This window comes from Hyperoodon ampullatus (genome assembly GCF_949752795.1).
Source record: "Hyperoodon ampullatus genome assembly, chromosome: 1".
Taxonomy (NCBI): Eukaryota; Metazoa; Chordata; class Mammalia; order Artiodactyla; family Ziphiidae; genus Hyperoodon; species Hyperoodon ampullatus.
In genome coordinates, this window is record NC_136914.1 from 75,024,697 (window position 1) to 75,096,785 (window position 72,089).

Consider the following 72,089-nt stretch of genomic DNA (forward strand, 5'->3'; position numbering starts at 1 on the left):
GAGGAAATTTAATAAGTCAGTGCTTGAGGCTTCTAAGCCTCTTAATTTACCCTTATTTGTTACAACAGTCTTATGAGATAATTAATTTAATAATCTCTAATGTACTGATAAAGAAATGGAGGTTTCTACTACTAAAAGCCATCTATATATTCAATGCAATCCCTATCAAGATTCCAATGCCATTTTTTTACAGCAGTAGAAAAAGCACTCTTAAAATTTATATGTAACCATTAAAGACCCTTAATAATCAAAAATATCCTGAGAAAGAAGAACAAAGCAGGAGGCATCATACTTCCTGATTTCAAACAATATATGAAGCTATGGTCATCAAAAGAGTATGGTACTGACATAAAAATGGACAAACAGACCAGTGGAGCAGAATCAAGAGATTCTGAAATAAATAATTCCAGAAATAAACCCAAACACATAAGATCAACTAATATTTGATGAGAGAGCCAAGAATACTAAATGAAGAAAAGACAGTTTTTTCAATAAGTGGTCTGGGATACTTGAATGTTCACATGTAGAAGAATGGACCTATATCTTAAATTTGTCACAAAAATTGACTGAAAATGGATTAAAGACTTAAATGTAAGACCTGAAACCATAAAACTCCTAGAAGAAAAGATAGGAATAAAGTTCCTTGATATGGGTCTTAGTAAGGACATTTTTTGTATATAACACCTAAAGAACAAGCAACAATATAAAAAATAAACAAGTGAAACTACATCAAACTAAAAAGCTTCTGCACAGAAAAAGAAACCAGCAACAAAGTAAAAAGACAACCTATGGAATAGGAAAACATATTTGCAAACCATACATCTGATAAGGGGTTAACATCCAAAATATATAAACAGTTCAAACAATAACAGAAAAAAAGGCCAAATAACCCAACTAAAAAATGGGCAAAGGACCTGAATAGATGCTTCTCCAAAGAAGATATATGAAAGATCAACATGTACTTGGAAAGATGCTCATGATCACCAGTCATTAGGAAAATGCAAATTAAAATTACAATGAGATATCACCTCATGCCTCTTAGAATGACCATCATCAAAAAGAGAAGAAATAACAAATAATGGCATGGATGTGGAGAAAAGGGAACACTTGTGCACTGTTGGTGGAATGGTAAATTGGTACTGCCATTATGGAAAACAGTAAGGAGGATCCTCAAAAAATTAATAATAGAACTACCATATGATCCAGCAATTCTACATTGGGTATTTATCCAAAGGAAATAAAAATACTAACTTGAAAAGACATCTGCAACCCCATGTTCATAGCATCATTATTCACTATTCATTAATAGCTAAGATACAGAAACGAGTGTCCATTGATGGATGATGGATAAGCAAGTTGTGAGATATACATATATATATATATATATATATATATATATATATACATACACACACACACACACACACACATACAATGGGAGATATTATTCAGCCATAAAAAAACAAGGAAATCCTACCATTTGTGACAACATGAATAAACCTTGAAGACATTATGCTAAGTGAATAAGTCAGACTTATGTGGAATCTAAAAATAAAACAAAAACAAACTTATAGAAAAAGAGATCAGACTGTGGTTACCAGAGGTTAAGAGTGGGGGTAGGGGAAACTGGAGGAAGGTGGTCAAATGTACAAACTTCCAATTATAAGATAAATAAGTACTAGGGATGTAACATAAAACATAATGACTGGGCTTCCCTGGTGGCGCAGTGGTTGAGAGTCCGCCTGCCGATGCAGGGGACACGGGTTCGTGCCCCGATCCCGGAAGATCCCACATGCCGCGGAGCGGCTGGGCCCGCGAGCCATGGCCGCGGAGCCTGTGTGTCCGGAGCCTGTGCTCCGCAACGGGAGAGGCCACAGCAGTGAGAGGCCCGCGTACAGCAAAAAAAAAAAAAAAAAAAAAAAAAAAAAAACATAATGACTATAACTGGCACTGATGTATGATGTATAGGAAAGTTGTTGAAAGTAAATCCGAAGAGTTCTCATCACAAGAGGATCTTTTTTTTTCTTTTTTCTCCTTTTCTTTTTGTTGTATCTATATGAGAAGATGGATGTTAGCTGTACCTATTTTGGTGATCATTTCATAATATGTGTAAATTAAACTGTCATGCTGTATGCCTTAAACTTATACAATGATATATGTTAATAATTAAACTTATACAGTGATATAAGTTAACTACTTCTCAATAAAACTGGGAAATATAAAGTATATCAGCTAAAATTTAAAAAAAAAGAGAAGTTTAAAGATATTTTGTAATTAATTCCAGATCATATGATATGTTAGACTAAGGATCAGGACTGGAATTCAGGTAGTTCAACTCCACTTTTGACGTTTTAAAACAATGATAACCTCTCTCCTCAAAGCAGAGATTTTCATCTATCCCTGTTCTTATTTTCTTAAAAAGGTGGAAGATGATCCAGTAGTGAAGAAATTGTACTTGATAGACTCTAAATGTGGCCAACTCATTAAAATTCAGGGACAGAATAGAGACACTTCACCTATGCATGAAGAAACCTGCAAAGGTATCATTGGTTCATTTTACCTTCCTTATGGCAGAGACAAATTAAAATTGAGTTTTTCTGATAGCGTCTCAACTGTTCAACACAGTGCTGAGAGTCTGAACATGCAAATGGACAATGGCTAGACCATATATAAAAATAGTGTGTTGACCCACAACCTACAGCAACCTGCCCAAGAAACCATACCTTTATCTATAATAAGCAACCCAGGAAGGCAGAATGCTATCTCTAGTGACAAACCAGGAAGCTAAACAATAACTCCTGTAACAATCATCCATAAATGGCTAAGACTTGATTAATAACTGAAAGGTTCCTAAATTTTTGTCCCTGCTTCCAACTTGAGACCAATCACAAAGAAACAAATATGTACCCCCTAAACAATTACATAGCATGCCCCCCTTCTTGTTGTCCACCTACAGCTTCCTATGTCAACAGGCTTCAGTCAGGGCATACCTGAGGTCTTCCTCTTTTTCCACTATAAAGATTTCCCACTCCTCTGCCTTCCTTTGAATCTGCCAAAACCCAAGTGAAGGTGGCTGACTCCCTTGCTACAGTAAGCTCAGAATAAATGGCCTTTGTTTTTCTCATTCGGTTGATTGTCTTATCTTTCTACAGTGCTCAATGGTGTAGGGATACAAAACAAGTCAAAGATATGTCCCTGGCTTTGAAATGCTTATAATCTACTTGGGAAGAGAAAATGTGTCTATGAAAAAAATTTAGAAAAAATATGAATCTACATTTAGGTAAAAAGATAGACTACCATTTTAAAAGAATTTAGGGGGTGTTATGATGTTTTAATCAAGTTTGAGCAATACATAGGCCTGAAATTAAATCCCAGCTATGTGCCATATGACCTCTATAACTTGTAGGTGTTTGCTCAGACCCTAAGCTTCAGTTTTCTCCTTTCTCAAATGAAAATATATTTATATCAAAGATAATACTTATAATTATCTATTATAATCATTTAATACATTAATGTCTTCTTTTTTACTTTTTTGTTATTGTATTTAAAATTTAAAGAGGAAATATGGAAATTATTTCATGGATAAAGTGCAGTATGAATGGGATCACTTTTTGGACTAGTGAAGAGGAAAATGGGTATTCCAGGTAGAGAACAATATAAAAGCACTATTCATGAACATGTTTTGCTTTGTTGTTAAAATAAGGGCACCAACACCTTGGGTGTACAAAACAATGATGCATAAATAAATTTAAATAGTTTAGATATACTATATTAAATTTTCATATACTTAGGTTCTTGGACACTACCAGACCAATTAAATAAGGCTCTCTAAAGATGGGGCTAAGATTTTTAAATTTTTTAAAAGCTCCCCCAGATGATTTCAGTGTGTAGCCAGCTTAAGAACCACTGGGCTGCAGGATGGATGAAAAGGATGCTTTCTAACAAGTGACATTTTGTTTGTCAATGAGCTTAAACTATAAAGAAAACTGAAACACATGAAGGGCTTGAAGTCTAATTTTCAGTTTCAGAAGGGCAAGGCCCTGTGCTTTTTTGTCCTAAGTTCAGCTTTTCATTTATTCATTCACTTCCAGAGACATATTGAGAATCTATAGCATCAACCTCACTCCTCTAACAATGAACTTCTCGTTCCTCACTCATATCACTTCTGTCTTGTCTTGTCCAATACATAAAATTCTTGGTCAGAGATAGATCACAAGAAAAAAGCAATCATTACAAATTTTAAAATTATTTATTCTAGTTCTGTGGAAAATGCCATTGGTATATATATATATATATATTTTTTTTTTCGGTATGCAGGCCACTCACTGTTGTGGCCTCTCCCGTCGCGGAGCACAGGCTCCGGATGTGCAGGCTCAGCAGCCATGACTTATGGGCCTAGCTGCTCCGCGGCATGTGGGATCTTCCCGGATCGGGGAACGAACCCGTGTCCCCTGCATCAGCAGGTGGACTCTCAACCACTGTGACACCAGGGAAGCCCACCACTGGTATTTTGATAGGGGTTGCATTGAATCAATCCATAGATTTCCTTGGGTAGTAGAGTCATTTTAAAAATATTGATTCTTCCAATCGAAGAGCATGGTACATTTTTCCATCCATTTGTGTTGTCTTCTATTTATTTCCTCAGCATCTTATAGTTTTCTGAATATAGGCCTTTACCATCTTAGGTAGGTTTATTCCTAGGTATTTTATTATTTTTATTCGATGGTAAATGAGATTGTTTCCTTAATTTCCCTTTCTGATAGTTCATTGTTAGTGTATAGAAATGCAACTGATTTCTGTATATTAATTTTATATCCTGCAACTTTACCAAATTCATTGATGAGCTCTAGTAGTTTTCTGGTGGTGTCTTTAGGATTGTCTATGAATAATACCATGTCATATGCAAACAGTGACAATTTTAAATCTTCCTTTCCAATTTGGATTCCTTTTATTTATTTTTCTTTTCTGATTGCTGTGGCTGGGACTTCCAAAACTACGTTGACTAAAAGTAACAAAAGTGGCTTCCTTGTCTTGTTCTGATCTTAGAACAAATGTTTTCAGCTTTTCACCATTGAGTATGACGTTAGCTGTGGGTTTGTCATATATGGCCTTTATTATGTTGAAGTATGTCCTCTCGATGCCCCCTTTCTGGAGAGTTTTTATCATAAATGGATGTTGAATTTTATCAAAAGCCATTTCTGTATGAATTCAGATGATCATATTGCTTTTATTCTTCAATTTGTGGATATGGTGTATCACATTGTTTGATTTGTGGGTATTGAAAAATCCTTGCATCCCTGGGATAAATCCCAGTTGACCATCTCTTATATGCAGAGATGCAGTGCATCTCTTTAATGCATTGTTAGATTGGGTTTGCCAATATTTTCTTTTTTTTTTTTAATTATTATTTTATTTTTTTTATTAGTTTCTGCTTTATAACAAAGTGAATCAGTCATACATATATATATCTGTTCCCACATCCCTTCCCTCATGCATCTCCCTCCCTCCCACCCTCCCCATCCCACCCCTCCAGGTGGTCACAAAGCACCGAGCTGATCTCCCTGTGCTCTGCGGCTGCTTCCCACTATCTATCTACCTTACGTTTGGTAGTGTATATATGTCCATGCCTCTCTTTCGCTTTGTCACAGCTTACACTTCCCCCTCCCCATATCCTCAAGTCCATTCTCAAGTAGGTCTGTGTCTTTATTCCCGTTTTACCCCTAGGTTCTTCATGACATTTTTTTTTTTAATTCCATATATATGTGTTAGCATACGGTATTTGTCTTTCTCTTTCTGACTTACTTCACTCTGTATGACAGACTCTAGGTCTATCCACCTCATTACAAATAGCTCAGTTTCGTTTCTTTTTATGGCTGAGTAATATTCCATTGTATATATGTGCCACATCTTCTTTATCCATTCATCCGATGATGGACACTTAGGTTGTTTCCAGCTCCGGGCTATTGTGAATAGAGCTGCAATGAACATTTTGGTACATGTCTCTTTTTGAATTATGGTTTTCTTAGGGTATATGCCTAGTAGTGGGATTGCTGGGTCATATGGTAGTTCTATTTTTAGTTTTTTAAGGAACCTCCATACTGTTCTCCATAGTGGCTGTAACAATTCACATTCCCACCAGCAGTGCAAGAGTGTTCCCTTTTCTCCACACCCTCTCCAGCATTTATTGTTTCTAGATTTCTTGATGATGGCCATTCTGACTGGTGTGAGATGATATCTCATTGTAGTTTTGATTTGCATTTCAATAATGATTAATGATGTTGAGCATTCTTTCATGTGTTTGTTGGTAGTCTGTATATCTTCTTTGGAGAAATGCCTATTTAAGTCTTCTGCCCATTTTTGGATTGGGTTGTTTGTTTTTTTGCTATTGAGCTGCATGAGCTGTTTATAAATTTTGGAGATTAATCCTTTGTCAGTTGCTTCATTTGCAAATATTTTCTCCCATTCTGAGGGTTGTCTTTTGGTCTTGTTTATGGTTTCCTTTGCTGTGCAAAAGCTTTGAAGTTTCATTAGGTCCCATTTGTTTATCTTTGTTTTTAGTTCCATTTCTCTAGGAGGTGGGTCCAAAAGGATCTTGCTGTGATTTATGTCATAGAGTGTTCTACCTATGTTTTCCTCTAAGAGTTTGATAGTTTCTGGCCTTACATTTAGGTCTTTAATCCATTTTGAGCTTATTTTTGTGTATGGTGTTAGGGAATGATCTAATCTCAAACTTTTACATGTCCCTGTCCAGTTTTCCCAGCACCACTTATTGAAGAGGCTGTCCTTTCTCCACTGTACATTCCTGCCTCCTTTATCAAAAATAAGTTGGCCATATGTGCGTGGGTTTATCTCTGGGCTTTCTATCCTGATCCACTGATCTATCTTTCTGTTTTTATGCCAGTACCACACTGTCTTAATTACTGTAGCTTTGTAGTATAGTCTGAAGTCAGGGAGCCTGATTCCTCCAGCTCCGTTTTTCGTTCTCAAGATTGCTTTGGCTATTCAGGGTCTTTTGTTTTTCCAAACAAATTTTGAAATTTTTTGTTCTAGTTCTGTGAAAAATGCCAGTGGTAGTTTGATAGGGATTGCATTGAATCTGTAGATTGCTTTGGGTAGTAGAGTCATTTTCATAATATTGATTCTTCCAACCCAGGAGCATGGTATATCTCTCCATCTATTTGTATCATCTTTAATTTCTTTCATCAGTGTCTTATAATTTTCTGCATACAGGTCTTTTGTCTCCTTAGGTAGGTTTATTCCTAGATATTTTATTCTTTTTGTTGCAATGGTAAATGGGAGTGTTTTCTTGATTTCATTTTCAGATTTTTCATCATTAGTGTACAGGAATGCCAGAGATTTCTGTACATTAATTTTGTATCCTGCTACTTTACCAAATTCATTGATTAGCTCTAGTAGTTTTTCGGTAGCATCTTTAGGATTCTCTATGTATAGTATCATGTCATCTGCAAACAGTGACAGCTTTACTTCTTCTTTTCCAATTTGGATTCCTTTTATTTCCTTTTCTTCTCTGATTGCTGTGGCTAAAACTTCCAAAACTATGTTGAATAAGAGTGGTGAGAGTGGGCAGCCTTGTCTTGTTCCTGATCTTAGTGGAAATGGTTTCAGTTTTTCACCATTGAGGACAATGTTGGCTGTGGGTTTGTCATATATGGCCTTTATTATGTTGAAGTATGTCCTCTCGATGCCCCCTTTCTGGAGAGTTTTTATCATAAATGGATGTTGAATTTTGTCAAAAGCCATTTCTGTATCTATTCAGATGATCATATTGCTTTTATTCTTCAATTTGTGGATGTGGTGTATCACATTGTTTGATTTGTGGGTATTGAAAAATCCTTGCATCCCTGGGATAAATCCCAGTTGACCATCTCTTATATGCAGAGATGCAGTGCATCTCTTTAATGCATTGTTGGATTGGGTTTGCCAATATTTTCTTAAAGAGTTTTGCATCTAAATTCATCAGTGATATTGGCCAGTAATTTTCTTTCTTTTTTTTGTGATATATTTTTCTGATTTTGGTATCAGGGTGATGTTCGTCTTATTCAAAGATGAGGGGAAGACAGAAAGGCAGAGAGAGAGAGAAAGAGAGGAGAGGAAGAGAATGAAAATGTGTGGGGTGCCATAAATAATTAGCTTCAATGACACATTTGAAAGTATAAGAATACAAAAACAATATGAAACTTTGACGAATCTTTCTTATATGTTGAAGACTCTTCAATTACTGAATAAAAATCATTGCATTAAGGAAAAAAATCAGATTACACAGTAGAAACACAAGCAAAGGTTTGGTAATTTTTGTGGCTGATTTGTAATGACTAGAAAAAATAATTCATTTTATAACATAAAATATAGTTTTTCATACAGTAAGTCCCCTACATATGAACATTCAAGTTGTGAACTTTCAAATATGCAAACGTGTATTTGCACGTCCAATCACATAAATTAGTTCAAGTGTCTGGCGTACATTATCACATGCATGAATCCTCTACAAGTGGTTGTGCTTTTGTGTATTTTACTGTACAGTACTGTATAGAGTACAGTAGTACAGTATCTTTATTTAAATCCCAGGATGTCTGGAAGCAAGCATAAAAGCAGCGGTGATGTAGCTTATACTACTGTACTTCTCAAGGTACTGTACTGTAAGATTAAAAATGTTTCTTTAATTTTTGTCTGTTTTTTAAAATGTGTGATTTGTGTGAAAAGTATTATAAATCTATAACAGTACAGTACTGTATAGTCGATTGTGTTAGTTGGGTACCTAGGCTAACTTTGTTGGACTTACAAACAGATTGGACTTATGAATGTGCTCTCAGAATGGAATTCCTTCGTATGTAGGGGCCTTACTGTACTTTCTTCCTTCTTTTAATATTTATGTCAGAGCATGTATTTGTAGTCCAGTAATTATAATAACAAACAGAAGGGGAAAAAAGGAAAAGACATATCTGCTATATAATAAAGCTAATTAAAAAGAAAGAAGATGAATATCTTTTTTAATTAACATCAACTTTCTCCATAAAGTAAGATTATTTAACTTTCTCAAAGTACAGGTAAGTTCACTATTACTGCCTTTGCATGTATATTTATACTTATCCCTTTTTTGCAAAGGTCAATGTTATTATTTCTACTCAAATTTCACTTCTGTGAAAACAGAAAATTTTAATTTATTATCAAACAAAATTGTACAGAGACTGTAAGTTGATTACTCCACTCTCCCCTTCTTTATTAGAAATATAAAATTAATTTTATTCAAGGTAGCATCATGTCCAAGTAAAAGACTGAATCTCCTGTTTTCCTCCCAACTAGACATGGTCATGGAGATATATGGAGAAGTTGTTGCTTGGTACCCCAAGGAAGATTCCTTAAAATAAGGATACATGATATATGATATGGGCTTTTTTAATTCCTTTCTCACTGATATCCCCCTAGGGATAGGAAAGCTGGACTCCCATCAATCATTTGGTCTATAAGACAACATTAAGACTGAAGCCACTCTAGAATGAAGAGGGTGTAGATACAGATAATGTGGAGTGACAATATCAGTCCCAGACTACATACACTGTAACTTCATTAATAGAGGCAGACATATATTATTATCTTGTTTAAGCCACTGTTACTTCCAGTGTATCATTTAGACATTCATAAATGACACAAAATTTTTAAGAGGGATGTAAGTGTGCTGAATGCAAGATTTATTCCTGGAGATTGGTTCAAGATGGTGGAGTAGAAGGACATGTGCTCACTCCCTTTTGTGAGAGCACTGGAATAACAACTAACTGCTGAACAATCATTGACAGGAAGACACTGAAACTCACCAAAAAAGATACCCTACACACAAAGACAAAGGAGAAACCACAGTGATATGGTAGGAGGGGTGCAATCACAACAAAATCAAATCCCACAACTGCTAGGTGGGTGACTCAAAAAATGGAGAAGAATTACACCAAAGAAGTCCACCCACTGGAGAGAAAGTTCTGAGCTCCACATCAGGCTTCCCGACCTGGGGGTCCGGCAACAGAAGGAGGAGTTTCCAGATAATCAGACTTTGAATGCTAGTGGGATTTGATTGCAGGACTTCGACAGGACTGGGGGAAACAGAGACTCCACTCTTGGAAGGAACACACAAAGTAGTGTGTACATCAGGACCCAGGGGGAAGAAGTAATGACCCCTAGGATACTGAGCTAGACCTACCTGCTAGTGTTGGAGGGTCTCCTGCATAGCTGGGGGGCAGCTGTAGCTCACCACAGGGACAAGGACACTGGCAGCAGAAGTTGTGAGGAGTACTCATTGGCATGAGCCTCCTTGGAGTCCACCAAGCCCCACCAAAGAGCTTGTAGGCTCCAGTGCTGAGTCACTCAGGCTAAACAACCAACAGGGAGGGAACTCAGCCCCACCCATCAGCAAACCAGCAGATTAAAGTTTTACTGAGCTCTGCCCACCAGAGCAACACCCAGCTCTACCCACAACCAGTCCCTCCCATCAGAAAGATTGCACAAGCCTCTTAGAGAGCCTCACCCACCAGAGAGCAGAAAGCAGAAGCAAGAAGAACTACAATCCTGCAGCCGTGGAATTAAAACCACATTCACAGAAAGATAGACAAATGAAAAGGCAGAGGACTATGTACCAGATGAAGGAACAAGATAAAACCCCAGAAAAACAACTAACTGAAGTGGAAATAGGCAACCTTCCAGAAAAAGAATTCAGAATAATGATAGTGAAGATGATAAAGGGCCTTGGAAAAGAATGTAGGCAAAGATCAAGAAGATGCAAGAAATGTTTAACAAAGATCTAGCAGAATTAAAGAACAAAACTTAGAAGAATTAAAGAACAAACAAACAGAGATGAACGATACAATAACGCAAATGAAAAATACAGCAGAGAAATCAATAGCAGAATAACTGAGGCAGAAGAATGGGTAAGTGACCTGGAAGACAGAATGGTGGAATTCACTGCTGCAGAACAGAATAAAGAAAACAGAATGAAAAGCAATGAAGACAGACTAAGAAACTTCTGGGACCACATTAAACGCACCAACATTCACATTTTAGGAGTCCCAGAAGGAGAAGAGAGAAAGGACCCGAGGAAATATTTGAAGAGATTATAGTGGAAAACTTCCCTAAGAGGGGAAAGGAAATAGCCACCCAAGTCCAGGAAGTGTAGAGAGTCCCAGGCAGGATAAACCAGAGGAGAAACATGCTGAGAAACCTAGTAATCAAACTGACAAAAATTAAAGACAAAGAAAAACTATTAAAAGCAACAAGGGAAAAACAATAAATAATATACAAGGGAACTCCCATAAGGTTAACAGCTGATTTTTCAGCAGAAATTCTACAAGACAGAAGGGAGTGGCAGGACATAATTAAAGTGATGAAGGAGAAAAACCTGCAACCAAGATTACTCTACCCAGCAAGGATCTCATTCAGATTTGATGGAGAAATAAAAAAACTTTACAGACAAGCAAAGCTAAGAGAATTTAGCACCAACAAACTAGCTCTACAACAAATGCTAAAGGAACTGCTCTAAGTGGGAAACAAAAGAGAAGAAACGGACCTACAAAAAAAAAACACCAAACAATTAAGAAAATGGTAATAGGAACATACATATCGATAATTACCTTAAATGTGAATAGATTAAATGCTCTAACCAAAAGACACAGACTGGCTGCAAAACAAGACCCATATATATTCTGTCTACAAGAGACCTACTTCAGACCTAGGGACACATACAGACTGAAAGTGAGGGGATGGAAAAAGATATTCCATGCAAATGGAAATCAAAAGAAAGCTGGAGTAGCAATTCTTATATGAAACAAAATAGACTTTTAAACAAAGACGATTACAAGAAGCAAAGAAGGACACTACATAACAATCAAGGGATCAATCCAAAAAGATGTAACAATCATAAATATATATGCACCCAACATAGGAGCACCTCAATATGAATGGCAAATGCTCACAGCTTCAAAAGAGGAAATTGACAATAACACAGTAATAGTGGGGGACATTAACACCTCACTTTCAACAAAGGACAGATCATCCTGACAGAAAATTAATAAGGAAACACAAGCTTTAAATGACACAACAGACCAGATAGATTTAATTGATATTTATAGGACATTCCATCCAAAAACAGCAGAATACACTTTCTTCTCAAGTGCTCACAAAACATTCTCCAAGATAGATCACATCTTGGGTAACAAATCAAGCCTCAGTAAATTTAAGAAAATTGAAATCATATCAAGCACAACATTATGTGATTAGAAATAAATTACAGGGAAAAAATGGAAAAAACACAAACACATGGAGGCTAAACAATATGTCACTAAATAACCAAGGCATCACTGAAGAAATCAAAGAGGAAATCAAAAAATACCTAGAGACAAATGACAAAGAAAACATGATGATCCAAAACATATGGGTTGCAGCAAAAGCACTTCTAAGACGGAACTTTATAGCAATACAATCCTACTTCAAGAAACAGGAAAAATCCCAAATAAACAATCTAAACTTACACCTAAAGGAACTAGAGAAAGAAGAACGAACAAAACCCAAAGTTAATAGAAGGAAAGAAATCATAAAGTTCAGAGCAGAAATAAAAGAAATAGAAACAAAGAAAACAATAGCAAAGATCAATCAAACTAAAAGCTGGTTCATTGAGAAGGTAAAATTGATAAAACATTAGCAAGACTCATCAAGAAAAAGAGGGAGGGCTTCCCTGTTGGCGCAGTGGTTGAGAGTCCGCCTGCCGATGCAGGGGACATGGGTTCGTGCACCGGAGCAGGAAGATCCCACAGGCCGCAAAGTGGCTGGGCCCGTGAGCCATGGCCACTGAGCCTGCGCATCCGAAGCCTGTGCTCCACAATGGGAGAGGCCACAACAGTGAGAGGCCCACATACTGAAAAAGAAAAAAAAGAGGGAGAGAACTCAAAACAATAAAATTAGAAATGAAAAAGAAGAGGTTACAACAGACACTGCAGAAATACAAATCATTATAAGAGACTACAACAAGCAAATCTATGCCAATAAAATGGACAACCTGGAAGAAATGGACAAATTCTTAGAAAGGTATAACCTTTCAAGACTGAACAAGGAAGAAACAGAAAATATGAACAGACCAATCACAAGTAATGAATGGGAACTGTAATTAAAAATCTTCCAACAAACAAAAGTCCTGGACCAGATGGACTCACAGGTGAGTTCTATCAAACATTTAGAGAAGAGCTAACACCCATCCTTCTCAAACTCTTCCAAAACATTGTAGAGGAAGGAACATTCCCAAACTTATTCTACAAGGTCACTATCATTCTGAAACCAAAACAAGACAAAGATACTACAAAAAAAAAAAAAAAAAAAAAAAGAAAGAAAGAAAATTACAGACCAATATCACTGATGAATATAGATGCAAAAATCCTCAACAAAGTACTAGCAAACAGAATCCAACAGCACATTAAAAGGATCATACACCATGATCAAGTGGGATTTATCCCAGGGATGCAAGGATTCTTTAATATATGCAAATCAAACAATGTGATACACCATATTAACATACTGAAGAATAAAAAACATATGATCATCTCAATAGAGGCAGAAAAAGCTTTTGACAAAATTCAACACCCATTTATGATAAAAACTCTCCAGAAAGTAGGCACAGAGAGAACAAACCTCAATATAATAAAAGCCATATATCACAAACCTACAGCTAACATAATACTCGATGGTGAAAAACTGAAAGCATTTCCTCTAAGAAAAGGAATAACACAAAGATGTCCACTCTTACCACTCTTATTCAACATAGTTTTGGAAGTCCTAGCAATGGCAATTAGAGAAGAAAAATATATAAAAGGAATCCAAATTGGAAAAGAAGAAGTAAAATTGTCACTATTTGCAGATGACATGATACTATACATAGATAATCCTAAAGATGCCACCAGAAGACTACTAGAGTTAATCAATGAATTTGGTAAAGTTGCAAGATACAAAATTAATGCACAGAAATCTCTTGCATTCCTATACACAAACATCGAAATATCAGAAAGAGAAACTAAGGAAACAATTCCATTCAACAGTGTAACAAAAAGTATAAAATACCTAGGAATAAACCTACCTAAGGAGGTAAAAATCCTATACTCAGAAAACTATAAGACACTGATGAAAGATATCAAAGATGACACAAACAGATGGAGAGATATACCATGTTCTTGGATTGGAAGAATCAATATTGTGAAAATGATAATACTACCAAAGCAATCTACAGATTCAATGCAATCACTGTCAAATTACCAATGGCATTTTTTACAGAACTAGAACAAAAAATCTTAAAATTTGTATGGAGACACAAAAGACCCCGAATAGCCAAAGCAATCTTGAGGGTAAAAAACGGAGCTAGAGGAATCAGACTCCCTGACTTCAGACTATACTATAAAACTACAGTAATCAAGACAATATGGTACTGGTGCAAAAACAGAAATATAGATCAATGGAACAGGATAGAAAGTCCAGACATAAACCCACACACCTATGATCAACTAATCTATGACAAAGGAGGAAAGGATATACAATGGAGAAAAGATAGTCTCTTCAATAAGTGGTGCTGGGAAAACTGGACAGCTACATGTAAAAGAATGAAATTAGAACACTTCCTAACATCATACACAAAAATAAACTCAAAATGGATTAAAGACCTCAATATAAGACTGGACACTATAAAACTCTTAGAGGAAAACATAGGAAGAACACTCTTTGACATAAATCACAACAAGATCTTTTTTGACCCACCTCCTAGAGTAATGGAAATAAAATCAAAAATAAACAAATGGGACCTAATGAAACTTAAAAGCTTTTGCACAGCTAAGGAAACTATAAGCCAGACGAAAAGATAACCATCAGAATGGGAGAAAATATTTGCAAATGAATCAATGAGCAAAGGATTAATCTGCAAAATATATACACAGCTCATGCAGCTCAATATTAAAAAAACAAACAACCCAATTAAAAAATGGGCAGAAGACCTAAATAGACATTTCTCCAAAGAAGACATACAGATGGCCAAGAGGCACATGAAAAGCTCCTCAACATCACTAATTATTAGAGAAATACAAATAAAAACTACAATGAGGTATCACCTTGCACCAGTTAGAATGGGCATCATAAGAAAATCTACAAACAGCAAATGTCGGAGAGGGTATGGGGAAAAGGGAACACCCTTGCACTCTTAGTGGGAATGTAAATTGATAGAGCCACTATGGAGAACAGTATGGAGGTTACTTAAAAAATTAAAAGTACGGGCTTCCCTGGTGGCGCAGTCCGCCTGCCAATGCAGGGGACATGGGTTCTTGCCCCGTTCCGGGAAGATCCACATGCCACAGAGCAGCTAGGCCCGTGAGCCATGGCTGCTGAGCCTGCACGTCCGGAGCCTGCACTCTGCAACGGGAGTGGCCACAACAGTGAGAGGCCTGCATACCACACACACACAAAAAAAACCTAAAAATAGAATTACCATATCACCCAGAAATCCCACTACTGGGCTATACCCAGAGAAAACCATAGTTCAAAAAGACACTTGCACCCCAATGTTCATTGCAGTACTATTTACAATAGCCAGGTCACAGAAGCAACCTAAATGCCTAACAGATGAATGGATAAAGATGTGGTAAATATATACAATGGAATATTACTCAGCCATATAAAGGAACGAAACTGGGTCATTTGTAGAGACGTGGATGGACTTAGAGACTGTCACACAGAGTGAAGTAAGTCAGAAAGAGAAAGACAAATATCGTATACTAATGCATATATGTGGAATCTATAAAAATGGTACAGATGAACCTGTTTGCAAGGCAGAAATACAGACACAGATGTAGAGAACAAATGTATGGACACCAAGGGGTAAAAGCAGGGGCGGGTGAGGGTGGTGGTGGGATGAATTGGGAGATTGGGATTGAGATATATACATTAATATATATATATAAAATAGATAACTAATAAGAACCTGCTGTATAAAAAAATAAAATAAAAAGTTTATAAATGAGAGAATTCCTATCCTTAAACAATTTAGAAACTAAATTTATAAACAATAAGGGAAGAGAAAACAATGTAGCAGGGATGATGGGTTGAATACAGGTATATCAATGTATTGCTTTTTATCTAAGACTCATACACCTCTGCATCCTTTAAAATATTTTGTTATGAAAAAGTTCAAATGTATATAATAGATATAAAGAAAATATATACATATATCTTCTAGATTTAACCTTTAATAATATATTGATGTATAAGATCAATTACCAAAATTTGACATTTTCTTCATAGTATTCTTGTATCTGTCTCTAAGAATAAAAATATTTTCTTACATAACCACAATAATATCACACCAAGAATTTTAATAATTTCATAGCACTGTCAATTACTCTGTACTTATATAAATTTTCCCAGGTGTTCCCAAATTTCTTTTTTATACTGAGAAGCACTCTTAATATCGAAGTTGAGGATGAACTGAGTGTCATGAGGAAAAAGTTGTGATACAAAAGAACACACAGAGAAGAATAAAGAGAGTGATTGGGGAATGGGAATGGAAGATGAATAAAGGAGTATGTTTATATGAAATCTGGAAAGTGAGCAAAGCACTGGAGAGTTTTAGGAAATGTAGATTGTATCTACAGCAGTCTGTTGGATATAAATTTTATAAGCCAAGAGAGATAAAAAGAGTAGCTGGAAATAAGATTTTTTAATACAGGGAGAGCAAAATAATCCGCTCAGAAGGCATTTACCCAAGCAAACTGCTTGGGTAACTTATGCTAGTCTCTATGTGTAATTTATAAATATTCTGATTTTTCAACTATATTTTGTATTTTTGCCATTTATTCTAGGATCAGAAGTGTGTTAAAAATAATTTGCCACAAAATGAATGAAATGGATTCAGCATAAGACAAGCAATAGTACAAATGCAATGGTAAATGACACTCACACCACTCCTGCCTTGTGTTGACAGTGGAAAACAGGAGTGAATAAACCTGCCCAAAATAGGCAGCTGACACTCAGATTCAACCGATCATTTACTGTGGAAATGGATAATCAAAGCACAACTTTTGGTTTTTGAAGTGAAGGCAGAAACCTTGATTTTGTTAAATGCAAGATCTTATGATTATTAAAGGCTGGCAATCAACACTCAGTTTAAAACTGGTGCAGGCAAATACTGTGTGTATCAAACAAAACAAGCAACTGTGTGGGCAGAACTGGCCCCTCTGCTATAGCTTGTTGAATCTCATCCAAGAAAGTTGAGGAAGCAACACTTCTAACTGGGTGCAAATTTGTAAGACACTCTTAGAAAGTGTTAGTAAGTCAACTTAATTTACATATGTTCCTTAATTTGCTTAGTTTCCTTCCTGCTTCACTTCCTCCTACCTGAATAAGACAGGCACTGTCCTGAATGACAGATCCCTAAGTATACAAGATGACAATGTAACTGATTCAATGATGCCCTGAACAAAGACGTGTCTGGTGGTGAGCCTCCTTTAGAAAAAAGGAAATCTGATTAATTCTTCAAGTTAGACCTCTATTCCAGAAAAGAATGAGCCAAATTTTCATAGTTAACTAATCAGGGAATATCTCATTCCTAATCTTTGCCAGAAGAGTCAGATACAATCTAATCACATTACTACAGAATAGCACCTAGATTTAGACATTTTCACTGTAGCATTTTTACTAAGGATTAAATCTAATCCTGAGAGGAAAAGTATAATCTGCTTTAAATTTTGTATTTATCTTATACATATTAATATTTATCTACAAGAATTACAAAATTTGATGTCATGCAAAATCATTGGATTATGAAAAATTTAGATAAGCACGCCTACCGTCTTTGTACTTTATTATGTTTGCTATACAATTCATCATAGTTTTCCTCACAATACATCTTATTATTATTATTGCTTCTGCACTATATATCAACAAGACAGTGGTCTCTTTGATAGACAGCAGGACTAAATTCTATTCAGCTTTATCCCATCCTATCACAGAATACTGTAACATCCCAGAGACTCAGAGAATGCTTATTTAATTGATATGTTTTTTTAAAAAAGACTGAATTTAGATAAATTTTTTAAATTGAATCTGGCTTTAAAAATCATGGGATAACATCTCAGAGACTCAATAAATGCTTGCTTAATTCAAGTAGCTTAAAAAGTAAGATTGGATTTAAGAAAATCTCAAAAAAGTTGAACTGTATTTAAAAATCATGAGTTAACACAAATATTTCAATATAACTTAATTTATAAATGTCCTAGCATGTGGCTTATCTTTTTATTCTCTTAATATTGTCTTTTACAGAGCAGACATTATTTTAATGTTATTTAAGTTCATCTTATCAATTATTTTTTTCAGGGGTCAGGACTTTTGTGTTGTATCTAAAAAGTCACTGCTATATACAAGGTCATCTAGGTTGTATCCTATGTTATCTTCCAGGAGTGTTACAGTTTTATGTTTTACAGTTGGGTCTACAATCCATTTTGAGTTAATTTTTGTAAAGGTATAAGGTCTGTATCTAGATTCATTTGGACATGTGGATATTCAGTTGTTCCAGCACCATTTTTTAAAAAGACTGTCTTTTCTCCATCATAATGAGCCAAAGACCTTAAATGAACCCTCAACAAAGAAGATATACAAATGGCAAGTTAGCATATGAAAAGATGTTCCACATCATGTCACCAGGGAAATACAAATTAAAACTATGAGATACCACTACACTGCTATTAGAATGACCAAAATTCATAACACTGATGACACGAAGTACTTGTGAGGATGTGGAGCAAAAGAAACTCTCATTCATTACTGGTGGAAATGCAAAATGGCACGACTTTGCAAGAACTTTTAATGTAGTTTTTACAAAACTAAGCATACTCTTACCATAGGATCCAGCAATCACATCACACTTCATGGCATTTACCTAAAGGTGCTGAAAACTTATGTCCACACGAAACCTGCACATGGATGTATATATCAGTCTTATCCATAACTGACAAAACATGGAAACAACCAAGATGTACTTCAGTAAGTGAATGGATAAACTGTGGACAATGGACTGTTATTCAGTGCTAAAAAGAAATGGTCTACTAAGCCATGAAAATACATTAAATACATATTATTAAGTGAAAGAAACTAATCTAAAAACGGTAAATATTGTATGATTCCAACTATATGATATCCTGCAAAACTATGGAGATAGTAAAAAGATCAGTGATTGCCAGGGATTAGTGAAAAGGGAGAAATGAATAGGTGGAGCACAAAGAATTTTAAACTTCTCTGTATGATATTATAATGGTGGACACATATTATAAATTTGCCCACACCCTTAAAATGTACAACACCAAAAGCGAGCCCTAATGTAAACTACAGACTTTAGATGATTATGATGTGTCAAGATAGGTTCATCTATTGTAACAAATGTACAACTGGTAGGACATGATGATAATGGATAAGCTATACACATGTGGAAGTAAGGGGTATATGGGAAATATCTGCACCTTCCTCTCAATTTTGCTGTAGACCTAAAACTGCCCCAAAAACAGAAGTCTTTAATTTTTAAAAAAGAAAAATAACAAAATTTTTAATATAAGTAAGTGGGTTCTGTTTGGGCAATACCATGAGAATATTATCCTACCTTTGATATTTGATCTAGCACTATGTGTAAAGATCAAGCACATGGAGAATAAAAGGAGAATAGATCATTGGATTTATTATTTGCAGAAAATATATATTTAATGTCGTGAAAATTTTATAAAATTCATTTATAATTGCTACACTGTTTCTTGGAGAAAGTGTGCCATGAAGAACAACATCCCAGGAGATGTAGTCTTCATACAACTAAAAAATTATTGATATCATGCTACATATATTATCATAAAACACAGTACCAGCATTGTCAGTTTCCAATTTGAGGTTTAGTACTGGAAGGCACTGGTATGTGATCAGCAAGATGAAGCAAAGCATAGGAAAAGGAGAGATAATGTAACGGGTGAAATTTATGAATTATAAAACTAGTAATATATGCATATAAATAAAAGTTTTTGAGTACAATTAGGGTAGTGGTAAAAAAAAAAAAAAAGAAATGAAAAACAGAATCCTTCATCTAGGCTTCCTGGGCTTGTATGAATCCCCAGTGAAGAAACACTAGGTTAGAAGAAAGAATTTTGGACAGGATGAATAGGAGCAAAGCCCCAAACCACAAATTTGGGACAGAAGCCTGGAAGTAGCTATGCAGAGTGAAACTGGGAAAAGTCCTCATCTTAAAAACAAATTTGTGAATCTGAATTATGTAGCAAATCAGTGTACAATGGGCCCTCCATTATACACAGGTTCCTCATCAATGAATTTAAACCACTGTGCAGCAAAAATATTAAAAAAAAAAATCCAGAAACCTTCAAAAAGCGAAACTTAAATTTGAGGTGCACTGGCAATTATTTACATTACATTTGCACTGTATTTACAACTATTTATGTAACATTTGCATTGTATTAGGTATTATAAGTAATATAGAGATGATTTAAAGCATACAGGAGGATGTGCATAGGTAATATGCAAATACTATGCCATTTTACATAAGAGACTTGAGTATCCATGAATTTCGGTATCCAGAGGGGTCCTGGAACGAATTCCCCTCAGATACAGAGGGACAACTGTATGTATTCTTTTCATAAGTATTCACTTAATGCCCATTATGTGTCAGACCTTTTAATACATGCTGAAGATCTAACATGAAGACAAAAATCCATGCCATCAAAAAACTCACAATTTGGGATGGTCTATTTGTCAGGATCAAGCTAAGTTCAGCTCAATAACAGAGAGACAGGAATTAAAATATGTATATTCAGGTGATTAGAGCAATGGGCCAAGGTTCAATGTCCAAGAAGACACTCAGGCACCAAGACCAGAGTGCAGAATGAAGAATTCAACAAAAATTATTGCACATACAAGAATTATCAGAATAGGTGCAGGTTCTACAGGAAGCTGAATCATAGGAATTATGCCACTAGGGTCAAAAGCCTTTGTTCCTAGGGTCAGATTCCCTAAACTCATGGCTAAAAGTTTAGAATTCATCCAAAATAATTGTACTCCCATTCAGAGGGGTCTTTCTACATTATCGTTGGTAGTTGGTTACTTATCTCTGCTTTAACAGGTCCAATTGCAGAGAGGACACCAGTTATTTTTAAAATGTTTATCTAAGGAAGCTATTGCTTTTTATATCTTAATCTTGTAAATAGCTTCCTTATTGAATTCTTCTGTTGTTTTCAAGGGGTTTTCAACTGACTTTCTCATGTTTTCCAGGTATAAATCCATATCATCTGCAAAGTTAGATACTTTCCTTCCAATGTTTATAGCAATAATGTGTTTCTCTTAACTAATTGCATTGTCAAATTCTTCCAGAAAGTGTACATAAACAGTGGCAATATTGGGCATCATTAACAGTAATGACCTAGCATTTCACATTTAAGCATAATTGTGGCTTTCAGTGTGTGCGTGTGTGTGTGTGCATATGTATTCCAAAAAGCTTTTTTAATAGAAATGGATATTATTTTTTGTCAACTGCTTTCTAAGCATCTATAGAGATTTTTAATGTCATTTCTCCTTTGATCAATCTTGTTGATAAACTGAAAATAGCAAAATTTGAATAATAAATTCTACATTTTATTACTAGAATCAATCTCACATGATAATTTCTTCCTTTTAATGTGTTTCGAGTACTTTCACATTTTTCAAAAGTAAGGTTAGTGTATGGTATTTTTTCATTTGCATATTATTGTGGAATTTGATACAATGATACAATACGTGCTTTGTAAAAATGATTTGTAATTTTCCCTCTTCTCAATGCTGAAACAGTTTAAGTAGTAGCAGCATTTTATATTTCTGAAAGATTTGAAGGGGTTGACATGGGGGCACAGAGCTCTGTGCACCTGGCATCATAATTTTCTTCCAGAATATTTGGTCAGTTTACTACCCCAGTATTTCTGGAGTCCATTCTTACAATTACATTTGGTATAAATTATTTAATTTTCTCTAGTTCTTTTTTTTACAGAGTTTAGAGTTTATTTTTTCATGTACAATTTAATACCACTTTCCTCCTTATTTTTTCTTAATAGGCTTAGCTGTCTTTTATTTTCAAAAAACCAATAATATTTAAAATGTGATCATTGTTTTTCAATTCACTAACATTTGTTTTTAACTTCACTGTGTTCTTTCTTCAGGTCCTTTGGTTTGTTTTGTTGATCATTTTTCTAACCCTTTTAAATGATTAGATAATTCAATTAAATAAATTATTTCCTTTTACTAATCTAAATATTTCAGCTATAAATATCCCTCTGAGGGCTGTTTTACTTAATTTTCAAAGTTTTAATTATGATATGTTTATTATTATTTACAAAGTATATGGCAAGTTAGGATCAATTTTTCTTTTTTGCCACAAAATAATCATTTAGGATAGTTTATGTTTTTTAATGTTCATTTTTCTGATGTTCTTGTTTTCCAGGTTTCTGTTAAAGATTCAGTTATTAAAACTTCTAATCTATTGAAGTTTTATAAAGTTCCACGAGCCCTTGAAAAGAAAGTTCACTCCTTCTTTCAGGATGTGAATTCAATATATGTCTTTTGGATTTATTCATTAAATACATCATTTATATCTTTTTTTGTTTTGGTATGTATACATATAACTGATTCACTTTACTGTACACCTGAAACTAACACAACATTGTAAATCAACTATACTCTAATAAATTTTTTTTTTTTTTTTTTTTTTCGGTATGCGGGCCTCTCACTGTTGTGACCTCTCCCGTTGTGGAACACAGGCTCCAGACGCACAGGCTCAGCGGCCGTGGCTCACGGGCCTAGCCGCTCCACGGCATGTGGGATCTTCCCGGACCAGGGCACGAACCCGTGTCCCCTGCATCGGCAGGCGGACTCTCAACCACTGTGCCACCAGGGAAGCTCCAATAAAAATTTTTAAAAAAAGAAAAATGACTTGGTTCTAGCTTTGTGACCCTTGATACAACTCTTAACACAACACAACACTCTGGGCTTCTGCTTCCTCACCAGTTCAATGGAGGCATGTGGAGGACCCCCCAGCTTACACTCTTTGATGCTGTCACTGGCTACCAAGCTGGTTTTTATCACAGTTTCTGAGAAGCTACCCAAACTTTTTGAGGTTTCCTTATCCATAAGAAAGAAAATAAAATTGGGAGAAGCCATTTGAGCAGTGAAAAGAAAAGGAACTGTGGATTTAGGCAGACAGAAAGTCTCAATTCTTAGCCCTTGTGACCTAAAGCAGGTTACTTGACCTCTCTGAGTCTTATTTTCTTGACTTGCAAAATGGAGATAACAATGTCTCTTGTAAGGATTGTAGAAGGATCTAGCTCATGCCACCTTACAGTAGGTGCAAAATAAATATCATTTTCCTTCTTTGTTCCTATATCACTTTCAGCAAATGTGAGAGAGATGTGAATATCCTGAAATGTCTGTTAAAAACAATAAATTCTTTAAAAGAATATCAGAGGTTTTAACATCAGATAGATATATTAACCTACATTTCCCTCTTCTAACATAAGAGGGCCTACATTCTGATCAACACTGCCCATCTCTGAGGTTATCAGAGATGTTCCAAAATACTGAGGTTAAGAGGCTACAGGGAGCAAAGGGCACCAAGCACAGGAAGCACTGTTCAAAGAGGGAAAAGACGTGGTCCTGACCATGGTCCTGCCAGGCAACATCTCAGATGGGCTCTGCGACAGCATCAGAAGGCCTGAGGAAACAGTTTGGGCCACAGGCCAGCAGGCAGGAGAAGTCCCCAGACCGTGAGGCTTTACCATGACGGAGCAGCGAGCTCCCTAATCTCAAGGCAGCTCAACATCATACCTGAGACCTGGCCCCAAGGCAGCGCAGGAGTAAGAGGCACTGCTTCGAGCAGCAGCTTCAGCTCTAAGTTAACCACAGGAAGAAAGGCTCTTACCACATGTAAACATTTACAGGTTTCCACAGCTACCTCTAGGGGACTGTCATCTGAGGGGAACAGGGCGTGCCCAGCGTGAGCTCAGGCAGGGACCCCCTGCACACTGGGGAGAAGATGCTGCACTGCCACCGGTCTCAGCCAGCAGGCTGCTCATGTCCCCAGCCTTCCCCTGTGCCAGGTCCAGAACACATGACCCCAGCTCAGGCTCTCGTGCTCCAGAAGCTGGTGTAGACAGCAGTGGGTTTCCTGGACAAAGGAGACTCATCATTCATAACTGACCCCTCTGCTCCTGGGGAGGAGAATGTATTTTAAACTTGCAAGAGTCATAATTCTATGTTCCACATGCTGTCAGCTTTGCCTTCTACAGACACAGGGCCTCTCCCCTTTGAGGGGGACCCCTCTGGCTGTGGGGGTATGCCCTCTCTATTGGCAGAAATGTGGAGGGCAGGCAAACAACAGGCTTACGATTTGGATTGTGTCCTGCACATAAACACCTGGGAGAGCAGAGCCAGGACTGTGGCAGTGGGGAGTGTATGCCGCAGGAGGTGGTGATGAGACAGCGTGGCTATACAAAAGGATTCTGGGTGTGCCAACTCTAGTAGAGCCAGTAGGCATGTGCTCCATAGGTGAGATGCAAGCACAGGCTGGCAGTGGACACAGGACTCCTTCCCGATTCAGGACAGCAGGGGCCACTGCCCGAGGCGGGACTCCTCCAGGGCGCAGAGCAGGTTTTGCTGCAGGACTGGCTCAGCTTTGCTGGTTCCAAGGACTCAGTTCAGCCGTCTTCCACCCTCAGACAGACTGGGACAGGTTGGGGACCTTGATGTTGAGCTCGCCAATGTTGATATTCCGAGGCATCTCTGGAAGGTTGATGTTTTTCACGGCAGACACGGCCCGGGCGGGCGCTGCTGAAAGGCCACCCTTGGATTTCTCCAGCCTGTTCTGAGCTTCAATCTGAGCCACGATTTAATTCATGTTTGTTTCCAATACCATCCCACCCACCACCACCTCCTGAAGAATGTAGTGCACCTTATCCATATAGAAGGTCAAATCCAATTCACAAACATTTTCGAAATACATATCCAGAGTCTCCACAAAAACCTGGATGAGGTCCAAGATCCCAAGTTCACTCTCTGATGAATCCACACAAAATACAAAATAGAGGGTAGCATAATGCTGATAAATCAGTTTGTAGTCAGAGCCACCAATCAAACTTCCACCCTCCAAGAAGTTACAGATGTTTCATCCCGCTTGAGAACTAGATGGAAGGTCTCTCAAATAATCTGCTGTTGAATTTCTTCTGGGAAATGCTGGTAGAAGCGGACCAGCCGGGGCTTCCTGTGGTTACTGAAAACCAGAATTGCCTGAATCACCTTTGCCCGCCATGATCCTTTCACCGGCTACTTCCAGAGAGCATCTCCCATTTATGTCTCTTATAGTCTTTTTTTTGTCTACTTTAACTCTATGTTTCTCTTTAAAACATTTTTATTAATTATTGTAAATTTATTTTGTATTTACATGTAAATTACTATGTAAATTAGAACCTTATTGAGAATCACACCCTTATTATGAGGAATTTAGCACAAATTATACTTCCTTTATCTTTCCTCAATATGCATTTTATTTTTCTTTGGCTAGCACTGGACATCCCCAACTCCTTCAACTCTGCCTTATATGAAAATTTCCAGTCTTACAGTTCTGAATATTTTTCTCTATGTACAGTCTTACGGTAATGCTCTTCTAAGATATGATGTTAAAAATAAGGTAGAATTCCATATTATCTGACCAATATGGATTATCGTAGAATGTAGTCTCTCTCAGTTTAGCCACCATGCATTTACCAAGTCAAGCTAAGATTGCATATCGGTGGCCCAATCTCCTAGGTGGCTCCCACTGAGCATGAATTCAGCAGGAATTCTGTTGGGAAAGGCAATATCACATGCAGTTTTTGGGTTTCTACTTGGCCACATAAGAATGGGCCTTGAGGCAGGAACACTTGTTTACCAAGAGATGAAGAAACCTCACAGCTTGTGCTGAATTTATCACATTGTGTGGGAATAGCTTTTGCTGTTCAGACTCAATGTGTATTTCTTTGTTTTGCTTAAGCATGTGCCTCATATGGCACCTGGCCAACCCACTACTATATCTGTCCCTTGCCAGGAGGGGACAGGATTTTTTGCTGTAGCAGAAGAGGGATTCCTGTGTCCACTGCTGGGAGGGACCTGCTGGCAATGGGGTACTGACACCCACTAATGAAGTTAATCTTGCTCTGCCTCATCTCTAGGTGAGTAAATCATTGTTCCATCCAATGCTTGACTGCATTGTGTTTTCTCTGGCAACTCTGATATCAAAATGCAGTGGACAGAAGTGTTCAGACTTCTACTCCTGATAAAAAGCCACAGATGCCACTTGCTTGACAGTTTAATTAACACCCATTACCTTATAGTGCTGGTTCTGTTGACTTTCTTGTGTACATTTCCTTATATGTACTAAATATTCTAAAAGTATTCATTGAACAAAAGAATATGTAAATGAACACAGGAGGTAAAAATTACAAAATGTACATGATTGAGATTTTCTACAAAGGACAGTCTTTATTAATTTTATGTTTGAGGAAAAAAATTTCATCAACATTTACTTCAATTAAGTCAATAAATGTCATTCTTGAAAGTTCTGTTTTTATAATTGCAGTCACTTACTATAATTATGCAACACTTGCTTTGAGAAAGGACAAGTAGTTTTGAACTGTGTAGCAAATGACACCTTATGTAATGTAAGCAATTTATAACTGGGTAACTTTAATAGTCTACGAGCTATAATAAATACTTTAAGTAATGTTTTACCAGTATGGAATAATTGTCTGATTAGCAATGCACCACTACAAAATGACAAGAGCTTTATAAAAAAGAAGTATGTGCTCTACAAATTGTAGGATAAATTCTGGAGGTTAGAGGACAGGAAAAGTGATATTATTAATATAGAACTTCTACTAAATAATCCATTAAAATTGTTTTAAGTATACTTGAAAGTCCTCAGTATGTGGTACTATTATTTTAAAATGTTGATCAAAACACATAGATTTTATTTTTAATTCAGTTGTAAGGATTACAATAAAAATATGTATATAATCTCCTTTCACTGTTTTTTTGGGAGCATGTATCTTTAAACCAAAAGTGATTATCACAATGTATTTTCTTGAATTACGAATATATATTATTAATCTTAGGTGGCCACTGAAAGGAGGAACCCAAGGATGAAAAGTACTACAACAATTTGTTTTATATCTGCTACTGTGATTTATTATCAAGGAGTCTGTCATTTTCTGAAGTTTCAATATTTGTTATTTTAACTGTCTCACTCCTCCAAAAATAAAGCAGATCAGGGATTGAGTTTTCATCACTACTCTACCCTTGGTAAGCAGAAGAACACTTGACACATAGAAGCACTCAAAAAATATTGTGACATGTAAGTATGAATGTGTAATCACGTAAGGTGATTATTTTATTCTTGGTAACTTAGCTGAATACTTGTTCAGAGATACCTTAGGGAATCATTTTGGCCAAGATGCTTGGAGAACTCCTACCTGAAAAGATGATCTTTGAGTAAATCAGAATAAAGAGAAGGAATTAGCAATACAAAGATATGAATCAACAGAATTCCAAGTAAGGAGATGAAAAAGCACTGACTTTGTAATTAACTGTGTACTATTTTCCCAGTATTTGTATTTGCCAAAGACAAATATAAAATTAATTTTATAACATGGTTCCCAACAAAAAGGAAATTACATACAGCTTTGTAAGGAGATGGAGTACCATGTGAATAAAGCAGACTTGTTTTTAAAATTCGCAGATATATGTGATCTATTCTAAATGTGCTAAGTATAGTTATCATCTTAATAAAGTTATCCTCTAATCCTAGTTTCCAATAATTGCTCATGAATGGGTACAGAATAATATCAAATTATTTTTCTGAGTATTTTGAAATAATTATATCATTTTTATTAGTAGTAGTATATTAACATACTGAACTGTATTGATGGATTTTCAAATAGAAAACCATTCTGGAATTCCTAAAATACTACCTCCTTGGTTCTTGATGTAACAGCCTCTTTAAACCACTGAGTTTTATTGGATGATATTTGTTTAGGATTTTTGCTTCTACATTCATGAATAAGACGGATTTGTATTTTTATTACCATGAACTTGTCAAGTTTTGATATCAAAATGATGTTGATTTCATAAAGAATTGAGAAATATCTTTTCTCCTCTTCTTATTTAATTATTAGAGCTTTTGTAAATAAAGAGAGATGCTAGTCCCTCCTTAAATATTTGTTAGAATTCATCAGTGAACCAATCTGGGCCTAGAGTTACAGAAAGTCACTAATTTTAATATTAAATATATATCAACAATTCTAATGTTTTATCTTATGTGAGCTTCTGGTAAATTTATTTTTCTAGAACGTATACAGTTAGTTTTCCAAAATTATTGACCTAACATTCATAATAACCCCCATATTTCTAAATTTCTCTAAAATTAGAGATATATTTAGTAACATTTTCCCATTTATGATATTGGTTACTTATTAGTTACTCTCTTCCTTGATCATTCTTGCCAGAGGTTCCAGGCATTTGTCAATTGTATTGGTCTTTACAAAGAACTAAGGCAGAAGGTGCCTTAATCACCTCTATCATAGGTTGATTTTCAATTTTAATAACACCTGTTCATTTCTGCATTGTTTTCTATCTTTTGTTATTTTTAGGTATGATTTGTTGATTTTTTTCTAACTTTATTTATCCTAGTCTTGGATAATTAATGTTCAGTCCTCTTTTTAAAGTAGGCATTATCGCTCTAAATTTCCTATTAGTGAAATATAACTGCATTGCCCAACTTTCGATATGTCAAATTTACTCACTTCCATTGTGATGTTTGCTTTAAATCTAAAAGTTATGAGGGTAGGAACTTCAAGATGGCGGAAGAGTAAGACGTGGAGGTCACCTTCCTCCCCACAAATACATCAGAAATACATCTACATGTGGAAAAACTACTACAGAACACCTACTGAACACTGGCAGAAGACCTCAGACCTCCCAAAAGGCAAGAAACTCCTCATGTACCTGGGTGGGGCAAAAGAAAAAAGAAAAAGCAGAGACAAAAGAATAGGGACGGGGGCTTACCTGGTGGCGCAGTGGTTGTGAATCTGCCTGCTAATGCAGTGGACAGGGGTTCGAGCCCTGGTCTAGGAGGATCCCACATGCCGCAGAGTAACTAGTCCCGTGAGCCACAACTTCTGAGCCTGCAGGTCTGGAACCTGTGCTCCACAACAAGAGAGGCTGTGATAGTGAGAGGCCCTCAACTGCGATGAAGAGTGGCCCCCACTTGCCACAACTAGAGAAAGCCCTCACATAGAAACAAAGACCCAACACAGCAAAAATAAATAAATTAATTAATTAACTCCTACCCCCCACACCTTCTTTAAAAAAAAAAAAAAAAAAGAATAGGGATGGGGCCTGCACCAGTGGGAGGGAGCTGTGAAGGAGGAAAGGTTTCCACACACTAGGAAGCCCCTTCGTGGGCAGAGACTGCGGGTGGTGGAAGGGGGAGCTTCGGAGCCATGGAGGAGAGCACAGCCACAGGGGTGCGGAGGGCAAATTGGAGAGATTCCCTCACAGAGGGTCGGTGCCAACCAGCACTCACCAGCTTGAGAGGCTTGTCTGCTCACCCGCTGAGATGGGTGGGGGCTGGGAGCTGAGACTTGGGCTTTGGTCGGATCACAGGGAGAGGACTGGGGTTGGTGGCATGAACACAGCCTGAAGGGGCTAGTGCACCAGAGCTAGCCGGGAGGGAGTCCGGGAAAAGGTCTGGACCTGCTGAAGAGGCAAGAGACATTTTCTTGCCTCTTTGTTTCCTGGTGCGCGAAAGGGGATTAAGAGCTCCACTTAAAGGAGCTCCAGAGACAGGCACAGGCTGCGGCTATCAGTGCAGACCCCAGAGATGGGCATGGGACACTAAGGCTGCTGCTTCAGTCACCAAGAAACCTGTGTGAAACCACAGGTCACTCTCCACAATGCCCCTCCTAGGAGCCTGTGCAGCCCACCATTTCCAGGGTCCTGTGATCCAGGGACAAATCCCCAGGAGAACGCATGGCGTGCCTCAGGCTGGTGCAACGTCATGCCAGCCTCTGCCGCCGCACGCTCTCCCCGAATTCTGTACCCCTCCCTCCCCCCGGCCTGAGGGAGCCAGAGCCCTGAATCAGCTGCTCCTTTAGCCCCATTCTGTCTGAGCAAAGAACAGATGCCCTTACACAACCCACAAGCAGAGGTGGGGCCAAATCCAAGGCTGAACCCCGGGAGTAGTACGAACAAAGAAGAGAAAGGGAAATCTCTCCCAGCAGCCTCAGGAGCAGCAGATTAAATCTCCACAAACAACTTGATGTACCCTGCATCTCTGGAGTACCTGAATAGACAACGAATGATCCAAATTGAGGAGATGGACATTGGGAGCAACGATATATATATATTTTTTTCCTTTTTCTCTTTTTGTGAGTGTGTATGTGTATGTTTCTGTGTGTGATTTTGTCTGTATAGCTTTGCTTTTACCATTTGTCCTATGGTTCTGTCTGTCCGTTTTTGTATTTTTTATACATAAAAATATTTTTTTCTTAATAATTATTTTTTATTTTAATAACTATTTTATTTTACTTTATTTTATTTTATCTTCTTTTTTCTTTCTTTCTGTTTTTTCTCCCTTGGATTCAGAGCCATGTGGAGGACAGGCTCTTGGTGCTCCAGCCAGGCATCAGGCCTGTGCCACTGAGGTGGGAGAGCCAAGTTCAGGACACTGGTACACAAGAGACCTCCCAATTCCATGTAATATCAAACGGTGAAAAACTCCGAGAGACGTCCATCTCAATGCCAAAACCCAGCTCCACTCAATGACCAGGAAGCTACAGTGAAGGACACCCAATGCCAAACAACTAGCAAGACAGGAACACAAACCCATCCATTAGCACAGAGGCTGCCTAAAACCATAATAATGCCACAGACCCCCTAAAACACACCGCCAGGTGTGGACGTGCCCACGAGAAACACAAGATCCAGCCTCATCCACCAGAAAACAGGCACTAGTCCCCTCTACCAGGAAACCTACACAACACACTGAACCAACCTTAGTCACTGGGGACAGACACTGAAAACAACAGAAAATACGAACCTGCAGCCTGTGAAAACGAGACCCAAATGCAGTAAGTTAAGCAAAATGAGAAGACAGAGAAACACACAGCAGAGAAACACACAGCAGATAAAGGAGCAAGGCAAAAAACTACTAGACCTAACAAATGAAGAGGAAATAGGCAGTCTACCTGAAAAATAATTCAGAATAATGATAGAAAAGATGATCCAAAGCTTGGAAATAGAATGGAGAAAATACAAGAAACTCTTAACAAGGACCTAGAACAACTAAAGAGCAAGCCAACAGTGATGAACAACACAATAAATGAAATTAAAAATTCTCTACAAGAGATCAATAGCAGAATAACTGAGGCAGAAGGATGGATAAGTGACCAGGAAGATAAAACAGTGGAAATAACTACTTCAGAGAAGAATAAAGAAAAAAAGAATGAAAAGAACTGAGGACAGTCTCAGAGACCTCTGGGACAACATTAAACACATCAACATTCAAATCATAGGGTTCCCAGGAGAAGAAGAGAAAAAGAAAGGGACTGAGAAAATATTTGAAGAGATTATAGTTGAAAACCTCCCTAATATGGGAAAGGAGATAGTTAATCAAGTCTAGGAAGCACAGAGAGTCCCATACAGGATAGTCCAAGGAGAAACACGCCAAGACACATATTAATCAAACTATCAGAAATTAAATACAAAGGAAAAAATATTAAAAGCAGCAAGGGAAAAACAACAAATAACACATAAGGGAATCCCCATCAGGTTAACAGCTGATCTCTCAGCAGAAACTCTGCAAGCCAGAAGGGAGTGGCAGGACATATTTAAAGTGATGAAGGAGAAAAACCTGCAACCAAGGTTACTCTACACAGGAAGGATCTCATTCAGATTTGACAGAGAAATTAAAAGCTTTACAGTCAAGCAAAAGCTAAGAGAATTCAGCACCACCAAACCAGCTTTACAACAAATGCTAAAGGAGCTTCTCTAGGCAGGAACACATGAGAAGGAAAAGACCTACAATAATAAACACACAACAATTAAGAAAATGGTAATAGGAACATACATATCGATAATTACCTTAAATATAAATGGATTAAATGCTCCAACCAAAAGACATAGATTGGCTGAATGGATAGAAAAACAAAACCTGTATATGTGCTGTCTACACGAGACCCATTTCAGACGTAGGGACACATACAGATTGAAAGTGAGGGGACGGAAAAAGATACTCCACGCAAATGGAAATCAAAGAAAGCTGGAGTAGCAATTCTCATATCAGACAAAATAGACTTTAAAACAAAGACTATTACAAGGGACAAAGAAGGACATTACATAATGATCAAGGGATCAGTGCAAGAACAAGATATAACAATTGTAAATACTTATGCACCCAACATAGGAGTACCTCAATACATAAGGCAAATACTAAGAGCCATAAAAGGGGAAATCGACAGGAACACAATCATAGTAGGGGACTTTAACACCCCACGTTCACCAATGGACAGATCATCCAAAATGAAAATAAATAAGGAAACACAAGCTTTAAATGATACATTAAACAAGATGGACTTAACTGATATTTATTGGACATTCCATCCAAAAACAACAGAATACACATTCTTCTCAAGTGCTCATGGAACATTCTCCAGGACAGCTCATATCCTGGGTCACAAATCACCCTTGGTAAATTTAAGAAAAATGAAATCATATCAAGTATCTATTCTGACCACAATGCTATGAGACAAGATATCAATTATAGGAAAAAATCTGTAAGAAATAAAAACACTTGGAGGCTAAACAGTACACTACTTAATAACCAAGAGATCACTGAAGAAATCAAAGAGGAAATAAAAAAATACCTAGAAACAAATAACAGTAAAAACATAACAGCCCAAAACCTATAGAGTGCAACAAAAGCAGTTCTAAGAGGGAAGTTCATACCTATACAAGCCTACCTTAAGAAAGAAGAAACATCTCAAATAAACAAGCTAACCTTACACATAAAGCAGTTAGAGAAAGAAGAAAAAGAAAGCCCAAAGTTAGTACAAGGAAAGAAATCATAAAGATCAGATCAGAAATAAATGAAAAAGAAATGAAGGAAAAAATAGCAAAGATCAATAAATCTAAAAGCTGGTTCTTTGAGAAGATAAACAAAATTGATAAACCATTAGCCAGACTTATCAAGAAAAAAAAGGGAGAAGACTCAAATCAATAGAATTAGAAGTGAATAAGGGAAAGTAACAACTGACAATGCAGAAATACAAAGGATCATGAGAGATTACTACAGGCAACTATATGGCAATAAAATGGACAACCTGGAAGAAATGGACAAATTCTTAGAAATGCAGAACTTTCCGAGACTGAACCAGGAAGAACTAGAAAATATGAACAGACCAATCACAAGCACTGAATTTGAAACTGTGATTAAAAATTCTCCAAGAAATAAAAACTCAGGACCAGATGGCTTCACAGGCGAATTCTATCAAACATTTAGAGAAGAGCTAAAACCTATCCTTCTCAAACTCTCCCAAAACATAGCAAAGGAAGGAACACTCCCATACTCATTCTAAAACACCACCATCACTCTGATACAAAAACCAGACAAGAATGTCACAAAGAAAGAAAACAACAGGGCAATATCACTGATGAACATAGATGCAAAAATCCTCAACAAAATGCTAGCAAACAGAATCCAACAGCACATTAAAAGGATCATACACTATGATCAAGTGAGGTTTATCCCAGAAATGCAAGGATTCTTCAATATACACAAATCAATCAACGTGATACACCATATTAACAAACTGAAGGAGAAAAACCATATGATCATCTCTATAGATGCAGAGAAAGCTTTCGACAAAATTCAACACCCATTTATGATAAAAACCCTGCAGAAAGTAGGCATAGAGGGAACTTTCCTCAACATAATAAAGGCCATATATGACAAACCCACAGCCAACAATGTCCTCAATGGTGAAAAACTGAAAACACTTCCACTAAGATCAGGAACAAGACAAGGTTGTCCACTCTCACCACTCTTATTCAACATAGTTTTGGAAGTTTTATCTGCAGCAATCAGAGAAGAAAAAGAAATAAAAGAAATCCAAATTGGAAAAGAAGAAGTAAAGCTGTCACTGTTTGCAGGTGACATGATACTATATAGAGAGAGTCCTAAAGATGCTACAAGAAAACTACTAGAGCTAATCAATGAATCTGGTAAAGTAGTAGGATTCAAAATTAATGCACAGAAATCTCTTGCACTCTTATACACTAATGATGAACAATCTGAAAGTGAAATTAAGAAAACACTCCCATCTACCATTGCAACAAAAAGAATTAAATATCTAGGAATAAAACTACCTAAGGAGAGAAAAGACCTGTATGCAGAAAATTATAAGACACTGATGAAAGAAATTAAAAATGATACAAATAGACAGAGAGATATACCATGTTCTTGGATTGGAAGAATCAACATTGTGAAAATGACTCTACTACCCAAAGCAATCTACAGATTCAAGGCAATCCTTATCACACTACCACTGGCATTTTTCACAGAACTAGAACAAAAATTTCACAATTTGTATGGAAACACAAAAGACCCCGAATAGCAAAAGCAATCTTGAGAAAGAAAAGCAGAGCTGGAGGGATCAGGCTCCCTGACTTCAGACTATGCTACAAAGCTACAGTAATCGAGACAGCATGGTCGTGGCACAAAAAGAGAAATATAGATCAATGGAACAGGATAGAAAGTCCAGAGATAAACCCACACACATATGGTCATCATCTTATCTTTGATAAAGGAGGCAAGAATATACAGTCGAGAAAAGACAGCTTCTTCAATAAGTCGTGCTGGGAAAACTGGACCACTACATGTAAAAGAATGAAATTAGAACACTCCCTAACACCACAGAGAAAAATAAACTCAAAATGGATTAAAGACCTAAATGTAAGGCCAGACAGTATAAAACTCTTAGAGGAAAACATAGGCAGAACACTCTATGACATAAATCACAGCAAGATCCTTTTTGACCCACCTCCTAGAGAAATGGATATAAAAACAAAAATAAACAAATGGGACCTAATGAAACTTCAAAGGTTTTGCACAGTAAAGGAAACCATAAACAAGATGAAAAGACAACCCTCAGAATGTGAGAAAATATTTGTAAATGAAGCAACTGACAAAGGATTAATCTCCAAAACATACAAGCAACTAATGCAGCTCAATATTAAAAAAACAAACAACCCAATCCAAAAATGAGCAGACGACCTAAATAGACATTTCCCCAAAGAAGATATACAGATTGCCAACAAACACATTAAAGAATGCTCAACATCATTAATCATTAGAGAAATGCAAATCAAAATTACAATGAGATATCATCTCACACCGGTCAGAATGGCCATCATCAAAAAATCTACAAAGAATAAATGCTGAAGAGGATGTGGAGAAAATGGAACCCTCTTGCACTGTTGGTGGGTATGTAAATTGATACAGCCACTATGGAGAACAGTATGGAGGTTCCTTAAAAAACCCAAAACAGAACTACCATATGACCCAGCCATCCCACTACTGGGCATATACCCTGAGAAAACCATAATTCAAAAAGTGTTATGTACCAAAATGTTCATTGAAGCTCTATTTACAATAGTGAGGACATGGAAGCAACCTAAGTGTCCATCAACAGATGAATAGATAAAGAAGATGTGGCACCTATACACAATGGCATATTACTCAGCCATATAAAGGAAAACTGAGTTATTTGTATTGAGGTGGATGGACCTAGAGACTGTCATACAGAGTGAAGTAAGTCAGAAAGAGAAAAACATACTGTATGCTAACACATATATATGGAATCTAAAAAAAGAAAAAAAAAAGTCAGAAGATCCTAGGGGCAAGATGGGAATAAAGATGCAGACCTACTAGAGAATGGACTTGAAGATATGGGGAGGGCATAGGGTAAGCTGGGACAAAGTGAGAGAGTGGTATGGACATATATACACTACCAAACATAAAATAGATAGTTAGTGGGAAACAGCCGCATAGCACAGGGAGATCAGCTCAGTGCTTTTTGACCACCTAGAGGGGGAGGATAGGGAGGGCGGTAGGGAGGGAGATGCAAGAGGGAAATGATATGGGCACATATGTATATGTATAACTGATTTACTTTGTTATAAAGCAGAAACTAACACACCATTGTAAAACAATTATAGTCTTATAAAAATGTAAAATAAATAAATAAAAATAAAAGTTATGAGAAATGTATTAAATGAATTCAAATTATTGGTGGGAATTCTAGCTTTCCTTTTTTATAATTTCCATCATAATTCCACTGGGTCTGAAACATACTCTCTATGGTTTCATTCATTTGAAATTGTTGATACTTGCTTTATGCATCAGCATATGTTCAATTTCATTCAATTACCTTTGAGCAATCTAAAGAGATCTTTATTCTTCATTTGTCGTTTTTATGACAATTAGGACATGATTGTTGACTTCATTTTTGTTAAAATTTTCTATACATTTTCTAATTTTCAGTCTAGTTTTTCTATATGTAACTGATAATTATCTGAAAATTCCCAAATGTAATTGTTGATTTATTTATTTATCTTTGCAGCTCGAACTGGTTTTATGTATTTGAAATTATGTTAATGGGACCTTAAAATTTAGAATTGCTATATATTTCTGCTATCCCCCAATTTTTATCATTATGAAATGTCAGTTTTTAACTAAACATTTTTTCTTATTCTGATATTAAAAGTTTTCCAACTTTTTTTTATATAGAATAAAATATAAGTATGCAGAAGGTAATTTTTATTTTTCTAAGCATGTCTCTTTTAAGCAGTACATAGTTTTTTTATTTTTTTTTTAATTGAAGTATAGTTGATTTACAATGTTGTGTTAGTTTCTGGTGTACAACAAAGTGATTCAATTATACATATATATACATATTCTTTTTCATATTCTTTTCCATTATGGTTTATTACAGGATATTGAATATAGTTCCCTATGCTGTACAGTAGGACCTTATTGTTCATTTTATATATAGTAGTTTGTATCTGCTAAACCCAACCCCTACTTTATCTCCCCCCACCCCTTTTCCCCTTTGGTAAACATAAGTTTTTTTTTCTATATGAGTCTGTTTCTGTTTCATAAATATGTTCATTTTTGTCATATTTTTGATTCCACATATAAGTGATATCATATGGTATTTGTCTTTATCTTTCTGACTTCATTTACTATGATAATCTCTAGATCCAGCCATGTTGCTGCAAATGGTATTATTTCATTCTTTTTTTATGGCTGTGTAGTATTCCATTGTGTATATATACCACATCTTCTTTACCCATTCATCTGTCAATGGACATTTAGATTGCTTTCATGTCTTGGGTACTAGTGGTGCTGTAAACACTGGGGTGCATGTATCTTTTTGAATTATAGTTTTTTTTTTCTAGATATATGCCCAGTAGCGGGATTGCTGGATCATACAGCAACTCTATTATTAGCTTTTACCGAAAACTGAAGCACAGGAAGATGCAACATGAACAGCCATGGTACTTTTGAGGAAGCTTCAGCTTGGGATGGTAGGATAGCTCCACCACCATTCTGGCTACCCCTCATTCTCCATGACCTTGGTTAGAGTGTTCATATTGTTCTGGGTTCCATGATAAGTGTTCAAAAAGTATTTTTGTTTTAACTGACAATTAACTCAGTAAAACTCAAACTGCAAATTTGTCATGTCTGAAAGATACAACGATTTGGATCTCAATTTAGAATGCTTTTTGTCTATCATGTGTATGAACAGCAATAATCAGTAGACAAAATGGCAGAGATTATGCACTAAATTTGTGATATACTCTCTCTGGTTCTGTCTTTGCTAAGCTTTCTTGTACATTGTCCTGTGGCTCATACGTGAGGCACCTTCTTTTGGTTCCTCAAGTCAAGAATATGGCAAGCTGGTCATTCAGAGTTTAGCCACTAAAAATGTGAAACTCACACTCTGGTTGTCACTTGCAACAATATGTGCCTGTGTTAGTTCATTCCAATAGTTTTTTTTTTTTTTTGAGTATTTACTTGGATGATTTATTTGTTATAAATCTAATCTTTCGTACCAAAAAGGGAATTAAGCTTGGACAGAGTTTGAATGGCTTCATAGTCCTGAAGGGCTTTCATTGGCTTGGTATTTTTCATCAGTTTTGGAAAATTCTTTACTATTATTTCTATGAACATTTATTCTCTCCATTTTCTCAATTATCCCTTTCTATGGCTTGAATTATACTTTCAGGGATGTTTGGCCTTTTAACTATATCATCTGTGTAGAATGACCATGTGTCCTGGTTTGACCAATCTGTCAAAATTTCCACCTATGGATATCAATTAATATCTGTTAACTGAGTGATGAATTTTACTTTCAAAACTCAGTTTAGAAATAAATTATACAGTCCCCTTTATCATATATCTGTTTTAACCTTTTGTGTTTATTATTTTTTTCTTTAAATTTGTCTTGATACTTTATTTTGACCCATGTCCCTATTCACAGACTTCATCTCTTTACCTGTGCCTAAACTATTGTTTAACTAATTGATTTAGCTCTTAAATTCAGTTAAACATTTTTCATTATATATTCATCAAGAATTTATACTTATTTCTTAAAATATTTTATACTTCTATACCAATCTCAATAATCTTTCATATTATTTACTCTGGGTATCTCCATTACTTGGATTCTCTATAGGTCTCTTTCTATTGTCTGTTGTTTCTCTTGCTTTCAGTGATATGTCATTTCTTCCTGAAATGTCTTGTTATTTTTAATTGCACACTAGAAAATGTACATAAAATATTACAAAGCTAATATAATATCAACTGTTCTCTTTCATAACAGAGAACTTATAACTGCATCTGATAAATGACTATGCTAGGGAAACTAGCACTCTCAGAACACCTTAATTCCATCAGCTTGAGATGATTTAAACCTGAGTCAGTCCCTTTAAAAGTCCATCACTTTCTATTTATCCTCATTTCAAACGGTTTAGCCTTTTAGTATTTTTATCCAAAGACTGGGCAGTTCACCAAGGCTATCCCTCCTTGAAATCTCCCAACACCAAATTTTTATTTCATGAAGTCCCTTGACTTTGCCTAGTCAACTGAAAAAAAAATTCTGGATGTCTCAGGCCTGAAAAGTTAACTTGAAACAGTTTAAGTAAGAGGACTTTTATGATTCTTTCAGGAAAAATCCTAAATTCTCTACAACATGGTACACCTATTATCATATTCTTAAATTTTTCCAAGTAAAGTAGGTAAAAATACACAGATTTCAGATCAAAATGAATATTAATGACACTGGATTCACAGAGTTGATTTCATGCCATTTAAAAGGCAGTTACCTCGTCTGTACAGTTGATCAAATCGCCTATTAAGATTCCTTGGGTCCAATTGTAGGAAAATGAGATAGCTGGAATTTATTTCTATTATGTCCCTCACAAGATTACCAGTGACAAAATAACTTTAAATATGTAATGACTCCTGCAAAATAAAAATAAGCAAACAAACATAACCCCCCCCCCCAAACAAGGACTCTTATTTATTCTGGTTTCTTCTTAATAATAAAACCTCAAGGATAAAAAATACTGCTCTAAGAAAGTTAAATTTAAACATTCAGTGATTTAAGACTTTTGTAGATTTATTTTAATATTATCCACACAATCTCTTTTCATATCATTTTATAAGGACTCTGTGACCCACAAGAAAATTACTTATTCTCATGTGTTCCATAAGCAACCCTATCAATCAAATTTGAATGTAGACCCACTGTTTACCAATAAGATATTCAGGCATCCCTTGGGTGATATATACACAACAAACAAATAAAACTGATTCTGATTTCCCAATACATTGTTGTCAATATGTAGTTAGGAAAAAACAAAACTGGTTATCAGATCCAAATGAAAAAGACATCTCAACTCCTCTAGTACATTTCATTATTTACACATTTCATTGGACAATTACCATACTTGATCAACCATGTAAGCTTCCTTCCATTGGAGGAGACTTTACTATTCTGCTGCTACTGTGAAAAATTTGCTGCTGCTAGCCACTGTGATATCACAAGCAGGAGGAGCTTTGGTGGGAGTTTTGTGGCTATACTTGAATTATTACAGGATTTACCAAAGCCGATAATCTCTATTATTAACATTATCAAGTTATAATGGAGAAAGTCATTACTGTATCTTCTATACTATAGCTTAGATCACAGTATTGGTCTTCCAAACCTAACAAAATAGTACCTTCATAAATCAAGTATAGTCTATAAAATGACATGAATTATTGAATTACAGATGTCATAAAATACCATTCAAAACTAGGATCAGAGAATTAAAGGGACTTAGAACCAATTTGTTTGCACAGAGAATGGATATGCCAGGAATTTAATATTATATTTTCTCAATTAATTCTTATAGCCACCATGTAAAGAAGACATAATACCCATTTTATAAATGAATATCTTGAGGCTTATAGCAGTTAAGTGACATGACAGAAATTATAGGTAAGTAGTGGCAAACCCAATATTTTAACTCAGGTCTGAATGACTCAAGTCTGTGAAGTTTTCCATTTCAAAGAGCTCTGCTTCACTGAATGATCTGTTTCAGCACTGATATAAATAATCCATGTATCACACATTTTCAAATTATTAGTATTCAGTAGAATATGAATATACTGATTACTCCAAATGCATACTGATAATTCAATAGACAATTTAGGTTTTTACAGAACCTCGGGTTCATCTTTTTAAACAGAAATAATTAAGGCTCATATATACATGTAGGACAATTCTGACAAAGCTTTCTAATTGCATGGATTCTATTTAATAGGATTCTGCTTTGCCTAGAAATGAATATCATTACAACCCGCATTTTGAACATTACAAAATCTCCATGGTTATTGGTACAAACCTTTGAGGCAGTGACCCATAGTCCAAAGAATAAATGTCATTGAAATAATGCAACTGATTTCCCAGAAAGTATTTAAAATTCCCTGTTATTCCTACAAGGGCCCAATCATACTGAGAACCAGTGGATGTGGGATACTCTCTGAGCTGATAGACTTGAACATGGGAGTTAAAGTCACACATGTGGTTATTATTTGATTAAAACTTGCTGCACTGATTATTATTTAAATTAAAACTTGCTGCACTGATTCTATAATTTTATTCAACATTAGTTTAGACAATATCTATTTTTTAATATTATTAATTTTCCTGGTTCTGTAATTCTGTATACAAGAAAGACAAAATGATTGTAAAATACTTTCCTTTAATTTAAATAACTTGACAAAATTATTGCTATATCTATTAATCAACACAGTGGTCTTTTAGTGAGACTAAAGAGTAGACCCTATATTCTGTTTTCAATAAAGGAGTACTAGTATCTCTATGGATTGGCCATGACTTTGGCCCATTTATAGCAGCTTCTGCCTGACAGGTGTTACCATTACCCATTACAATACTAGCTCTGTCACTGTGTATTTAAGGGGGGAATTTCAAGCTGTTCTTCTATGGGTATTTACATTTACCCATGCAATACTAACAGTTTATTATATAGGATTCTGTAATATGTGAAAACTTGAGGAAAATAAAATTAACAATCAGGGCAAATTCCAAGTCAAATGATAGAAGAAAGTTCATCCTGCATTTTAAAAATTTCAGTTAGTCCCATGGCTTATCTAGAAGCACACTTATATTCCTTTCCCCCAGCACAATATTATCCAGATGTGCTTAGGCCACTGACCACTTCTTACCAAAAAAAAAAAAAAAGGAAGGAAAGAAAGAAAAAAACTAAGAAAAGAAAGGAAGAAAGAAAAAGAAAAGAAAGAAAGAAAGAGGAAAGAGTAGTTATAGAGTTGCATAGATTCTACACAGGTGACATATGCTCTTTGTGCTTCTGGACAGTACTTCAGCCACCTGAAAACACCACATAGGAAGCTTTATTGTAAATACAGTCAGTTCTGCATTAAAGCCTCATATATATGTTCCCAGAAATCACTGGGCTATGCAAAAATCAAGTCATAAAAATAAACAAAAGAGCTTATGGCGAAAATTTGGTTATGCCACAGCACTCAAAAACTTCATCAGTGAGACATTAAAAAAAATAGATCCTATGTCCAGAAAGTTACAGGCAGGTTTTATCACCTCATTCATGCATGAAATTTAGCTAGAATACTGTTGCATGTGCTTTGATGAGGCTTTAAAGAAAGATACTATCAAAAAGGACTAAAAGATTAGAAACCTGAGGCTTCATATAACTGTGTGTTTATATGAGGTAGAATGAATTTGAGATTTGCCTTCATTTCTATTTTGTAGTAAGTTTGTGGGAGAACAACCTAAACTTCCAACCATCTGTAACTATGGGAGATTTATCTATATCTACCAAAAATCATCCAATAATTACAAATGACCAAACTGACCTGGTTAAGTTTACAGTAATTCTCATGATTCACCTGTTTTCTAACTAGAGTACTGTTAATCTTTATTCATCCACAAATATTTATTCAAGTCTTATATTTGTTCCAAAATTACTTCATAAATAAACTGGATAATAATGTAAAATCCATATATACCATCTACTTACCTGATATATATGCATATATATACCAATTTCTATGTATATGTACATACACACACACACACATATACCTTCCTAAACAGAAAATGTTATTCATAGTTTTATTTTCAATGACTGTCATAGCCTTTCCAAGCCCTTTTGTATCCATAATATCATTTTATCACTTTAGAGATGTTTTGAGACAGGAATCATCTTTATTTTACATATGAGGAAACCATGGAAATACTGGAAGGTCAAACGACTTGCTTAATGTAACTTAATTAGCCTGAGTCAGAATCAGAACCATTCATTGCTTATAGTCTCCTCCCCCATCCACTTAGGGCCCAGCCCCAAATAACACTCATGTTTCTGATGTAGCCTTAGAACTTGGGTTCACCCAGTAAATATTTTACTTCTAGATAGTAAGTTAGGATTTGTGGAGTTTCAAGTTTTGTTTTAATACTATGTTTTTATTTTTGTTTGGTGGAGATCAGGATCCATTACTACTACTTAAATGAGCAAGAAAAGTTAAGACCCGTCCCCAAATGACCAACTCAGATCAGAACTACAAGGCACAGATAAGCCCATCATGTAACTGCAAGATTCATTTTCTAAACCCCCTGGAGACTCTCTTAGTGGAACCCTTCTTTTCATATTCTTACCACACTGCTTAGTCATTTAGCCAAGCTGTAGTAAAACGGACAAGTGAATTTTCAGCCCTGATTCTATCTCTCTCGCACAGTCACACATTATTCCCAGGGAATAATCTACCCCCTGGGAGTCTCCAGCTGATTGTAAAGTGATTTTCTCACACTGAGTTTTCTGTAAATCCAATACAAAGCCCTAAGTTTATCAGTTAGTATAAGAATACAAATGACAGGACACCTGTGGAACCACATTCTCTTCTTTGAAATGTGTAGAAATTAATTGTAGTTAGTAGATCCAAAATTATTATTGTCCAGGGCAGGTAAAATATGAGAATGAGTAAAATGACATTTTTGCAACAGTGCCTTAAGGCTGAGTTGAAGACACACTTGGGGATAAAATTCTCACTCATTCATGCACATACACAGTAAATTACCCTAGAAGTAAGTTACAGCAAAGTGTTGTATAATGGTAAAATTGTTGATTTAGTTTAGTTTTTATCCTGAGTTAGATGTAAAAAATCAATTGTTAATAACGTCTTGGTCATTTCTAACAGTGCCCAGAGGCACATGAGCAGCGACATGGTGTATAGACAGAAACATAAATAAAGTAAAACAAATACAGGAATATGGTCTGCTACCCACATTTATTTTTTTTTTCTTTTTTTTGCGGTACGCGGGCCTCTCACTGCTGTGGCCTCTCCCGTTGCGGAGCACAGGCTCCAGACGCACAGGCTTAGCGGCCATGACTCACAGACCCAGCCACTCCACGGCATGTGGGATCTTCTCAGACCAGGGCACGAACCTGTGTCCCCTGCATCGGCAGGCGGACTCTCAACCACTGTGCCACCAGGGAAGCCCGCCTCTACCCAAATTTGTTTTCCTTTAGAATTTACCCTTTATCCTCATGGAATTGCTATGAACTTCCATTTGAACAGCAAGGACATTGTATTAGAGGACTCTCTTTCAAGAAATATTAAATATTTTAAAACTAAATTGTTTTTTAAAAATACAGCAGCTCGGTGCTTTGTGACCGCCTGGAGGGGTGGGATAGGGAGGGTGGGAGGGAGATGCAAAAGGGAGGGGATATGGGAACATATGTATATGTATAACTGATTAAATTTGTTATAAAGCAAAAAATAATAAATAAATAAATAAATAAATAAATAAAAATACAGCACTCTGAAGAGTCATCTTTTCCTAGCAACAGTGATTTGAATAAAAACAACAAGAGAACCTACTAAATGTGTTTCCCAAATGTTACATATTTGGGTAAAGAAATGAGAATTAAGTGTACCCAGACCATCTCACCCATATTCTTTTATCTGTTCCTCTCATTTCTTGTTGTTAACCATTTGTGAAAACCTCAGCAGTTGTACAATAAAGATTCATTTATTTTGGTTTTATCTATTTCACTATTTATCAATCCATTCTGAATTGCAAAAAGATTAGTGTGAAAGAAAAAATATAAGGATAAGTTAGATATCAAGAAATAAAATATAAAAACAGACCTCTGAGCAGATGGTAAGCCCATGCTCTATTCATGGAATTGACTTGCCCTACCCTACTTTGGTATTTTGTAGAAATCAACTCTGATCACTCTGCCTAAGTCTAAGGGTGGTGTCAAATATGTAAGTTGTGTACTTTGCTGAAGGGCAATGCCGACGGTAAGTAATATATTCATTTATTCACTCAAGAAAACATGTTTATTGAGCACTTACTATTTACCAGATATTGCTCCAGATGCTAGATTAGCAATGAGTAAAATAGGCAAAGCCTCTGCTCTCATGGAAATTATATGCCAGTGGGTACATTAAAATATTTAAACTATATTATAGGCTTTTTTAAACAAAGGATATACAATCCTAAGGGGTAACCGGTGCTATGAGGAAAAAAATAAAGTGGTGTGAGAGCTGGGAGTTGAGAATTGTTATTTTACATAGAGTCTTCAGGGGAGGCTCTCTTAGGTCGGGATGTTTTAGCAGAGCTAAATGAAATGATGAAGTAAGTCAAAATGATAGTTCCATAAAGAGTTATTTAAAGATCCCCTCATTACTCCAAAAATAACATATGGGAAAGCAGTCTACTATCCAAGAGCTGGCATTTGACTAGCTCACTAGGATTTCTACTTTTCTGATGCTGAGAGTGTCTTTTTTTTTGAAGCCAAAATATATCCTTTTAATAAATTCCTGAAATTAAGTAGAGCAAGGGGCAGCTCCCACTCTTTATCACAGTAACCAGCTCAGTATCTTCCAAATAATTAAAATACAGCCAAATCACACTCATTGCAGTGACTTACATCCTTCAGGCACTTGTTAGAAGCTAAATGAATTCACACTAAATGAATCAGAGATACCTGGATAGTCAATTGTTTGACACAATCAACAATATGGATTTTATAAGACAGCAACTGACTTTATACTTACTGCACCTAATTGATTACATTTATAATGACAGTAAACCAAATCTGTTCTCACTGAAGGAATAATTTTTGAACTTAATTGGTAGTAATATGACAACTTCATATATTTAAAGGTTCTTAAACTGTATTATTCCCTCTAATGAATATATTCAAACAGAAAAAGAGAACCTTGGAAATGTTCATTATAACGTAAATCTGTTAACTTTTAAGTGTTTAACTTTTTATTCCTTGTCATCTTACTACTAAATCTTTTAAATTTTGAACAACTGTAATCCATAATCATCTTAATATTACACCAAAGTCAGAATGTAAAATTTGTGGTAGCACAATGATTTCCATGGTTACATTCAAACTTGTCATGAACACTGCAAGAGATAACAGTATTAAAAGGTAGTTGGACCCAAATGTAAAATTCTGCAGTAATTAGAAATAACAACCAAGGAAACTAAAGGAAATTGTGGAAAAAGTAAAGAGTGTTTTTGTAGAAGTAAACCTATCTTGTATCATTTTATTTTGGTTTTATTCTGGTTTAAATCCCTTATTAAAAATAAATTTCTATTAGTTCATGGCATTGCAAAACTTAGGCAATATTTCATTAGCACAGAATATCTTAACTTTAAGAACAGGGAGTCTGAAAAACAGTGGATAAACAGACCTGACATCAATGTGAATGGGATAAAAACAAGATCACTTGGAAGTAGAATGCTTGTGCACATGAAGTAAATAAATTATTCTGTAAAGAGATGAGGGAATTGAATATTTCAAAAGTATTTATTCTTGGGATTCTACTGCCAAGGAACATTTAACTCTCTTCTATGGAATATTTTGATATATCTATATTTTTCAGTTAAATATAAACCTTAATTTGAAAATTCATTATTCCTAAAAATCTTTGCCTTAAAATATGATTTGCTCTTTTCTAATTATTGCTATCAAATTTAAGTCTTCAGAGATTTTACTTGGGTTCAGATATTTTCTCAGCCAACATTTTGTCTTTATTTTTTGTTTATTAGGCAACATGTATATGAACCTATTACTATCTATGGCAATAGTTCTGTTGATTACAACATTTTTGTGGAGGGTAGGGAGGGAGGACATAAACTTTGGGTATTTTATAGGCAACTTAATTATTTTACTGATTTTTAAAATGTTCTAATTTTCAACTCATCATGTTTATTTTATGATCATATATGATCAATCAGAAGATTGCCAATTTTATCTTTACTTCCTAATGGATATATATATATATTTTTTTTTTTTTTTTTGCTGTACGCGGGCCTCTCACTGCCGTGGCCTCTCCCGTTGCGGAGCACAGGCTCCGGACGCGCAGGCCCAGCGGGCATGGCTCACGGGCTCAGCCACTCCGCAGCATGTGGGATCTTCCCGGACCGGGGCACGAACCCGTCTCCCCTGCATCGGCAGGCGGACTCTCAACAACTGCGCCACCAGGGAAGCCCTGGATATATATTTGGTAGCCTAGTTCTAAAGTAGAATATGCCACACAAGTGAAATGACCAATGGGATGAAATCAACATTAAGAGAAACATAACATCTAAGAGGGATATTTTATGATTGCAATTTCTAAAGAACCTCAAAACCACAGAATATATTCCTCTCAAATGTGTAAGAGATGTACCTGGTGTACAATAATAGACTTCAAAATAGCTAAAGAGCTTCAATTATTCACCTGTCATTGTTCTAATCATCCACATCTTAAAACCTTGCTCTTCACAGTGTAGTTCAAGAACCGGCAGCACAGACATACTACCTGGGACCTTAATATACTTGAAGAAGCTTAGTCCCCACTCAAGACTGTGATTCAGAATCCACATTTTCACAAGACCTCTAGGTGATTTTCAGGCATATTACATTTTAAAAAGCACTAGATCTTCTCTGGAATCCTTATTAGAAATAAGCAACATATATTGTTTACATAGCCTATTCCCATGATCACTTACTTCTGTCTTAATGGATTAAATAACACAAACCAATTTTTCAAAGTCTATAAGTTGTCTGACTCCCTTACCTCTTGGTACTCTAGGGCACTGAGTTTGCAAAAGCAGTTCTGAAACAGCCACTAGGTCTGTTGCCTCTGACAGCATTCTGATGCCTCTGATAATGGCATTGAAAGATAGGATTATATGGGTAAAACATCTAGGCTTTCTAAAGAGAAAAGAATCCCAAATTTAGTAAATATTTTGAGTTTTTTAAGCTTTTTTAAAGTAACTGTATTAAATATAAACTTGTGCTATAACAAAAGCATAGTCAATAATTATCAAAATATATTTGCATAATTTTGAAATACTGATAATTATACATTTATTTAGTACTTATCATGCACCAGATAGTTGTAAGCACTTTTACATACATAAAATTCTTACAGGTATCTGATAATGAAGGTACATTTTTGTCTTTTTTAAATAAAAGAGAGTGAGAGGAAAAGCTAAGAAAAATTAAGTGGATTTTCCAAAGTGACAAAGCTAGAAAATAATGGGCGATCCAGCAATTCCACTCCTAAGAGCAATTCCACTCCTCCCAAGAGAAATGATGACACATGACCACACAAAAATTTGTACGTAAATGTTTACAGTAGCATTATTTCTAATAGCTGAAAGATAGAAACCATCCAAATGTTCATTAATGGATGAATGGATAAACAAAATACAATATATCTATACAATGGAATATTACTCAGCCACAAAAGGAATGAAGCACTGATACAGGCTACAATTTGGATGAACCTTGAAAATATTATGCTAAGTGAAGGAAGCCAGTCAGAAAAGACCACATATTATATGATTCCATTTATATGAAAGTTCAGAATAAGGAAATCTATAGGTACAGAAGTAGATTAGTGGTAGCTTAGGGCTCAGGGGGATATAGGGATAGATGATAGCCAAAAATTGCTGGTTTTCTTTCTAAGGTGATGAAAATGCTCAAAGACTGAATCTGTGAATATGATAAAAACCATTGAATTGCACACTTCAATTGGATAAATAGCATGGTATATGAACTGAGATAAACAATTTTATCTCAATAAAATTGTTTAGAAAAAAAATATTCTCAACCAAAAAAAAAAAAAAAAGAAAAGAAATGGACAAGGATTCAAACCAGGCAGCTTACGTCTAAGACAGAATAACATGAAGTTTAAAAATCTTTGAAAAGTTATGTAACATGAAATTTCAATTTTACCTCATTCTGTAAATTAACTTTTGTGTGAGCTGCTCATTTGAGTTCAGGAAGTTTCTAAAGGACAGGAGAAGTTCCTGGACCAGATACAGGCAGGAAGTTACCAAGATCAACATGTATGGAATGACAGAGGTGAGCAGAAGATAAAAAGCAATGGCTCAGTCACACATGGATGGAGTTGAGGTCAGAGGATGGGAGAAGGAAACTCAGGATGAATGGTGTAGGGTTTGTGAAGTCCTGTGGCTCAAGAGCTAAAATTATGAATTCTAGGCATTCAGTACATGCTGTTTTCCTTTTACAAAAGCCCCAGAGCTCACTAGGGAGATGGTGGTTCCATCAGGGGGCTGGCTCAGGCCAAGCAGTTTTGGATTTACTTTGAAGTTAATTAACCTAATCATTCTAAGTATTTTCTTTGGAACAAAAGATTTTTGGCTCTCAGTGCTGGCTCAATTCTAGCTCAGCCCTGAAACTCAAGGATAGCTCCAATTTGAAAAGCTCTTACAGAGAGGTCAAGTCTCAACTTTAAACTATACAGTATCACTTTCCATATAAAAATTTACAATTGCTTCCTTAATGCTCCAGTTTTCATCCAAGAGCCCCTTGCTACTAACCAGTGAGTCCGAACCCTCCTTCTCCCTTCCTAACCATTTTTTAAGAAGAGTTGATAGCCATTTTCCAGAATTCCTCTGTTGCCTAATACCTCACTTTCTTATTAGAACAAAAATAAACAAATGGGATCTAATGAAACTTAAAAGCTTTTGCACAGCAAAGGAAACCATAAACAAGACCAAAAGACAACCCTCAGAATGGGAGAAAATATTTGCAAACGAAGCAACTGACAAAGGATTAATCTCCAAAATACACAAGCAGGTCATACAGCTCAAAGCAAAAAGCAAACAACCCAATCAAAAAATGGGCAGAAGACCTAAACATACATTTCTCCAAAGAAGACATTCAGATGGCCAACAAACACGTGAAAAGATGCTCAACATCACTTATTATTAGAGAAATGTAAATCAAAACTACAATGAGGTATTACCTCACACTGGTCAGAATGGCCATCATCAAAAAATCTACAAACAATAAACGCTGGAGAGGGTGTGGAGAAAAGGGAACCCTCATACACTGCTGGTGGGAATGTAAACTGATACAGCCACTGTGGAAAACAGTATGGAGGTTCCTTAAAAAACTAAAAATAGAACTACCATATGACCCAACAATCCCACTACTGGGCATATACTCAGAGAAAACCATAATTCAGAAAAATACATGCACTCCAATGTTCACAGCAGCACTATTTACAATAGCCAGGACATGGAAGCAACCTAAATGTCCATCAACAGAGGAATGGATAAGGAAGATGTGGTACATATATACAATGGAATATTACTCAGCCATAAAAAGGAACGAAATTGGGTCATTTGTAGAGACATGGATGGACCTTGAGAGTTCCATACAGAGTGAAGTAAGTCAGAAAGAGAAAAGCAAATATAGTATAATGCATATATGTGGAATCTAGAAAAATGGTATATATGACCTTATTTGCAAAGGAGAAATAGAGACACAGAGGTAGAGAACAAATGTATGGATACCAAGGGGGAAAGGGGTGGGGAGGCAGGAATTAGGAGACTGAGATTGACACATATACATTATTGATACTATGTATAAAATAGACAACTAATGGGAACATACTGTATAGCACAGGGGACTCTACCTAATGCACTGTGGTGACCTAAATGGGAGGGAAGTCATCCAAAAGGGAGGGGATATCTGCATGTGTACGGCTTATTCATTTTGTTGTGCGTTGGAGGCTAACACAACATTGTAAAGCAACCATAGTCCAATAACAATTAATTTTTTTAAAAAGAAGACATTATGAATCAGGAAATTTACATTTATTAAATCCTTACTATGTGCCCAGTCCTTTATATTCATGATTTGCAACAATCATAGAACATTATCTCTGTCTTTCAGATGACAGAATCAAGGCTTAGAGTAGTTAACGTCTTACCTCACTTACAAAGAAGGGAGTAAAATCAAGAAATAAACTGAAGTCTGACTCCAAAGCTCTTTGCCTTTTCACCATACTATGCTACGTCCACTACACGACAGGATGAATTTCTCTCTCTTTTTCTATTAGTTGAAGACACCATCTTTATGCCACTCACTTTCCCTACCATCAATTAATTAACTGCAATAAAATCATACACTTCAGAATACTAACTTTTACCTCTAAAACAAGCAAATCCACACATGGATCTTCAAGGAATTTCTCTTTTTTTATTCCCTGAAAATTACAAAACATATTTGGATTTCCATGCTCAGTCCAGATAAAGTAGTAGGGATCAATTCACCCTCCAACCTGGAATAGCCAAAAGCAAACAAACACAACATATAAAATAATGGTTTTTAAGGCACTGAACATCAGTAATCAAAAGACAATGACCCCTGAAAGACATAAAATGTATTAGCTTCCTTTTGCTACTGTAATAAATTACTGAAAATTTAATGACTTAAAAGAATTAAAAATTATCTTGCAGTTCTGGAGGTCAGTTTCAGTGGGCTGAAGTGAAGGTGTGGGCAGGACTGATTCTCCCTGAATGTTCTGAGTTGACAATCCATTTTCTCACCCTTTTTAGCTTCTAGGGTCCCCTGAACTCCTTGGCCTGTACTCCCAACTGCATTTTCAAAGTGCATCAATTGCTCCTCTACTTCCAGCATCACATGACCTTCTCCTCTGACTCTGATGCTTCCTCATTCTTCTTCTAAGGAGCATAGTGACTACATTGGGCCCACCTGGATAACGTAAGTTATGCTCCCCACTGAAAGACTGACTGTTAAATTAATTATACCTGCAAAGACTTTTTAGCTCTATAAGGTAACACAGGTTCTGGAGGTTAGGGGGTAGACATCTTGGGGGACTATTATTCAGCCTACCACAGGAAACCAATGATGTAAGCCCTATGATTGTCCAAGATATTTCTTTAAAAGAATGAAAGAAAGGAGACAAGGTAGAGGCTTCCAGTCTTTCTGAATTGAGGAGACAGAGCTGTGGGTCCACAAAGACCAAGGCAGCTAGAATTACAGAACAAACTACAAGAGAGGACAGGGTTTTATCTTGCTTTGGGTTCTTTGTTTGTTTGTTTGTTTGTTTGTTTATGGGAGGAGTTGGAAGATTTATATGCTGCTTGAAGGGTAGTATATCACTTGACAGTAGACTGTGATAAGTTAAAGGTATATACTGGAAATCCTAAAGCAATCACTTAAATAAGTACAACAGGGTTATGCTAACATTTGAATTTTTTTAAAAAATAACATTTCCACTAGTATCAAAAGCAAAGAAATATGTAGGTCTAAACCTTACTAAAGATGTGCAAAACAGATAAACTGAAAAGTAGAATGTATTGTAGTGATAAGGACCCAAATGAAAGGAGAAATTTAGTTCCGAAGATTTAATATTGTTAAGATATCAATTTTCCCCAATGACATATAGATATGATATAATCCAGTCAAAATCACTGCAGGTTTTTAAAGTAAAAATTGACAAACTTATTCTAATATTCACATCAAAATGCAAAGAATCTAGAATAGCTAAAAAAGTGAGAGAAAAAATTGGAGAACATTTTGTGATTTCAATACTTTTTATAAAACTACTGTAATTAAGAAGCTGAGGTTTGAGCATAAAGATAGATTTTTTAAAAATCAGAATAGAACTCAGAAATAGACTCACATGTATCTGGACAATTGATTTTTGACAAAGCTGCAAAAGGCAATTGAGTCGAAAACAATAGTTTTTCTACAAATTGGTGCTGGAACAATTTGAAATTGGATATCCATATACAAATCAAATCAAATCAGAGCTTTGATTCATATCTCATAACATATATAAAACCCAACTCAGAATGGATCATAGACCTAAATGTAAAACCTCAAACTTATAGAGCTTCTAGAAAACATATAATAAAATCTTTGTGAACTGGAATTAGACAAAAGTGTTTCGCTATGACACATAAAATCAGTGAGGACAAAAAATATTTACCTACTACCTTACAATCCTGTAAACATAAGAGAGAAACTTCAAGGGTGGGCCGAAAACCTCAGTACAAGCCTTGAGTGCAATTTGGATAGTATTGTCCAGCAAAAAGGGGAAAAGTAGTCTCATATAAGCAAAACCCCTATGATATCATCCAATGTGATTTTATGCCCTTTGGCTCAAATCCATATCTCCTATTTATACTTATTCATTAATAGGACTAAACACAGTTTTTAATACTGGGTATACAGTACTTAATAGTAGGTATGCAATCAATACGCTCTGTGTTGAGAAGGATAGTGTTTATAGTTGTAAATTGGAAAATTGGACTAACTCTTCAAAGAAATATATGAGTTGTGTAGAATTCAAAGAAAGATGGTTAAAAGAGAATATGAACAATGTAAGCCTTCAGGTATCTGGGTGTAATTCTCCATAATTCAATTTTCTTACTATGAGAAAAATAATTTCAGATAACGAATAAAGTTAAGGTTTAGCAGAACTGCAATGGCCTCAGTGGATACGTAGCATTGGAAAAAAATATCTTTAATCTTTTAGTCCACTGAGAATCAGATTATTACTGCAGTATGCTCTAACCCATCCTGGCTGACAGTGGTAGGGAGCACAGAAAATGGGTATGAATGAAGTCTTAGTTTTAGTACAAAGTGGCTAAAAGGAGTGGGCAGAGATGTTCTCTTCTTTGATCTGAGAACTGGTTACATGAATGTGTTCAGTTTCTGAAAAATGCATTGATCTGTATACATATATGTACTTTCCTATATCTGTGTGTACAGGTAAATATATATACACCTCCATACATAAAATCTTCAATTCTAAAAGCTTTTTTTAAGTGATAGGAGGAACAGTTGAACTCATTTACTGTTTTGTGGAAGTTGGATAAATTCACTAAAGAAACAGGCATGATGGGAGCAGGAGGCATTCCAGATGATGTGAAAGCCATAGACAGAACTATTTGGAGACAGAACAAATGGACATTGAAAAGCCAGTGAGAAGGGGATTATGGCAACATAGTTTCATACTAATCAAAAGAGAGATATTTTTGGTGGAAAAAGAGAGGATTTTGTGAATCTTAGAGGGCATGCTGACAATAGAAGGGATTAAATGAAACATGACAGAGAGCAATGAATGTATTTTGTTCTAAGATGTTAGACCTCAGGCAGTATTTAGATAGGCCTGAAGCAAAGAGTGAAGGAAAAGTGAGGCACAGAGTAGATTTCTGCAAAAACCTCTCTCTTCATTGTAGGCAGTTGGGATAGGTAGGCACATACATCCAAAACCAGAACGTTGAAGATGGTCAAGATTCCTGGTCTTTTTCCTGGGTCGGGAAAAAAGACCAGGCAGCAGAGACTTAAGGTTCACTTTATTTCTTTCACATTCAAATAATAAACCTAACACTAAGTCTTTACCTTTTAAGTATAATTTACATTTTAAGTTTAATTTTCTGAATAACTTTTATCATTTGTTTTCTAAAGTTTCGTAGACTTTGTTTTTGCCAAAACTTCCATTTCATATAATGAATTAATAATATCTTCTGCTCTTAGTGGATTCTGAAAAAAAAAAAGTCTAAAAGACCTAAAGTACCACATTTTTCTAAGTTCAGTAATTTTGAAAATCAAACTCTTGATCATCAAAAACTAACAGACTATAGTTGTAGGAGAGTTAGACACAAAGTTTGCAAGTTCATAGTTAATCTGTACATTAAAAAAATTATATCCATAATAACTGATTTACTATGAGTTGATTGGTATTTGTTATTCTTTTTTGGACAAAGTAAAACATGAAACTAGTGGTTGCATAGTTTACCGTCATTGAATACTGAAGTCAAATTATAGAATGTCTGAGCAGGCATAAGCCACCAGAAAATCCAGGAGGCAAACTATAAGTAGGACATAGCTCAAGAGGTACGGAGCACCAAAAAGATAGAAAGAAGAAAAGGAAGTACAAATCTTGAGAGATAGAGAGAGATTAATATATGAGACATTATTGGCCTGAAGGTAGAGGAGCAGTGAACAAGAGAGAAAGCCAAGTTACATAAATGGCAGGAACCAGGACAGCATTTGGGAATGACTTGAAATCGAGGCACAGATAACAAATTTGGAGTTGGTAAACCATTCTTTTCATAGATAAGGGTGGATTCCAGAAATAGGAGGCAAGGCGAGGGAGTCCTACAAATGGAAATCAAGTGATGTCAACTGTTAGGGAAATAATTGCTGAAGCTGAGAACCAAGGTGGGACTGACAGCTGATTGATTATTTATGAAATAGCTTCTGTTCCCATTTGGAAGTATGGGCAATATCAAAATAGAGTTGCTGATCCTTGAAAGATTATGACACTTGTGTCTACTCTCTGGTTCTCAGGGCTATTTAAAAGCATTCTGATGGCCTGCTAGGGCAGTGAGCCTCAAACTTTAATGTGCCTATGAATCACCTGAGGATCTTGATAAAAGGCAGGTGCTGATCCAGTAGGTCTGGATGGAACCTAACGTCTGCATTTCTAAGATGCTCCCATAAAATGCCCTTGGTGCTGGTCCTTGTTCTACCTTAGAGTAACAAGGTGCTAGAAGACCTCGAGGACTTTAAACAAAACACAACAAGCCTGAAAACTGAAGCATAGTTATAGAAAAAAAATCTAATAATAAATGTTTTATTTTTATCTCCGATTTTTCAAGATATTAGCTCTACGTTGAAATAAGATGTATTTGATTCAAGATATTTTAATCCTCTCTTTTGGTTGTGCTACTGAGAATTTTGTTAATCAGAGGCATCTTGCAATGAGTCAGCAAAAGGGAACCTGAGAATGTGTTCTAAGAAGCACCTATGCGCTGGACAAGAAGTGTAGCACCGTGGTTAACAGTACAGGCTTGGACCATAGAGTTCTGACTCAGTGCTCAATTTACCTCCCATCATCAGCATGACTTGAGGAAAACTATTTCCTCTCTGAGACTTGTGACCCTCATAGACAAAGGCAGATATTTCTTTCCAAACAGATTGTAAATTAGATGATATCAAGTACGTACGATTACTGCCACAATAAATGGCAGCTGCTAATTATTATTTATTATTTTTTGTCATATCTGCTAGTAATTGCTGAGCTCATCTTTGTACACAGGAAAGACATGTCTTTACCTTGAAGGAAAACCACATTTCTGAATAAGGCCTTCAATTTTATGTGGATACTTCCACTCCAAGAAGTCAGTGTCTCCATTGCCTGGAAAGATGAAATGAAATCATAACATTTGGAGCAACCTCCACAACCACATAGAATCCATGCAATGCCAAGAAATCAGATGGGTTCTTTCATTCACGTATTTTACTATTTAGCTCCACGCTGATCAGCTAACTATCTATGAAAACAAATTCTGTTCACACCATAAGATTAAACTCGTAACCATAGCTGTTGTCTTGTCAATGTTATGTAATAATTAAAGCATCTATTTCTTGGGCATTTGTTATGACAATAGTATTATATTTAACCCTAAGACTTTCAAGACATTCTATTTCAGAGTTTCATAATGTCTCAGTCATCTTGAGAAAATCCCTTTAGATAATTCTTCTAGATTTGAATCCTTGCAGGTAAGATTTAGCGAAAAAAATGAATGCAAATATATTTGATTAATAAATTAAATTTCCTGTCAAATTTATAAAGCTAATATAAAATAGCTGGCTCAAAACAAAGCTAAATAGTCAAAGATATTTCAGAAACAACTGGAAAGATGGATAATAGCTTGTTCATTTTATAATTAGTTCAGAGGCTGCTATGAAAGTCTTCAGTTATTAAATATCTGAACTCTAACATAATTGATATACGTGCATGTGTAATACTTCTAATTGTAATCGATTCTATAAATAATGCATGCCACTTACAGCACACATCATTTTGATTTGTTTTCAATATTTATCTTAAAATATTATATGGTTTTTATTTCTGTATCTGATTTCTGAAAGCCATAGATTAAATATTCAAAGAATGTGTTTGGTATTTAAACATTACTTGATTCCCATTTAAATATTAGTCCTCAAAGCATTCAAACTAGAGGTATCATTAATCATCAAAGACCTGTTAAAAACAAGGAAATGTAGTTAGTTTTAACGTTATTTCACTCTTAAGAAACATATTAATTTACCTTGCAGAAATGTAAGTAGTTTGCTCATTCTAAAGGCCCATAGAGTGGAGATTTTTATTTTGCATTTTTATTTTATTTTGGAGTTGTTCTTTTTTTCTGTCTTTTTGTTCATCCAATTTCCTTACCATTAGCTTTAAATCACCCTTACTAATACATTTTTGGCAGTGCTTTTTAAATGGACTTGAAAGTCCCTCAGTAACTAAAGAGCAAAGAAAAAAAAAACCCTGACTAAGGACATTTTAAAGTTAATATCCTTAGAATTAACTGTCTAAAGCTCTGAGATCTATTTCCCTATCCTTTCTTCAACTTACCTAGGATTTTCACAAAAAAACAAATTGTTCATTAGTAACTCTGAATATTCTTGCCCTGCAATACTTGCTCCCTTTCCTTTCTGTGTTGTGTTTTATAACCCAGGAATTATTTGGAAAGTAATCCAAATGGAATTAGAAATATAATGAACCTAATTATTCATTGTTTCACCAAGTATGTATTGGCTACCCACTGTGCCCTGGCACTTTGCTATATATGATAAACAGGACGCAGTCCCTATAATCAAAGAGCATAACATATACAAGAAGTTTCCCAGTCTGGTAAGGGCTATGATGGGGTGAAGTATCCACCACTCTGGGTCCAAAGAAGGGGTTCCCTTTCTAGTCTTACTGGGTTAAGGAAGTCTCCCTAAAGAAAGTGATATCTAAAACCAGTCCTAAAAGATGATTAGAATTGAAGTGGCAGGATAAAAAGGAGCATTTTAGACAAAGGGCAAAACACAGGCCAAGGCTCAAAGGTGGAAAAGAACACAGTAGTCTTAGGGAATCTTGTGTCATTCTTGGCAGGCAGATAATCTTATTTATATTATACTGAAATGTCAAGGGTAGGTTTAGAGAGTAGGAGTTCTTATTAACCTTGGAGAGGTAAGTAATATGAAGGGTCTTCCTTATGAAATGAGTTAATGTATATAAAAATCCTAGGATGATACCTGCTATAAAGAAAGTATTTAATAGATGTTGGCTATCGTTATGCATAGTAGTATTGCTGTGTTAAATTATAATTTTGATCACCTACTGTTATGGACTGAATGGTTATGTCTCCCACTCCCTAAATTCATATATTGAAATCCTAACCCCTCCCCCCACACCATGTACTAGTGTTAGGAGGTAGGGCCTTGGGGAGATGATTAGGTCATGAATTGCATTAGTGCCCTTATAAGAGACCCCAAAGAGCTCCCTAGCCTCTTCTGACATGTGAGAACACACAGTGAAGATGGCCTTCTATGAATCAGGAAGCAGGCCCTCACCAGACAATAAATCTGCTGGGACTTTCATTTTGGACTTCCCAGCCTACAGAACTATGAGAAATATAAGCTACCCAGTATATGGTATTTTGTCATAGCAGCTTAGGTAGACTAAGACACCTACCTATTAAAAGAAACTGAGTAGAAGAAGGGATGACATAAATTGGTAACCCACACTTGGAAATATGTAAAACAGACATTATGCAATCATTTATTGAAATTAATTTATGGAGATGAATAAATACAAAGATGGAATGTGGCCTTATTAATTAGGAAGAGATGATAATGTGGCCTTTTTGAAACCAGCTTTCCCTTACCTTAGGAACAATTTAGCACAATTATAGTTGATAAGTTTATTTTCACTCTGTGTTTAAAAAAAAAAATAACACAAAACTACAGTTACTTCAAGAGTGAAATTGAGTTCAAAAGGGGTGACTTAATTTGATATTGGAAGCACCAGGTGTTTAACTCAGTCGTACCTCATTATAAAACATTTCCCCATCACAGGAATCCAGCTTTACTGCAGGTTCAATCATGTTTCCCAATAGGTATCTTTGTTCCGTGCCTCTTTCTCACTGTCCTTATATCAGAAGTAGATAACATGATGGGGCCAAACTCATTTCTGCTTAAATGTTAATGTGTTTTGTTTATCTTCTAAGTATCACTTATGTGATGGATAGCTCTAGATAAATATTATGCACATGCACATTTTTTGAGAAATTACATTTTATATGAGTATAAAAAGAGAAAAGAGTATGTACATGGGCCTTTGAAAATAAATGGAAACTTGAAATCTGCCTCAGTTTGATGGAAAACAAAGCAGTCAGATTCCACGAACAAAATCAGAGAGAGAATATCTCTGGCTGGCTAAAATAAATGTAAACATCCCTGTCACCTTTCAGAACACACACTTCATATTGAAACAATGTGTCCCTGTACATCGCCAGGTAGTAGCAATTATTTCTTGTACCAAATTGGTTATATAAGGCCAACTTTATCCAGAAGAAAATATAAAACTCTTCAGAAAGAAAATAAGTTTCCAAGTATTACATTGAGTTCTGTATCCCTATAGTGGTGGCTGATTTGATAAACTACTACTTTTTAGGTTCTTGATTAATAATATGACATTTTTATAAAAACACAATTTATCGAGTAATTACTATATACCATGTATCATGTCAAGTATCTAATGTACACTGCTTTATTTTACAACAACCGGATAAGCTATACACTATTATTCTCATTTTACAAATGAGAGAATTGAGATTTGCTCAAGGTTTCACACCCATAAAAGAAATGTTGTCAAGAGAGTGATTTTCTAGACACTAGGTCTTCATTTCTTACCCATCTCCTTTCTTTAGTACAGGTAAGTGAGACTTTTTGATCTAATATAAATCACTATGCCAACACAGCTTCGAAACAAGTCTCCCTGCCTATTCATTTCCCACTAGAATCATAACTCCTTCCTATACAGAAATGCTGGGTGAGCTATCTTCTTCACAGAGGCTGGGTGCTCATTCTGGGTTGATTCTTTTACGTCCCTTCTAGTTGGTAATTTGTAAGGATGTCCTCATAACTCCACCTCTCCTGGGGCAATAACTCCTTAAGTTTTCAGTATCCAGTGCAAGAGTTCCTTTATTCTCTACCCACCCTGAGCCCCAAATTATCCATTTTATTCCACTGTTGCTATATGGTTAAAATGATGCCAAACTCATCATAGAATATATAACCCTCAGGTAATCAGGCCAGTCAACTGAAAGTATTATTTGCAAAAAATAATAGATACAAATAAATTACATCCATAACAAAATGGCAGCTGAGAGTAAGCTGTGCACATGTTTCTCATGGACCAGTGATTTGTAGAAGTTCATGAAATAATGCCATGAAGCTATGTAAGCTAATATGATAATGTGTTGTAATTTGTATTGTCACTAAAACGCGACCTAATACCAGTCTCCTTGTGTCACTTGTTAATTAATTTAACTTAGTTATGGCCTGACTTATTCAAAGGTCCTAGCCTACCTAATCCCAGGTCCCAGGCCATGTGTGTGTGTGTCTGTGTGTGTGTGTGTGTATATATATATATATACATGGCTCTGTCAGGGAATTAAAGGAGGTGGAGAAGTAAAAGAAGCATTTATTAATTCCTCGTATATGCCACACCTTATACTAGGTTCTTTCACATATAGTATTAATCCCGTTTTATAGCAGAGAAGACAACATTTTAATAAATTTGCCCCAGGTCCTACTGTCACTTAAGTAGCAGTGACAGGGCTTAAAATCAAATCTTCTAACTCTAAATTCAGAATCCTAAATTCACCATTGTCTTTAAGTGTGGTGCCTTTTTCTCTGTACAACAGAATGTTGTTTTCAAAAAAAAAAAAATCTCTGGGATGTCCAGGTCTTTTATTCAACAAAACTTGGATGGGAATTTTCTTTGTCTGCTAACAATAGAGTTTTAAGGAGGCAGTACCACCTGTGTTAGTTATCTAGTGCTGAAAAAAAAAATGATCACAAACTTAAAAGTAATAAACTTTAAAAGTGGCTTGAAAAAACACATTTATTATCTCATAGTTTCTGTATTCAGGGGTCTGGGCATGGCCTAGTTGGGTTCTCCTCAAGGTTATAATCAAGGTGTTGGCCAGGGCTGGGTTTTCATCTGAGTTTCCCCTGAGGAAGGATCTGCTTCCAAACTGTTGTTGCTGGCAGCATTCAGTTCCTCAAGGTTGCCAGAATGAGACACCTCAGTTTCTTGTTTACTGTCAGCCTGAGGCTGCCCTCAGCTCCTTGTCACATGTCCCTCTCTATATGGGAGCTCTTGACATGTTAGTTGGCTTCTTTAAAGCTAGCAAAAGAGAGTCCTCTAGTAAGAGAGATGTTACCATCTTATGTAACAGAATTCAGTGCAGATCATCAATCATGTAAGTCACATCACCTTTGTCATAATGGATTGGTTAGAAGTAAATCATGGGTCCCACCCACACTTAAGGGGGAGGGATCACAAGAGAATGAACATGGGGAGGCGGGGATCATGGGAGCCACCATAGTGTCCATCCACTACACCACCTATTAATGAGTTTTTAGACCCAATTTCCTCATTTATAAAATAGTAATGTTAACTCTATTAGTTCCCAGGACCGCATTAACAAAGTATCACACACTGAGTGGCTTAAATAACAGAAATTGATTTTCTCAGCTCTGGAGGCTAGAAGTCCAAAATCAAGGTAGACAAGGCTATTTTTTTTTTTTTTCCCTGAGGAGTGGGAGGGAGAATCTGTTCCATGAATCTCCTTTAGCTGCTAGCTAAAGGGTTGCTGGCTTCTTTGGTGTTCCTTGGCTTGTAGAAGCATCACCCTGATTGCTGCCTTCATCTTCACACAGTGTCCTCCCTGTGTTCCTGTCTGTCCAAATTTCATCATTTTATAAGGTCCCCAATTATATTGTATTAGGGCCCACCTTAACAACCTCATTTTAATTTGATTTCCTCTGTAAAGATGCTATCGCCATATAAGTCACATTCTGAAGTACTGGGGGTTAGGGCTTCAACATGTAAATTCTGGGATGACACAATTCACCTAACGCTAATGGTAACCATCGTCAGACTGGTTGGGAGGATTAGACATTTATGTTGTATTAGTACATAGCCTCTCACATGGTTACCTTTCAGTAAATGTGGGATTATAATATGCTAATAATTAATTTTGGCACTCCTATTTTGAGAAAAGACTCCTCATTTTTCAAAGAGGATGACAGGATGTCCTTCAGTATCAAGTTCTAGACATGGGGACAAAGCTGCTGAGCTGAGAATGAAAGGTCATTATATCCCTCAATAAATTGAAAAAGGCACCAGCCACCTCCCCACAAGGTTGGCTGAGAAGTGCCCTTCCCACAAGCACATTCTCACTGCCCTCAGATCAATGGAATTCCCACTAGGATTCAGAGGGGAAGAGTTTGCCTTTGAAAAAATGCAATGTTCTTGCAGATTGGACAAAGAGAGGAATACCATATCTCCCGAAGCCCAAGAATATTCACCAGGAACAAAAGTCATTTAATGTATTAATCTGCTCAAGCTGCCAAAACCAAAATTACATAGACTGGGTGGCTTAACAAATTTACTCAGGGAAGTTTTCTTTAAGTTAATAGAACACAAGTTAAATTACCTGCCCTTAGTTTGTGACCTTAGCCCAGTCATATAATTGCTCTGTTTCTTCACTTTCACATGTAAGTTGTTTGAATAAGTGAAATTTATTTTCTTACAGTTCTGGAGGTGAGAAGTCCAAGATCAGGGTGCCAGTGTGGTTGAGTTCAGGTGAAGACTCTCCTCCTGGCTTTCAGAGGACTGCCTTCTCACTGTGTGCTCACGTGGCCCTTCTTCAGTGCTTGCACATGGAGAGAGCAAGAGAGCAAGCTCCCTGGTGTCTCTTTTTATGAGGGCACTAATCCCACAATGAGAACCATACCCTCATCACCCTGTTTGGGACGTACCCTCTAAGTACATCCCGAAGTCTCCATCTCCAAATACCATCACTTTGGGGGTTAGAACTTCAACATATGAATTTTGGGGGGACACAAACATTCAGTTCCTAACAGTTAGTTTTATAGAGTGTGGGCCTTTAGTGGGCGGGGATTGAGCCTTCCCTGATGATTTTCTTTGGCCCTTTCCTCTCTTCCTCATCGTCCAATGCCAGTTGTCCACCATATTAATGAATGGCCCTCTTGTGGAAGGACGTTCTAGACAAATGCCACTGGAGTGTGTGAAACGGGCAAGATAGCTCAAAGCCTAAGCGTTTTTGAAGGTGTTCATATAATCTATGGAAGACTCCTGTAACCTTCCTTCTAAGCAGCATCTGCCATGGTCTCCTTCGGCATTCTGATTGCAAATATCAGTTGACAGGTCAACATCAATTCTGCTATTAGTGGAGGAGTGAGAGTTTTGGAATTGGTAACTTTACTTGAGGTTCCCACTTTTAGCTTTGGAGAGTAAATTACCCTTAATCTCCTCAATCCGCATTAGTTGAAGAAGGGAGGGAAAATCTTCCCTTGGGAACAATGCACTTCTGCAACAGGTGATCTCCCACACAGGCCACTTCCTATAGCAACAGAAAAATAACTTGGTGGCATGTGACTTTTCTCCTCTTTGGTACCTGTCAGCAAGCCTAAGTGACAGACACCAACAGCTGGTGTCTTATCTGACAGTGTGGGGGATACTAAACAGCTTTTGTCCCCAGATGTGGGCTTTAGTCATCAAACTATGCCATAGTCAATTAACATTACTCTAATATGAATTAGTAACAAGCATAGAGAGTTGGCCTTAAATTTTTAGCAAGCATCAAAATCACCAGAGGGGCTTCTTAATCCACAGATCTCTGGGCCTTACCCACACATTTCTGATTTGGTAGCTTTGAGGAGGGGCCTGAGAATTTGTCTTTTCAACAGGCTCCTAGGTAGTACTGCTGCAACTGTCCTGGGACAACTCTTTGAGAACCACCAACATATTCTAAACCCAGAGCCTGGTGCATTCTCCCATAAAATGATAACTTTTCTGTCATGTTGCTTTATTAATATTCAACAAAATATTAAATCTTAACAAAAGTTAAGATTTCATCAATTATATTTTACACGCAATAAAATTAATGTCTTACACTTTTTTCTACTCCCTTACACAGTAAGTATTTAAAACACATGTAGGTTTATTGACACAGCACAGGCTTTAAGGGTAATAATCACAGAGTTCTGGTGTGCATTTCATAGTCACTGTTGAGACCATGTATCTTTTATATTATAACATTTCCTTTCTTCAAAAGGAAAATGTAACAATCAGAATGTTAATAAATATACTTATATGTTCTCCATGAAGTAAATTTTGCTTAATCAATTCTAGACTCACAGGCACTAGCCCTTTGTTAAAAAATAATAATAATAATATGCCAATGAAATGTATTATCTGACATCTTTTATTTATAAGATTAAAATGCATTTAGATTATGTAAGGTAACTCCTGGTATCCATATCCAATATAGTTTTTCTTTTAATCTTATTTTAGTTTTATTGAATTGGTAGCAATTTAAATATTTTTTTCTTTTAAATATTGCAGTTAAATCCTGAACTTAGAGGAAAGGCTATCAGAACTTTAGCTACAGCAGTAGGGGCAACAGGGCTCTGTTATTAAGTGTGTTAATTATTAATTCACACCTGGTTCACCGCTGATTAACAAAACCTATTAAGGCCTTCCCTTGAAGACCTTGCTGTTAACATGTATTTGCAGCTGTTGTTGATTTTTTTTTCCAAATTAGTACATTATGTGTTTGAAAAACAGACAAAAAACAGCTGTAGTGTCTGAATGCATTTATTATGTACTCTTCTCAAAATGCTATTTAGGTTTACTAGTAAATGCTGAAGTCAGAGCAAAATGCACTGTTAACTCTGCGCTTCTAGTACTTACGGGTCTAGCCAAAACAGAATACAGAGGGAGTCACATTAAAACGTCAGCCTTCACTTTGGAAATGGATTCCACAAACTTCAGAAGCCAACTGTTCAATGATATGCATAAAAAAAGTGCTACTCTATAGCAGTTTCCCTTTCAGGTCAGCAAAGAGGTAAAAGTGATTAAAAATGCAGATGACTTTAGATGGACTTAAATGTTTATTAAATAGCATTACCTCGACTTTCATATTATGTTATGCTGAATGTTTTATTGGTTTTATAGTCCCATTTAAAGCCATCTAGTTCCAGGTTGTAGTAATAAAATACTATTTTTAAAGGCTGGGTTAATAGCTGAAAAATATTTTTTATATTTAAGATCTTTATTGTTGCTGCAACAATGAAGTAAACTATCTGGCATTTAGCCGGGTTTAGAAATTATTCCATCTCCAAAGGGGTTAGTACCCACATAGACATAAGACAATTTTCTAAAAGTCAAGGGTTTATTCTCTTTCATCCCCAGGTATTGTGCAGACTCATTCTTCTCATACGAAACAAACTTCGAGTGGTTCTGTGCTTACATGACATTTGGCTGTTTTAACCAAGTTGTTGAATGGAAGCACGCGAAACAGATGCTATCTTAAGCAAAAAAGAAAGTTATTAGTAGCCCACAGAGTTACTGGGAGACTGACAACTAGACTTAGAAAATCAAGAAAAATCAAAGCAGATCTGGAGGGCCCAGCAGCAGAGAACACATCGCCATACACCACTAGCACAAAGGAATTTATTTCGTCTATGTCTAATTTGCTCCATATGAAAAATTCTAGGTAGAAACTTTTGATAGAATCATTTGCCAGTGCACTACATGCCAATTGGCATGGAAACATGTACCTTGGGAAGTAGGACTTTTCTTCTTGCCAAAAAATACACAATTGAGAATTCCTCAAATATTAAGAAAGGTCATATATTTGTAGGGAAAATAATGACAAATGCACTGTTTTTCAAGGCCCAGCTTAAGCCTCAACTCTTAAATAAAACCTTTCCAAAACACTTCAACTTTATCATTTTTCCCTCTGATAACCTCAGGGTTATTTAGTGTCGGTGTCATTCAGTTTATCATTTATATGTATTAAGTCTATTTTAGAATTTTTTCACATTTTATAGGTTAGCTTTTCAACAGGATCATTAGTTCCTTGAGGACACAGCACATGTTCTAAATTTTTATATTTTATCACAACATACAACATACCCCACGTAGATAGTAGGGTGATTAATGGCTAGATTGAAGTTGGGCCCAAATGAATATTACCAAGCATAACGTCATGGAGATAATACACAAAGTTATTTTAAATGATACTGTCGTCACAAAATTCTTATGTAAGGGAATATTTTTCTAAGACACTCCACAATAATTATTATTTATTCAAATGACTTGTGAGACACTAAGTGTATAATGAATTAATAAATATTCTATTCCCAGTGTCTTTAATAAATTCTCTGAATATACATGTTAGACAGCTTCTGAAATAGTTCCCAGGGATGCCTTCCTCCTGGTATTTATGCTCCTGTGTAATCCCCTGCTCTTGGCTTGCTTCTAATGAATAGAATATGACAAAAGAAGTGGGGTGTCATTTCTGAAATTAGGTTAGGAAAGACTGTGATTTATGCCTTCTCTCTCTCTTCCCCTGTCTCCCTCTGTCTTTTGCTCTCTCACTCTTCTCACTTGCTTACTCTGATGAAGCAAGCTGCCATATTTTGAGCTACCCTATGGAGAGACTCAAATGGCAAGAAACTAAGGGCAGCCTATCACCAATGTACAGCAAAGAATTGAGACCCTTAGTCCAACAGTTCCCAAGGAGCTGAATCCTACCATCCACCATGTGAGTGAGTTTGGAAGTGGGTTTTCCGTAGCCCAGCCTTGAGATGACTACTGCCTATCCAACTCCTTGATTACAGCCTGAGAGAGACCTTGAGGTAGAAAACACAGATTAGCTGTGCCTGGACTCCTGATCCAAACAAAGAGTCAAAAAAACTTAGATAATAAATGCTGTCATTTCAAGCCACTAAGTTTCTGGTAATTTGTTACAAAGCAGTAGATAACTAATAGAGATTATAATTAGAAATAACAGTATTTGACCTATTTATATTTTAGCTTCACTGAGACATAATTGGATATGGTAAACTGCATATATAAAGTGTTTAATTTAACAAATTTTGTCATATGTATATACTTGTAAAATCATCACCAAAATCAATATAATTGAACATAACAATCACCTCCAAAAGTTTTCTCATGTCCTTTTATCATCCCTACATCCTGTCTTGCCATTCCTTGGCCCATCCATAGGTCACCACTGAGTGCTTTTTTGTCACTGTAGATTAGTTTGCATTTTTTAGAATTTTATATAAATGGAATCACACAATGTGTATACATTTTTGATCTTCCTTCTTTCACTCAGTATAATTATTTGGAGATTTAAATTGTTATGTATATTAAGAGAGCATTACTTTTCATTGCTGAGTAGTATTACATTGTATGGATATAACACAACTTATTTAGTGATTCAACACTTGATGGACACTTGAGTTGTTGCCAGTGTCCAATACTACAAATAAATTTGCTAAAACATATTTGCATAATTGCTTGTACAGATATATATTTTCATTTCTCTTGAATAAAAACCTAAGCATGGAATAGCTGATTTATATGGTAGGTATATGTTTAATTAATTAATTAATTAATTAATTAATTATTTTTTTGGCTGCACCACACAGCATGCAGGATCTTAGTTCCCCAACCAGGGATTGTATCTGTGCCCCCTGCATTGGGAGTGTGGAACCTTAACCACTTGACAACCACGGAAGTCCTGGTATATGTTTAACTTTTTAAAGAAACTGACAAATTAATTTCCAAAGTGGTTTTAAAATTTTATACTACAAACATCAGTGTATGAGAGTTTTTGTTGCTCCATATTCTCATGAACACTTGGTATGGTCAGTATAGTATTTTAAAAAATATAAATTCTGATATAAATATTTAACTATACCTAATCCAGAGAACTGGTCTAGATATAGCATATGACAAGGTAGATCAGCTAGGTCATAAAAAACATGCTTCAGATTACTAAGATAAATTTTCCTTGAGTGAAATTTCTACTCAGAAAAGGGAAAATAAGAGAAGAAGAGTGCTTATATTGAGGGATTCATACTAGAAATGTACTAATCAAACTTAAACACACTTGTCTATCTTTGTCCCCTATATCCTCTACTGGTCAAAATTGAATAAGACAGTATTACTCCCACTTATTCCACATGTCATGACTTCTTGTACTTCACAATAGCAGGTAAACAAATTTGACAGCCTCCATCCCCCAAACAAAAATTATTGCTGATTAATGGTTTCTTTGGATGATTGGCAAGATCTTGTGGGCACATGGGATGAGAGAAAAAGCACAAAACTTTTTCAGTTATTCCCATAAAGTAGACTGAACTGAAAATTTTAGGAAATATTAGTCAAAAATATGAAGGAAGTACCAGTTATTTTTTTTCTAGTTTTACTGAGATATAATTGATACATAACATTGTATTAGTTTAAGGTATACAACATGATGATTTGATACATGTATATATTGCAAAGTGATTTACCATAGTAAGTTTAGTTAAATTCCATCACCCCACATAGTTATTTTTTTTCTTGTGAGAGAAATTTTAATATCTATTCTCTTAGCAACTTTCAAATACAGAATACAGAATTGTTAGTTATAGTACTATATATCCATGGACCATACTTCGAGTATCACTGTTTAATTTTGTTAAACCATGAGTTTAGGGCTTGAATGATACTGCAGCATAACCTATATATACTGATCAATATAAATAAGTAGGAAATTTATAGACAACAAGAGGAGAAGTAGTTTTAGTTAAAAGGCAGCACTTGCAAAGGCACAGTTGAAGAAAGATCCACAGAATATATAGGCAACAAAAATCATACCTGTGTGAATGGAGCTTAGGGTACATAAGAATGGGGGTTAAATTACAAAGATTACTATTAAAAGACAGAGTGAAAACAGATTTTGAAGGACAACTGAATTCCATGACAAGGAGTTTGTACTTTATTCTATAAGTAAAAAGCAAATAATTATGAAAGATGGAGTGATATAATAGACTTTTTTAGTAATTATAATACATTATAATGAAGTGAGAGGAAGACAACTCAGAAAGGGACAATGGAAATTGCAAGAGTGGGCAAGTGTTAGATACTGTGCAAATAAAATAAGTAGGTAGTTGAGAAACTGAATATAAAAAATCAATGAGGAAAAAATGGTATTGTTTACTGCTTCTAGTTTGGAAAGATTATCAGAGTAAAGAAAAAAAATAGAGAGAGTTTTTTATGTGATTTAAGTTAAGTTGTTATCAGCTTAAGATAGACAGTTATAATTATAGGAATTTTTATGCAAGACTTAACATAAGCACAAAGAAAAAACCTACAGTAGATACAAAAAAGATAAATAAAGGAGAATCAATGCATATCCCTACAGATAAATATCAAAACACAAAGGAGAAGAGCATGAGAAGAAGAGATGGACAAAAAGATCTATAAAACAGAGAGAACATAAATAACAAAATGGCAATTGTAAATTCTTACCTATCAATAATTATTTTATATATAAATGGTTTAAACTCACCAATAAAAAGATAATAGAGTGATTGAATGGGTTAAAAATTGAGATCCAACTATATGCTCTTTACAAGAAACTAGCTTTAGATTTAAGAATACACATAGGCTGAAAGTGAAGGTATGGGAAAAAGATATTCCATGGAAATGGTAACCAAAAGAAAACAGGAGTTCCTATATTTATATGAGAAAAAAAACAGTTTGTCAAAAACTGTCAGAAGAGACAAAGAAGGTCATCACATAATAAAAAAAGTCAATTCGACAAGAAGATACAACAATTACACCCAATATATGCACCCAACATCAGAGCACCTAAATATATAAAGCAAATCATTGACAGATCTGAAGGGAGAAATAGACAGCAATATAATACTAATAGAAGACTTCAACACCCCACTTTCAATAATGTATAGATCATCCAGAAAGAAAATCAATAGAGAACAAGAGATTTGAACACCACTATAGATCAAATTAACTTAAAATATATATAACATTCCACCCAAAGCAGCAGAATACACACTCTTCTCAAGCACACATGGAACATTCTCCAGGATAGTTCATAGGTTAGTTTGCAAAAAAGTCTAAAAAAGTTAAAAAGATTGAAATCATCCCAAGTATCCTTTCTAACCACACAGATTAAAACTAGAAATCAGTAATAAAGAAAATCAGGAAACTCCACAAATATGTGGAAATTAAACAACACACTCTTGGACAACCATTGGGTCAAAAAATCAAAAGGAAAATTTAAAAAAATACCTTTAAGACAAATGAAAATGAAAACACAACATACCAAAACTTATCAGTAGTAAGAGAGAAGTTTACAGCAAAAAACGCCTACATTAAAAAAGAAGAAATCTCAAATACACAACCTAACTTTATAACTCAAAGAACTATAAAAAGAAAAACAAACTAAGCCCAAAGTTAGCAGAAGGAAGGAAATCAGATTAGAGCAGAAATATGAAGAACCTAGGGGTAAAACGAGAATAAAGACACAGACCTACTTGAAAATGGACTTGAGGATATGGGGAGGGGGAAGGGTAAGATGTGACAAAGCGAAAGAGAGGCATGGACATATATACACTACCAAACGTAAGGTAGATAGATAGTGGGAAGCAGCTGCAGAGCACAGGGAGATCAGCTCGGTGCTTTGTGACCGCCTGGAGGGGTGGGATGGGGAGGGTGGGAGGGAGGGAGATGCACGAGGGAAGGGATGTGGGAACAGATGTATATGTATGACTGATTCACTTTGTTATAAAGCAGAAACTAATTAAAAAAATAAAATAATTAAAAAAATAATAATAAATAAATAAATAAATAAATAAAAGAAATAAATGGAAATGAGAATAGAAAAACATTTGAAAAAATTGACAAAACTAAGAGATCATTTTTTTGAAAAAAATAAAATAAACTTTTAACCAGACTAACCAAGAAACAAAAAAAGAGAAGACTCAAAGAAAAGTAGAAATGAAAGAAGATACATTACAATGGATGTCACAGAAATTTTTAAAATCATAAAACATATTACAAACATTTATATATCAACAAATTGGACAACTTAGACATGGATAAATTCCTATAAACATACAACATACCAAGACTAAATCAAGTAGAAAAAGAAAGCCTGAACAAACCAAAAATAAACAAGGAGATTGAATCAGTAATCAAAACTTCCCAACAAAGAAAATCCCAGGACCATCTGACCTCAGGTGAATTCTACGAAATATTTCAAGAAGAATTAAGATAAGTATTTCTTATATTTTTTTAAAAAAATGAAGAGGGAACACTCCCAAATTAATTCTATGAAGCCAGCATTACCCTGATACCAAAGCCAGTCAAAGACAACACAAGAAAACTACAGGCAAATATTCCTGATGAACATGGATGCAAAAATCCTGAACAAAATATTAGCAAACAGAATTCAACAGCACATTAAAAAGAGCATACTACATTACTGGTTGGGGTGTATCCCTGGGATGGAAGGATGGTTTAACATAAGCAAATCAATAAACTTGATAAATGACATTAACAGGATAAAGGATAAAAATTTACAATCATCTCGATAGTTGTAGAAAAAGCATTTGACAAAGTTTAACATCCTTTCATGATAAAAACTCTCAACAAATTATGTGTAGAATGAATGCACCTCAATATAATAAAGGTCATATTTGAAAAGTCCACAGCTAACATCACATTCAATGGTGAAAAACTGAAAGCTTTTCCTCTAAGATCGTGAAGAAGGCAAAGATGCTTAATGTCACCATTTCCATTCAACATAGTACTTACTGGAATAACTATCCAGAGCACTTGGGCAAGAAAAACAAATACAGTCATCCAAATTTGAAAGGAAGAACCAAAATCATCTTTGCAGAAGATATAATAGAAAACTGTAAAGACTACACACACACACACACACACACACACACACACACAATAGAACCAAAGAACAAATTTAATAAGTTGCAGGATACAACAAACAACATATAAAAACCAACTGCAT

At 35.8% G+C, this 72,089-nt stretch overlaps 1 pseudogene across 1 annotated transcript; it reads right to left on the reverse strand.

Annotated features, from left to right (window-relative positions):
* Nucleotides 1–24,796: 24,796 nt before the first annotated feature.
* LOC307057632 (AP-3 complex subunit sigma-2-like) lies at nucleotides 24,797–59,033 on the reverse strand (annotated as a pseudogene). The gene is made up of 2 exons: nucleotides 58,977–59,033; nucleotides 24,797–25,404 (listed from the first exon to the last, which is right to left on the reverse strand). The product of its transcript is annotated as an AP-3 complex subunit sigma-2-like (transcript).
* Between the last annotated feature and the right edge of the window lie 13,056 nt (nucleotides 59,034–72,089).